The sequence below is a fragment of the Lolium rigidum genome, chromosome 3 (genome assembly GCF_022539505.1).
Source record: "Lolium rigidum isolate FL_2022 chromosome 3, APGP_CSIRO_Lrig_0.1, whole genome shotgun sequence".
NCBI classification, from domain to species: Eukaryota; Viridiplantae; Streptophyta; class Magnoliopsida; order Poales; family Poaceae; genus Lolium; species Lolium rigidum.
In genome coordinates, this window is record NC_061510.1 from 328,823,902 (window position 1) to 328,895,990 (window position 72,089).

The window sequence follows — 72,089 nt, forward strand, 5'->3', positions numbered from 1 at the left end:
GGCATGAACCCACTATCGAGCATAAATACTCCCTCTTGGAGTTACAAGTAACGACTTGGCCGGAGCCTCTACTAATAACGGAGAGCATGCAAGATCATAAACAACACATAGATAATAGATTGATAATCAACATAGCATAGTATTCATTATTCATCGGATCCCAACAAACGCAACATGTAGCATTACAAATAGATGATCTTGATCATGTTAGGCAGCTCACAAGATCCAACAATGATAGCACAATTAGGAGAAGACGACCATCTAGCTACTGCTATGGACCCATAGTCCAGGGGTGAACTACTCACACATCACTCCGGAGGTGACCATGGCGGTGAAGAGTGCTCCGGGAGATGATTCCCCTCTCCGGCAGGGTGCCGGAGGCGATCTCCTGAATCCCCCGAGATGGGATTGGCGGCGGCGGCGTCTCTGTAAGGTTTTCCGTATCGTGGCTCTCGGTACTGGAACTATTCTCGACGAAGGCTTATGTAGGCCAAGAGGTAGGTCAGGGGGCGCCACGAGGGGCCCACACGCTAGGGCCGCGCGGCCAGCACCCGGGCCGCGCCGTCCTGTTGTGTGGTCACCTCGTCGCCCCACTTCGTTTCCCTTTCGGACTTCTGGAAGCTTCGTGGAAAAATAAGATCCTGGGCGTTGATTTCATCCAATTCCGAGAATATTTCCTTACTAGGATTTCTGAAACCAAAAACAGCAGAAAACGGCAACTGGCTCTTCGGCATCTCGTTAATAGGTTGGTGCCGGAAAATGCATAAATATGACATAAAGTATGTATAAAACATGTGAGTATCATCATAAAACAAGCATGGAACATAAGAAATTATCGATACGTTGGAGACGTATCACTAGGTATGTGCTTCTGCCATGTATTTGGAACCACTATTAGCCAGAGAAAGAAATCAGGTTTCATTTTGGAAACACAAGGAAATGACAAAGAATTTATTTTATAATTTTTTTGATTGGAATTTATTTTATTTTATAATTCTGAATTAAAGTACAGCTAGAATTGTTTCACAGTTGGTGCCCGGATTGCAATCAAGCAAAGTCAAGTAGACTAGCAAAAAAAGTAATCAAACTACTATGCTGGTATTGTGAAATGCATGGTAGCACTTGGTAATGTTCTCTGGAGATACTAGAGCTTTCGACAGTTCTACAATCTATACATTTCTGAATTTCGACAGGTATATCTATACATTTTCAGGTGTATCTATACATTTTCAGCATCTGAGGCTTGATAATGCAAAAGTAACAGGCCAGCAGGCTCGGCAGTGCAAAAGCCACGATGGCAAGGGAAAGGAGAGGGGGCGCACCTCCGGTGGCGGATCGACGGCGGCCTGCGGTGGAGGGATTTCTTGGTCGATTTGGCCGTGGGGAACGACGGCCACACGCCTAAGTCCTAGAGCGCGTACCCCCGGCGTTTTGGCGAAAACGCCGGCGGTAAGGTTTCCGCCACTTACAGGTGGGACCAAGTGGTGTTACCACGGGCGGAAAGGACCAAATTGCCGGGGGAAACTATTTTTTTTTCACAGGCGCGCGATACACCTTTTGTTCTGTAAACCATATTGTTATTCAAAAACGAATTAGTAACACAGTGGGTCAGTGGTTCTACTCACTTGGGCATAGCTGCAGCATCAGGAGTTCGAATCCCACAGGGCGCAAAAAAGCCACCCATTTTTTATCCCTTTCCTAGACCTCTTTTGTTGTTTCTAGTCATTTTTAGGATATACTTGAAGGATAATTAAATTGGAAGACATAAATTTAGGATTTTAATTCTTGAATGACTTCAAAGTCCTTTCGGCGATATCCGATAAAAAACCAAGACATAAATTTAGGATAAACATGAAGGACAAATGGTGTTGTTTGAGAGATAATTATTATAAATACACAAATGACTTCAAAGTCCCTTCCTCTTGGTCCTTGTGACCCCACCGGTATCGTCGCGACTCCTTGTGTACGGAGGAACACTTGATCTAGGTAGCGTCGTCCTTCTTCTTCTTAGTGTGTAGGTTCTATCGTCTTCATCGGGTTCTTCCATCATTGGGTCTCTGACGAGGCAGTCGAAGTCTTGCTCGTCGGTAACTCCATCCATTCCGACGAGGGCCCTTTTTCCTCTCCGTACGACAACACGGCTGGGCCTTGACGGGTCAGTTATGAAGAAGCATTGCTCGACGTACTTAGCCAATACCCAAGGCTCATTTTGCGCGGTGGGGTTCTTAGTCTTGGATTTGGGGGGCAGTCGCATGGTGGTGACATACGCATCTTCTTTTGTGACGTCTGTAGCCCATCTGACACGAAACATCGGTAGCTTCTCCCCGACGTAGTCGAGCTCCCAGATTTCCTCGATCCTTCCGTAGTACCTTTTCTTCTCTTCACCCGTGTACGATTCCATCCTCACACCCGAGTTCTGATAGTCACTTCTTTTGTCTCTCTCCTCTGTGGAGAATGTGTAACCGTTGATGTCGTATTTCTGATAAGTCATGAGGTTGGGGGAGGGCCCATAAGACAAGGCCAATATCATTTTGTCTACGTCGCTTGCCATTGGTGGGGGATTGGCATCAATCTGGTCTTTGAACCAGCTCGCGAAAGAGGAGTTGTGCGCTCTAAATACCTCTTCTTCCGTCATCGGCTTGTCAGCATCTGCTCTTGATCATGTTTATGTGCTGATCCACCCAAGGCTCTACCTCGTTCATGTGTTGTAGTGCTACTAAGTGGGCCCTGTTAAAGTCTGTTCTCCTATCATCTTGATCCGCGTCGAGTTCCCTCCTGCCAGCGTTGTGGCCTACTCCCTTGAATCTGCCGAGGTGCTTGTTGGCAGGCAATCCAACCGGATGTGGGTCGTCCTCGTTTAAATAATTCTTACAGAAAGAGATGCACTCCTCGGTGAGAAATCCCTGGACGATGCTTCCATCCGGATGTGCCCTGTTACGAACGTATCCTTTGATGAAGTCGTTCATTCTTTCTAACGCCATCATGTTGTGAAGGAATGCGGGCCCGAGATCCTCGATATCGTCCAATATATGCACCAGCAGATGGACCATGATGTCAAAGAATGCGGGCGGGAAGTACATCTCCATCTCGCATAGGATGGTGACGATCACTTCCTGCAGCCTCCCGAGTTTCTTGACGGTTATCGACTTTCGAGTGATGACGTTGAAGACGTTACACAGGTCAGTCAGCGTCGCACAAACGTGCGGTTCCATTATCCCTCGGATAGCAACCGGAAGTATCTGCGTCGTCATGACAGGACAGTCATGAGACTTCATCCCGCTGAAGATTTTTTCGTCGGGACCAGCCATCTGCGTATCAGCCCCGCGTAGCCTAGGGGAAATTTGACTTCTAGGAGGCACTTGAAGAATTGTTCGAGCTCATCGGGATTTAGAGTGAAGCAGGAGGGGCGAGGAGTTTCGCGCTGCTTGGCCACCCTTTTGCGTTTGCGACCATCCGTCTCCTCCTCCTCAGTTTCCTGGTCAACCTGCGCGAAATGAAGCTCTTTTCTGATATCAAGGGCCATCAGGCCGTGTCTTGCTTTTGACCCATATTTGGTCCTCTCCGGCATGTTGAGCACAGTGCCAAGCAAGCTCTCGCACACGTTCTTCGTGATATGCATGACATCAAGGCTATGAGGCGTACCGAGGATCTTCTAGTACGGCAAGTCCCAAAACACGGACCTCCTTTTCCATTCCCCCAAGAGCGGCCCGGGTTCCTTTTTCTTTCTCTTGTCTCCTTTTTTCCGCTTCTGGATCTTTATCTTACCTGCCGGAGGGCAGTCTTTCCAGTTTTTCAACAGAGTATCTATCTCTTCGCCGCTTTGCCTAGGTGGAGGTCCCTCGACCTCATCCTTCCCATTGAACAGGTGTCCACGCTTCCTCCACGGGTCATTCTTGGGAAGCCACATTCGATGCCTCATGTAGACGGTTTTTGAAGACCCGGGATCCTTACCCAACTGTAAAAATGTCGTCTTTTCCATGCACCTCACACATGCCTTGTGTCCGTGGCACACCTGGCACGCGATATATCCGTATCCAAGATAGTCCTGCACCGTCGTCAACAGGTGCGGCTTTCATACGGAAAGTTTCTTGTCCGTAGGCGTCCCAAGTTTCTATCCCTTCCTCCCACAGAGTGACTAGCTCCTCCTTCAATAGCTCCGGATACAGGTTGATATCGCTCCCCGGCTGCGTCGGCCCTTGGATTAGCATACTCATGTGTATGTACTTCTTCTTCGAGCATAGCCATGGAGGGAGGTTGTACATCCATACAAACACGGGCCGAGTGCTGCGCTTGCCGCTTTGGTTCCCAAACGGATTGAGTCCGTCGGTGCTCGCACCCAATCTGATGTTCCTTGGTTCTTTCCCGAATTCTTCGTAATACTCATCGTCTAATGTTTTCCACTGGCTTGCATCCGAAGGGTGTGTTAGCACTGAGTTTTCAACCCGTTCTACATCACGCATCACCGCCTCCTTTCTTTCCGCGTGCCAGCGCATGAGCTTTGCTTCCTTGGGGTCCACGAAGTACCGCTGCAGATGGGGCGTGAGCGGGAAGTACCACACAACTTTTCGAGGAGATTTTCTTGTCCCTCTCTTGTATCGAGATTCGCCACACTGTGGGCATGTATCGAGATTGGCATGCTCGTTCCGATATATTACGCGATCACCGATGCATGCGTGGTATTTCTGGTGCGGTAAATCGAGAGGGCACATGATTTTCTTGGCCTCCTGTAGGCTACCGGCACACGTGTTATCTTTAGGAAAGTGGATCTTCAAGTATCCGAAGAGTTCGTCCACGCTTGTGTCCGTCCATTTGTTCTTTGCCTTCATCTCCATAATATCGAGAGCGTATCTCAGACGGCTCTCCTTCGTCCCACGAGCTGCATCGTACAACGGAGTTCTCGAGTCTACCTCGAGTTGATCCAGCTTAGCCTTCCGTCTACCAGCGATTTTGGGGTCGGTCGATGTGTTGCCGAGAAGAAGTTCTTGAACATGACGGTCCTGCACGGCCGCGGTTAGCGGGGTATTTCTACTCATGTCCTCGTCGGCCGCATGTTCTTCCCGGCCTTCTTGATCACCATCAACGTGTGCGCCATCCTCTTCAACCTCGTCTCCATTGCCGTATGGGGCATCCTCTTCCTCACCTTCGTTATTATCATCTCCACCATCATCATCTCCATCATCATCACCTTCGATATCATCATCTCCATCATCACTCATCCACCGAGTATGCCCCTCCATGAAACTATACCCGAGCAGGTGCTCATTCACTATGCTCGAAAAGGGGCCGAACAACGACCCTAGCTTGCATCTTCGACAAGGACACATTATATCCTTTCGCTTTTTTTGATACATGTCGGCCGTCGCGCGTTCCACGTATCTATCAACGACGCTTTCCCTCATCTTGATGACCATCGTCGCCTACAAGACAAGATAATTGATTACAACCGCCGCCTCGGTTTTCACGAAAAAATTCGGCATGACCTTTGCTAAATATTGTCATGCTGGAGTTCCAAAAATTCGCCGGAACGGAAGTTAATCAACATTCCGGCAAAACATTGGCAACTCAATGTTCCTGCACACGTCAACAAATGCAAAACAATGCATTTACATATATGGAACCGCGCCTTTTGCGATTCTACTAGTGACATAACCGCGACTTTTCACCAACTCATGAACATTCCACTCATTAGTTATATACCTATTAGTTGACGCGACGTCTAAAAGCACCGGAGAGACGCCACACGTCGACTTTATGCTCGAGAGATCTAGAGATCTAGAAATAGAGAGATCTAGCTAGATCTAGTGGAAAAGGTGGTGGGAGGAGATAGATCTAGATCTAGATCATGCAAATCATGCTAGAGGGGCTAGGTAGTGCATGATTTGTTCAAATACATCATATTTTGTTGGTTAAAATAGCTAAAATGGGTGGGGGAATGAGATAACAAGTGCTTGGGTTGATTTGCCATCACATATGAGTGTGTGAGGGTGGTGGTAGGTGGCTGGTCGAGTTAATGGCATATCCCAGGTTACCGTCGGCGCCAACATGTCCGTTTGCCAGCGGTAGGGCCCATTACCGCCGGCAACTACGGCCCACAAACGCCGGCGGTAAGTGCAGGATGGGTGGCCCACTCAGCCACTCGTTACCCCCAGCATTTTCATTTTCGGGTTCGCCGGCGGTACAGCCCGCTACCCCCGCGATTTGGGCATAAAACGCCGGCGGTAAGTGCAGGCTGGGTGGCCCGCCCAGCCACTCGTTACCCCCGGCATTTTCCTTTTCGTGTTCGCCGGCGGTAAAGCCCGCACCCCCGGCGCCTTGCATTCAACTCGCCGGCGGTAGGGTTAGGCCACCCTGGAAGGTCTTACCGCCGGCATTTTCAAACCGTACTCGCCGGCGGTAAGGAGTGCTGTTATAAGCCTTTCCTGGAGGTCGGAGGCCTCGAGGGCCTCCTCCTGCTCCGCTACTGGTGGTGGAGCAGCCTATCATCCTCCTCCTCGTTCACCGCCCAACACGAGTTGGTGGAGTTCTCTATTGCCACTGGCTTGCCGCCGCACGCGATGGGTAGTAGGTGTGCCGGCCCGTGTCGTGCTCTAGAGTTAACCACATGTCCCAATGGCTTGAGTCTTCGACGCGTGCTGGATCTTATTTTTGCACGCGCGGCCGTATGCGGCACCAAAAACCAATCTTGGCTCAGGTTGCCACCCGTGTGATTGGTGGGCATCTCCCCACGGCATTGGTGCGCCGACCTCCTAGAAGGTGTGCGCCACCACCATTGAGACATTGATCCATTGGTGCGGGACCGTCGACGAGGTCAGGCGAATGCTCGGCGGGTGCACGAAGGTGACTAGATAAGGCCTCGTGGTCGTCCTTCTCGAACTACTTCTTGAGGGTGGGGGCATGGCGGCTAGCTCGTATTTGCTACCGCAGTGGTGTGTGGAGCGAGAATCGTGGGGATAGAATTTGCACACGTGAGGGTAACACGCCCCGCAAGTTAACAAGACCATGGAGGATCGCTGGTTCGTCGATAAGTAGGAGGACAAGAGACGCATGATATCCATCTTATGTCACCTATAGGCTCAGGTTTAGACCAGCTTTGGATCGTCAAGAACAGCTGCGCCAACAGATATCTAAACACGTGTTGGATTGTGTTTTTTTAATCCACGACAACCCATTCATATATGAGTGGATCAAATACGTTGTCCGCCCTAAGTTTCGTGCAAAAGTGCTGGAAATGGAAATCACCCTTAAGATAAGATTAGAACCACACCAACCTGTAATCATCTGCCGCGAGATCTTGAACGGCCGAGCGATCCACTGCTCAGCGCTCAACAGAGCCAGTCCTTTTTCCGGCAGCAGTTTGCTTGCTCACACCTCGCAGCTAGCCTTGGATGCTCTGTCGCCACACCCTTTGTCGACCTCTTCTCTCCCTCCCTTGCCCTCCCTTTGCACCGGCACGTGCGGACACGAGGGCGACAAAACACCCCGTGCCTGCGCTATAAACAAAACAAAACAAAACCGCTGTTCATCGGTGATCTGTCCCTACCATTTCTGGTCTCGTGTCTGACAGCCATTACTGGTACGTGTCTTATGCTACTGTGTCGTATTCTTGTTTTGCCCTTTTCTCCTCGTCTCCACCTGAACATGTTTTATATGCCGCTAATCTAACTTCTGCTTCAGCGAGGAAGAAGACGGAAGCTTCAGCGAGCAGAAATGGTGTGCGTCGGTGCAGCTTCAGGTGAGCATTGTTAGAGCATCTCCAGTCGCGTCCCTCAAAAAACGTCCGACACAAATGATTTGGGGCACGTTTAGGACCGCGCCGGACAAAAAGAGATCAAAAATCTGTACAGAAAAGAGACCCTTTCCAGCTAGCGTCCTCAAACGACGATCCGGATGCATGCATTTTAATAGAAGGGACCACCCCATATGGGAAAGTAGGTGAGAGAAAGTGTGGGGAAAGAGAATGGCATGTGGGGACTAGGGGCTGCATGCATGCATATGGGCTCTCATTTTGTGTCCGGCGTCCCCGGTAGAGACTCTATACGTAGAGTCTCTACCGGGGACGCCGGACACAAAATGAGGCGCTATTTAGCTTTGGGGGACGCGACTGGGACGCAATTTTCTCCATTTCTTGTCCGCCGTCCCCCAAACGCCATTTGGGGGATGCGACTGGAGATGCTCTTAATCTGGACTTGGTTTGGACCGTGTGTCCTTGGTTCAACTATTATACGGTTGAATCCAGACAGCCAAAACCGGAAGTTCAGTTCTTCACTAGTGCGTCGGTCAGCTTGCACAGATGAACTCGCAAACGAGATGAGCTAAGTTTTTCTTGTTTGGGATGATAGTAAAAAACAAGAATAGAATCCACCTCTGTTAGATGATTTTTCTACTCCCTCCGCATCTTAATAATTGTTGCAGAATTAATAAAATCTAGATATACTTTAGCCTACATTTTATCCAAATATGCGACAAATATTTAGCGTTGAAGGATGTATTTTTTTATTCAAGGGATCTAGATAAAAATTTCTTTCTGATATTCCGTGAGGACTAGCTGAATGACCGCGTGTTGCCATGAAACAACAAACACAATAGATGCACATCACTTATTCAATTTTATCAAAGCGTCGAGCGAGATATGTACACGACTTTGACAAGACGTGGTTACTTTTCTACGCGCCCCCTGGCGCTTGATCTCAAGATCTTCGCTACGATCATTCAGAACTTTGGTGACGCCTCGGGTCTTCACACCAACATGGCTAAGTTTGATGCTCTGACACCAATGAGGAGGCCGTGGTCTGTGAGCTCCGTTGCCCAGTGGTTCCTTTCCTCTTCGCTACCTTGCGATTCCCCAGACACGTAGTGGATAAGGTGGCCAACAAGCTGCCAGGCTAGAGGGCCTCCCTCCTGGATAGGGGTGGACGACTGGAACTCGTTCGAGCGACACTCTCGGCGATCCCCATATTCTCTATGATGTCCCTCGACATCCCAGCAATGACGCTCACATCCATTGAAAAGATTATAAGAGCTTTCCTGTGGAAGGGCCGCAAGGATGTTAAAGGTGGCCACTGCTTAGTGGCGTGGGACAAAGTCTGTGCCCCAAAAGAATGGGGGGGGGGGCTTGGCATCCCCAATCTCCGGTACATGAACATAGCCTTGAGGGCTAGGTGGTTGTGGCTGTAGGGATTCGAAGCATAGAAAACAAAAAAATTTCCTATCGCGAACACGCAATCCAAGCCAAGATGCAATCTAGAAGACGGTAGCAACGAGGGGATGATCAAGACTAACCCTTGAAGAGATTCCAAAGCCTATAAGAGTAGGCTCTTATTGCTGCGGTAGACGATCACTTGCCGCTTGCAAAAGCGCGTAGAAGATCTTGATCACGATCGGTTCCGGCGCCACGAACGGGCAGCACCTCCGTACTCGATCACACGTTCGGTTGTTGATGAAGACGACGTCCACCTCCCCGTTCCAGCGGGCAGCGGAAGTAGTAGCTCCTCTTGAATCCGACAGCACGACGGCGTGGTATCGGTGGTGGTGGAGAAATCCGGCGGAGCTTCGCTTAAGCGTGCGGGATGTGGTGGAGGAGAGAGACCGCTAGGGTTTGGGGAGAGAGGGGGGTTGGGCGCCGGCCCTCTAAGGGGTGCGGCCAAGGCTGAGCCAAAGAGTGGTTGCCCCCCTCCCTCTCCTCCTCATTATATAGGTGGAAGCCCCAAGAGTTCTAGTCCAAGTCTTCGAATAAGACCCCAACACTAAAACCTCCCATATGTGGGAAACCTACTCAAGGAGGGAGTCCCACTCAAGGTGGGACTCCCACCTTTCCTTGAGGTGGGGTGGCCGGCCACCTCTAGGTGGAGCCCACCTGGGACTCCTCCTTTAGGGTTTGGCTGGTCAAGCTTGTGGAGTCCTTCCGGGACTCCACCTTCTATAGTGCGTTTCTTCCGGACTTTTCTAGAACCTTCTAGAACCTGTCATAAATGCACCGGATCATTTCCAAACTTGGAATATGACTTCCTATATATGAATCTTATTCTCCGGACCATTCCGGAACTCCTCGTGATGTCCGGGATCTCATCCGGGACTCCGAACAAATATTCGAACTCCATTCCATATTCAAGTTCTACTATTTCAACATCCAACTTTAAGTGTGTCACCCTACGGTTCGTGAACTATGCGGACATGGTTGAGTACTCACTCCGACCAATAACCAATAGCGGGATCCGGAGATCCATAATGGCTCCCACATATTCAACGATGACTTTAGTGATCGAATGAACCATTCACATACGATACCAATTCCCTTTGTCTCGCGATATTTTACTTGTCCGAGGTTTGATCTTCGGTATCACTCTATACCTTGTTCAACCTCGTCTCCGACAAGTACTCTTTACTCGTACCGTGGTATGTGGTCTCTTATGAACTCATTCATATGCTTGCAAGACATTAGACGACATTCCACCGAGAGGGCCCGAGTATATCTATCCGTCATCGGGATGGACAAATCCCACTTGTTGATCCATATGCCTCAACTCATACTTTACTGGATACTTAATCCCACCTTTATAGCCACCCATTTACGCGGTGGTGTTTGGTGTAATCAAAGTACCTTTCCGGTATAAGTGATTTACATGATCTCATGGTCATAAGGACTAGGTAACTATGTATCGAAAGCTTATAGCAAATAACTTAATGACGAGATCTTATGCTACGCTTAATTGGGTGTGTCCATTACATCATTCATATAATGATATAACCTTGTTATTAATAACATCCAATGTTCATGATTATGAAACTAATCATCTATTAATCAACAAGCTAGTTTAAGAGGCATACTAGGGACTTCTTGTTTGTCTACATATCACACATGTACTAATGTTTCGGTTAATACAATTATAGCATGATATATAAACATTTATCATAAACATAAAGATATAAATAATGACCACTTTATTATTGCCTCTAGGGCATATCTCCTTCAGTCTCCCACTTGCACTAGAGTCAATAATCTAGTTTACATTTGTAAAGATATAACACCTTGGCCTTATGGTGCTTTATCATGTATTGCTCACGGGAGAGGTTTTTAGTCAACGGATCTGACACGCTCAGAAACGTATGTATTTTGTAATTCATTTGCGTCTCAACGCATCACTCATTTCCAAATGAGTTAGCATTAAATATGTTTGATCTTATGGTGGAACCTTAATTCCGCGGTCTGAAATAAATCACTAATATTGTCACATACAATATAGCTTCAAAGTTCTGACACTATCGGAACTACACCAAGTTCTCAAAGAACTTCTTGACTCAACATCCTCAGTCATTTGTCAAAACAAATGACATACTCTGCCTTCGTTTTGTAGAATCCATCACAATATTTAGAACTCTTCTAAATCTAACATAGACAACTTCTAGTTCATTGTGCTACCTTTAAAACAACACTTAGTCTAATTTGAGATTGAAATTCTATTTTGATATGTGACAAAATAAATATCGGTGTAACACCTTACAGCGATTTGTTTGCATTTCTTCATACAAAAATATATATGTATATCCTTAGTTCTTCTAAAGTACTCAAGGATATTCTTACTGTCGTCCTATGATCATCTTATGAATCATTCCGGTATATGCTCATAACATTTTAGAGCACAAGATATCTGATTTTGTACATTTTATTTGTGATCTAAAATCACTCATGTATTTTTACTCATCGAGTGTCAGATACACTCAAGTCTTGTTAAACCTTCACATGACAAGAACATTTTCTTAATATTTCTATATTGAACTATTTCAATATCCATTCTATGTACTTTGACTTAAACTTATTATGTGTTTCAATCTATCTTCATAGATCTTGACACTAAATATGTTTTAGTCCATATCCTTTTATTGAAGTTAATTTTCAATGAAACCTTTTAATCAAGTATGTAATTACATTATTTATAACCAACTATATGTCTTCTACATAAGTATTATAAATATGTCTCAACGCTCCCACTTAATTTCTTGCAAATGCAAGCCTCTTCATCGTCTCTGATGAAATCAAAAACTCTTTGACTATTTCATCCAGTGAAGATTCAAACTCCACGATACTTACTTCATCCAATTGAAGTTCGTATACCTATCTAGTATTTCACGGACCAGCAAAACTCTTGGTTTGTATCTAGTATACACCTTTAATATACACTTCTGTTAAGTAGTGTATTTTGCCATCCTACTAACATATCTCATAAAAGAAATATGTAGTGATTACTAGAATAATCCACATAGACTATAAGCATTGCTACGGAAGATCTAATCTTATCGTAGTCAACTCTTTGAACTTTGTCGTAAACAACTTTTCAATAAGTTGAGCTTCTTCAAGGATATTTCATCCAAGTCCATCAATTTCATAGATCCATTTACTTTCAAAAAGTATTCATCTATCTTGGATTTTATGGCGTATAGCCATTTTAACGAAGTCAGGGCCCATCATAACTTCTTTGTTTGTAGTTGGTTCATCATTGTTCAAAATCAATCCTTTGTCCACAAATCATTTATTTGATCACAAAGTAAACCATACCTACAAGGTTCAATATGTACTTCGATCTCCATGGCTAAAACACTTTGTAGTCATGAGAGCCATGATCGTCGTGGCCGCTTCCGAAACCAATTCCGATGTCTGCGCTACTCTGATCATTATGCTTAGGTTCATAAACCTTATCAAATTATATTGTCCTCCCACTCAAATACTTCACTCGAAACAATTTCTCGGAAATAAGAAACATTGACAAACACTTTTGTCTTTGTCTCGTGGGAAGAATTCCCAATTAAATCTCCTGGGATAACCAACAAAGACATTCATCCGATTTTGGTTGACTATTAGGGTTTATACCCATGCCATAACTTGTATGGTGTCATTTCAACAGATCATGATGATGCTCTATTCAGTGTAAAAGCGGTAGTCACTAAAGCATAATCCACAAAAATATAATGGCATCAATATTTTATCTCATCATTGATCCAACAAAATTTGGATATATCTCTTGGATACTTCATCATCACTATGATACTCCAAGAAACGTAAGTTGTAGAACAATTTCATAACTCTCTTAGATGTTCGCTAAAACTCGTAATTCAAATATTTCCACCATGATCCAATCATAGATATTTGATTTCTATTACGATGATTTCCACTTCATACTGAAATTTATTTGAATCCATTCAAATGTTTCAAACTTCTTCCTTATTGAATATATCCACATATATATACACAATTCATTGTTGAAAGTTTTCATGAAGTAGAAGAATCTCCCGCACACAACTATGCCCAGTGAACCACATACATCATCATGTATTTTTCCACTAAGTTAGTTGTCCCTTCTACTTTTGGCCTATGAACGGTATTTTAATCATTCTCTTTAGAAAAGATTTGCAAGCGCCAAATGATTCAAAAATCAAATGACTCTAAAAATCCATTTGCATGGAGTTCCTTCATGCGTTCCTTTCTAACATGACCTAAATGGCGGTTCCACAAATAAGTGGAATTCAAATCATTTGCCTTATGGCATTTTAGCGTCAGTGTTATGTATGTGTGTTTCACCATTAAGATTTATAATAACTTATCCATCGTATATGGAGTAATGTCATAATTTGAACAACTCATTGTTTTCATTTGACCAGAGCAAAATAACAATTATTAAGTTCTTTATTATAAATTCTAAGGGCTAGATAGAATGCTAACGACGAACATAATAACACTTTATTTTGTTCCAGGCGAACATTCTTATCATATTCCTTGTCAGTCACTTAGGCCATTGTATTCTTGTATTGCGTTGTTTTGTATGACACTTCATACCAACCAATATAGTACTAATACCCAAGAATTTCATAGTGTGACTTAACTAGAAATACAACCATAACATGTATATCATTTATATACACCTGAGCTAGACTTTCTAGTCTTTTCTTTTTCTTTTTGCCAAAATATCTTTTGCAGTTTCTCTTTTAGCTTTCCTCATTATTCAGAGAAACATATCAACTTCAATAACTTCTCGGTTTGTTGGTCAAATACCAATAACCTTGAGGTTCTTACTTTGAAGTTGATCATCATATGACAAGTGTTCCAGATTTCACTATTAGTAACTTTGTAATATGATGAACAATTTCACTCATAATTTTATCCATCATATCATGATGACTTTCCGAGACCATGTCTGTACATGCTAAGCTCGTAAAGTTTTAACCTTGGTATTTGCATGTGCAAATCTAGCTTGCACCCGTTGTATGCACTCGTAGAATCTATCACACCCGATCATCACGTGATGCTTCGAAACGACGAGTCTTAATAACGGTGCATATTAAGGATGGTCACTTCATGGATATGCGAATATTGTTAGTGCCCCAATAGTTGGAGGATTGTGACGCCTGGCGTCTTCAACCTTCATACATTCCCATAAAACTTATGAGTTTATGTAGTCTCACCAAATTATATTCTATTATCTTGTAATAAGGTCTTAGATATCACATATATCTCATACCTTGATTATTTCTGAAAACTAAATTTTCAGCTCCTTACTTTTCAAACAAATTTGAACTTCAAGTTTGACGGAGACAAGATAACTTTAGGTACTAATTGAAAACATAGCTCTTTGAATCAACAATGTGAGGTTTACTAAAAGTTTGCAATAGGACTTAATCAATTCTTGATTCTTTAACAATACGGTACCAATCCGTAAAGTTTCTTGTCAGATTTTAACAGTATTTCTATCTCAATAACAAGACTAGCGCATGGTAGAAAACGGATGCCAATACTACAAAATTAATTCAAAATACTACTTAGACTATGTTTATGATAATTAGTTCATGTTTTAATCTAATTACTAATGAACTCCCACTTAATACAACATCCCTCATAGTTGTTAAGTGGTACACGATCCAAATTCACTACACCAAAAACCGATCATCACGTGAGATGATGTAGCTTCAATGGTGAACATCAACATGTTGATCATATCAGCCATATGACTCGTGTTCAACCTTTCGGTTTCCGTTGTCCCGAGGCCATGTCTGTACATGCTAGGCTCGTCAAGCAAACCCAAGTATTCCGCGTGTGCAACATGGCTTACACCCGTTGTATGTGAATCGTTGAATCTATCACATCCGATCATCACGAGATGCTTTGAAACAACGAACTGTTACAACGGTGCATACGAGGGGAGAACACTTTATTATCTTGATATTAATGTGAGGGATCATCTTATAATGCTACCGTCGCGTTCTAAGCAAAATAAGATGCATAAAAGGATTAACATCACATGCGGTTCATATGTGATATGATATGGCCCTTTTGTCTTTGCGCCTTCGATCTTCATCTCTAAAGCACGGACATGATCTCCATCATCAACGGGCATGATCTCCATCATCGTCGGCGTAGCGTCAAGGTTCATGGCGCCGGCTTCATGGTTGTTCACCTCATGTAGCAACTATTACAACTACTTTGAAATACTACTCAACATGAAAATTAAAGACAACCATAAGGCTCCTGCCGGTTGCCACAATACAATAATGATCATCTCATACATATTCATCATCATATCATGGCCATATCACATCACCAAACCCTGCAAAAACAAGTTAGACGTCTCTAATTTGGTTTGCATATTTTACGTGGTTTAGGGTTTTCGTGTAAGATCTAATCTACCTACGAACATGAACCACAACGGTGATACTAGTGTTGTCAATAGAAGAGTAAGTTGAATCTTCACTATAGTAGGAGAGACAGACACCTGCAAAGCCTCTTATGCAATACAAGTTGCATGTCGAACGAGGAACAAGTCTCATGAACGCGGTCATGTAAAGTTAGTCCGAGCCGCTTCATCCCACTATGCCACAAAGATGCAAAGTACTCAAACTAAAGACAACAAGAGCATCAACGCCCACAAAACCATTGTGTTCTACTCGTGCAACCATCTATGCATAGACACGGCTCTGATACCACTGTAGGGATTCGAAGCATAGAAAACAAAAAATTTCCTATCGCGAACACGCAATCCAAGCCAAGATGCAATCTAGAAGATGGTAGCAACGAGGGGATGATCAAGACTAATCCTTTAAGAGATTCCAAAGCCTATAAGAGTAGGCTCTTATTGCTGCGGTAGACGATCACTTGCCGCTTGCAAAAGCGCGTAGAAGATCTTGATCACGATCGGTTCCGGCGCCACGAACGGGCAGCACCTCCGTACTCGGTCACACGTTCGGTTGTTGATGAAGACGACGTCCACCTCCCCGTTCCAGCGGGCAGCGGAAGTAGTAGCTCCTCTTGAATCCGACAGCACGACGGCGTGGTATCGGTGGTGGTGGAGAAATCCGGCGGAGCTTCGCTTAAGCGTGCGGGATGTGGTGGAGGAGAGAGACCGCTAGGGTTTGGGGAGAGAGGGGGTTGGGCGCCGGCCCTCTAAGGGGTGCGGCCAAGGCTGAGCCAAAGAGTGGTTGCCCCCTCCCTCTCCTCCTCATTATATAGGTGGAAGCCCCAAGAGTTCTAGTCCAAGTCTTCGAATAAGACCCCAACACTAAAACCTCCCATATGTGGGAAACCTACTCAAGGAGGGAGTCCCACTCAAGGTGGGACTCCCACCTTTCCTTGAGGTGGGGTGGCCGGACACCTCTAGGTGGAGCCCACCTGGGACTCCTCCTTTAGGGTTTGGCTGGTCAAGCTTGTGGAGTCCTTCCGGGACTCCACCTTCTATAGTGCGTTTCTTCCGGACTTTTCTAGAACCTTCTAGAACCTGTCATAAATGCACCGGATCATTTCCAAACTTGGAATATGACTTTCTATATATGAATCTTATTCTCCGGACCATTCCGGAACTCCTCGTGATGTCCGGGATCTCATCCGGGACTCCGAACAAATATTCGAACTCCATTCCATATTCAAGTTCTACTATTTCAACATCCAACTTTAAGTGTGTCACCCTACGGTTCATGAACTATGCGGACATGGTTGAGTACTCACTCCGACCAATAACCAATAGCGGGATCTGGAGATCCATAATGGCTCCCACATATTCAACGATGACTTTAGTGATCGAATGAACCATTCACATACGATACCAATTCCCTTTGTCTCGCGATATTTTACTTGTCCGAGGTTTGATCTTCGGTATCACTCTATACCTTGTTCAACCTCGTCTCCGACAAGTACTCTTTACTCGTACCGTGGTATGTGGTCTCTTATGAACTCATTCATATGCTTGCAAGACATTAGACGACATTCCACCGAGAGGGCCCGAGTATATCTATCCGTCATCGGGATGGACAAATCCCACTTGTTGATCCATATGCCTCAACTCATACTTTCCGGATACTTAATCCCACCTTTATAGCCACCCATTTACGCGGTGGTGTTTGGTGTAATCAAAGTACCTTTCCGGTATAAGTGATTTACATGATCTCATGGTCATAAGGACTAGGTAACTATGTATCGAAAGCTTATAGCAAATAACTTAATGACGAGATCTTATGCTACGCTTAATTGGGTGTGTCCATTACATCATTCATATAATGATATAACCTTGTTATTAATAACATCCAATGTTCATGATTATGAAACTAATCATCCATTAATCAACAAGCTAGTTTAAGAGGCATACTAGGGACTTCTTGTTTGTCTACATATCACACATGTACTAATGTTTCGGTTAATACAATTATAGCATGATATATAAACATTTATCATAAACATAAAGATATAAATAATGACCACTTTATTATTGCCTCTAGGGCATATCTCCTTCAGTGGCTTCAACGAGTCGATGACTCAAAGCCGTCGAAGGAGCTGAACATTCAGGTCCCGCAAGTGGTGAGGCAGCTCTTCGAGGGTGCTACCTTCTCGGTGCTAGGGGACGGGGCGTCCACCTTCTTCTGGACAGATCGGTGGTTACCCGAAGGCCGGCTGACGGATATAGCACCAAACCTGCTGAAGGCGGTGCCAAAGCGCCCGATGCGCATGTGCAAAGTGCGAGAAGGACTGGCTGGTACCTGGCTAGATGATGTCCCGCCTGATCTTCATGCACCAGCGATGGGAGCTCTTTTATGTCGCAGACAGGCTTGAGGATGTTGCCCTCCTCGAGGGTGTAGAAGACAACTTCAGATGGGGCTGGGGGGGGGGGAAGACTTTGCCTACTCCACGCGTTCCGGCTACCGTGTGATGTTTGGAGCTAGGGTGGATATGCCAGGGGCGCTTCAGATTTGGCGCTCGAGGACCCCACCAAACTGCAGAGTCTTCTTTTGGCTAGCTAGCAGGAACAGATGTTGGATTGCAGACAGGCTGAGTAGGCGTCGCCTTCCGCATCCGGCCGCATGCCCCTTCTGTGATGAGAGATAGGAGACGTTGGACCACTTTCTCATGGGTTGTGTGTTGTCCCGGGAGGTTTGGGCGACCTGCCTGCGCTGGTGGGGGAAGCTACTATGGATGCTGCATGTAGATACGAGCTTTGTGGGTTGGCTGCAGGATAAGCATGGAGGGCCGGGGGTAGACCGCGATCTTTGGACAGGTGTGGCCCTCGTTTGTTGGTGTCTTTGGCGACATCGCAACGATATTGTGTTTGAAAGGGTCGAACCTTCCAAGTCCGCGGTGCTCTCATCGATCGCTAATGAGGCGGATTTGTGGAGAGTGGCCGAGATGTTTAGAGGATCCCTCGCGACAGTAGATAAGTGGACATGCCGCGAGTAGTCTGGTTTGATGTGCGTGCTGCCCCTTAGGGGTATTGGGGAGTTGGGCTGCGCGGGCGTCTGTGCCCCGAGCGCGTTGCACTTTAGGCCTTCTAGCCTTTCTTCTTGACTCCGATACGTCTATCCATAACGTATCCTTAAAAAAATAGCAAGAAGTCAAAAGGAAAGTATACCTCTGGATTGGGTACATACACAAGCAATTCTAACGGAGGTGGCAATATCACCAACTCCACAATGAGATCCAACATTATGCAGGAATCTGCAAGAAGCTCATAATATTTTTTTCCTGTAAAAATGGGAGGGAGGAACACATTGTCTCGGATGTAAGATACACATGACAAAAAGTGCAATGTTACAGAGTCGTGTAAGTCTAAATCACCGTGCACTAGTAGAAAAATGGCCTTTAGTCCCGGTTCACAACGGGCTTTAGTCAACCGGGACTAAAGGGTCGCGACTAAAGCCCCCCCTTTAGTCGCGGTTGCTTACGAACCGCGACTAAAGGTCCGTCCACGTGGACGGCTAGCGTGCGCCTGGGCGAAGGACCTTTAGTCCCGGTTTGTGTCCCCAACCGGGACTAAAGGCTATTTCGTTAAAAAAAAATTAATTCATTTGGGTTTCTAATTTTTTTCACTTTGTTTTTTTTCTATTTTTTTTCTTTAGAATTTCTATTATTTCAGATATTTGCATAGCTTAGTCTCTATCTCTAACTAACCTTATGTCTAGTCAAATTACTTACTCGTGGTCAAACTTCCCGCGCGGTCATCCATCCTCCCACTACTCCACCTCTAGCACGCTTAACTTCCGAGTTCCATTCCGTCCCGCATCTAAGTGCTACGCGCGCATGTATGTGATACTAGTATCATATCAATCCTATTAACATGTTGGTCGATGTCACATTTTTTTATTGTTTGAATTTCAAATAATTTTTTTCATAAACAAAAATAATGATGTAATAATAATCGTGAATAAATAAATAAACATTAAATTTTTAATTTTTATTTTAAAATTTTTTTTTGCCAAACCTAAAAATTTGAAAATCTAAAAATTGGGTAAAAGTAATAGTAATCTTTATCCTGGATGTAATTATTAATTTTATTTTTTTGAAAAATAAAAAAAAAATATAATCCGTAATTTATAGCAAAAACTAAAATCTTCCTGCTTTCGTATTTTTCATTTGGAATTTTGAGAATCTAAAAATTGGCTAACTGGGTAAACTCCGGTGAATTTGGATGTAACTTTTTTCCAGGATTTTTTTGATATATTATACGTTTTTTTCCGACATCGTATGCAAAAGTTATTGTGGTTTTACCATTTTTTTAACTTTTTTTTGCAAAAAAAGTGAAATTCGAATTTCTTAATTTCTCCGAATAGTAGGTTGCATAACATACAAGAATCTGAAAATAAATTTTTTTTTGAATTTTCTATCATTTTCTTTTGTATTTTACAAACCAAAAAAGACGATCCAGGGGAATGCAGGGTGAGTGGAAGTAAAAAAACTCAGAACTAAAGTTTTTCCGCCGGCCGGGACTAAAGGTTTTTCCGCCGGCCGCATCCCTCCATAGCCCTTTAGTCCCGGTTGGTGTTACCAACCGCGACTAAAGGGGTACCCTTTCGTCTCGGATGGAGCATTAGTCGCGGGTCGCCTCCCGAACCGCGACTAAAGCCCCTTTAGTCGCGGTTCGAATATTTCCGGGACTAATGGGGGTGGACGGAAGCCTCTTTTTCTTTTTCTACTAGTGATGTGTAAGCTGTTCCTCATATCCCTCTGCAACGACTCAACTGTGGTGAACAATTTCCAAACCATATTTATTGTTTCCAACATTCAAACTACTGAACCAGTATGAATATTTAGGGGTGGGCACCTATATAAACTTTACTTTGTAATATTTAGGGGAGGAGATATTTTCATGTCTGATGTGAAAGTGCGTCCTTTTTGAGAGAGACCTGAAAATGTAACACTTCAGCGTGGTGGCCCACGTAGGCAAGTCGCGTAAGTAGGCCGCCTTGCAGCAGAGCAGGACTACCTTGCCTAAGCAGGCCACCTCGCAGCAAAACAAGACTGGATCACGGAGCCCAGCGACCCATATTCTGTTGTTTCATTGCCGATTTTGTTGTCTAGAGTAGAAATGGCCGTTTTCTAGTTAGTACAAGCATGCGAAATCACACCCAAGCAAAACCAGTGGTTGTTTACTCACTAGCCAGCGGAAGTTTACTTAAAAGAACGTTGTTATAGGCCTTCATTCCATAAAATAAAGGACATATAACCAAACTTTTAGAAAGAAAACATCAACCTCTACAACGTCAAGTAAACTTTAATGTTCAATGTTTTTCTGTTATATGGTCTGGTCTTCAACTCAAGTAACTACGTCATGTGGTTACCGCCCTTCGAACAGAAGGTCTTCAACTCTTGATTTAGGATGGGAGAAGGCTCACTTCGCATCAGTTGGCCCTTTTTCCAAACTAATTTCATGGAATATCTTGTATTGATCTAAAAAAACATGTAGCAATACTATTCTTTTTTTTTTTGCCAAACAAGATATATGGTTACAAAGTACACTAGATGGAAGAAACTAGCACGCACAAGAACAGTTAAGATCTCAATAAAAAGTGGAAGTTACACCTGAGTACTTTGAAAATTGTCGTCGAGACTCAATAGAAATAAAAATTACACCAAATACATTTGAAATTGTCATTCTTGATTCATCTTTTTACGTGTAGACATTAATTGAAGTTTATAGTGAAAACTGCAAAAGACTAAACATGTGTAACCTTACTAACCCTTACATATTGTGCAACGCCGGTTGAGTCGCCACAACTAGTAGGTGAGGACCTAAGATCGTTGAACGTGTTAGACGGGACACACCTCTTTGGAGGCAAGCGGGCGCAATATTACTTCATTATGTTATGATGAGAGAAGTTCATGAGCGGTGGCTGGGCTTGCCGAGAAGTTCTGGGGCGAGGGAGGAAAAACACAAGAATTGATTGTCTATGGGGGAGGGGGGGGGGGGGGGGGGGGTGTTCACAAGCACAAAGGAACTAAACATGAGAACTGATGACCAAATTAACTAAACTTGCTACCATCATCACCAAGATAGGTCCAAATGCCATATGACAAACTGCCAAATCTAGAGTCGATTATGTGTGGCTCTAAAACATCACAAGCTTTGTGATGTCGGCAGCTGAATTGAGAGACCATCCTCTACTGTTGATATGTCGTCACCGGCGACATGAAAACCTAGCATGGAATAAAAGCATATTGCAATCCGTATGTAGACAATTATTTGACATCTCCTACAGATAATATTGCCATCATGTCTGCCTTACACAAGTATGCCACAGTTTACTGTAAAGTACCGGATAACGACTGAAACCCATTACGCATGCAACCAAATTTTCTTCTATGGACATAAAATCAACATGTTCAGTTTTTTTTATATAAAAAATCGACAGGTTCAGATGGAAATATTTTATAGCTAGTGTAAACCTCTTATTGGCGGGGGTGGTAGAGTTTTGGGGTACATCTCCGCCATTCAAAGCTGAAATCGGGTGTTCATATTTACATAAAGGCCACGGGTTATCTTATTTCAGTAGAAACTTTGTCACCTGCTACCAATCTGTCCTCACCGTCATAGGTTAAGACCAAGTGAAATTCAGACTCCATAATAACTCTGTTTAACTGTTTTGTACGTGTTTGGTGCTTCTCCCCTGCTAATAAACAATCAAAAGCAGTACAATGAGCACCAGAAAATGCAGAAACTAGCTGTATAACTTAGCAACGATCATCAGCTTCACGGACTTTTGGCAGCCTGACGACGCTCCCCTCCACGACCCCACAGGAGCTCTTGCAGGAGGCGCCGAGACCGAGGCCGAGGCTGAGTCTAAGCCCGGCCCATCCAACCAGCTTCTGGGCCCCCACGTCGCGCCCTCTCCCGGCCGCCTTCCTGTCGCCCGCGGTGCAGGCCAGGTAGGCCGCGAGGAACGGGTCCTCCTCCGGCCGGACGACGCCCCGTCTGCTCGCCGACGGGGACGGCGACATCGCCGGCGCCCCGGGCCCTCCCGGTGGCGGCGGCACGCGCAGCGGTTGCGCCTCAGCCTTCTTCATGCTGGCGGACGCCGTTGTCCTTCGGCTGGTGGGCTGCTTCTTGGCCTCGGCCGGGCTCTGCAGCTTGGACACCCCCGGCTCGTGCTCCCATGCGAACGGCACCGTCCTCGGTGTGCCGCACGTCGCCGCCGCGACAGGTCCAGCCTCCATTTCTGTATCCTTCTCCGCTACAGAGGGTATTACGCTACAGCTCTTAGCGTGCTTGTAGGATCAGCTGGGACGACGAGGGGTTGGAAGGAAGGAAGAAGAGCGAGGGGTTGGAGGTCGCAGCGGCCTGGTGGCAGTAGCTGTACACTACCTAGGCCGGCGAGAAACGGGACGGGCATGCTTGGAGCTTTTGTAGCGCCAGGGCAGTGTTCGGCAAGGGGCTGATCGGTTCTCTGATGTGACGGCCGGCGCGGGGTTGGAGGATCGGGAGGGGTGGTGGCCACCCCTGACCGTGACCGGCCGTGTCCTCTTCTGGAGTTCGGTTTCGCCTTTCGGCATGTGGGATCGATGATCGGATCGAGCTCAAAACAGAACCACGCACGTACGCGATCCAGCGGCTGCTAACCGTCTACCGGAAATACAGTTGCAGATGCTGCGGCTTTCATCTGCCAGCAACAGCAGGTTGGCGTGGATCTTCAGCTCTGATCCACAACTCCGTATCTTATGCTCCGTGAGCTCCATCTGGGCACTGCGGCACTGGTCAAGAGCACGCATCTCGTCGTGGATTAGGTGACGATTGACACCGATCATCGCGACCTAGACGCTAGCTTACAAGGCAGGAGTCAGGACGCAGCGCACGACTTCCATAGGTGCATACGTGCATGTAGAAAATTTTCGGGAGCTGATGGTGATCCAAAGACAAGGAGTTATCAACTGTTCGAGGGTCACTGGCCAATCGGAGCCTATTTTAATCGCGTGCGATTCCACCGCATGTGACGGCCAAATTCTCCAGAACCATAACCCGATTTGGACAGAGTGAAGAACGGACATGCCAATTTGCTCACGGGGATCACTGCCCAATTCTCCAACTGGGTTTTAATAATGTGGATGTGGTGGTGTTTCGATAAGCAATTTGCATGTTTTGTTTCGAGGTCACGGAGGTAGGCTAGGTCTCGACCGTCAGCTGCGAAATTTGGTTTTGCTGAAAGTGACCACAAGTCCGTTTTGTAATAAGAAGGGGCATATCACCATGGCGAATACATGGGGGTTTGGCTATCTTTGCCAAGAGGTGGCAGATGATAGTGCCCTAGGTCCCAATCCAAGGGGGAAAAACATGTTATCTTCCTCGCACCAGACCAAACTGATGTAATATTTTGGTTCACGTCGTCCTCGTACATCACAGGTTCACATTTTTGCAATACGAGTCGGCATTATTATCTTCTGGTTTGTCGTTCCTGGATAAATTAAGGGTTCTTTGATGCAAAGATTTGGGGAGGATTGTAATTATAAGCAATTTTTTTCCCAATGCGTGTTGCTTGTGATACATTGGGTTGCATTTGCAACGGCCATAGGAATTATTCCATAGGATTCACTTGCACAAGATTTCGTGGGCAACTTTATACCCGCTCCAGCCCCTCTTTGATTCGTGGGATTCTAAAAGCAGCATGGATTGAAAAACACTTCAATCCTATGCTATTTCATCCACCTCCATCTCAAGAATTAAGGCTTAGTTCTTTTAGAAAATCAAAGTATGTCAGGTTGACCAAGTTTTTATAAAAAACATTAACATGTACAATACAAAAAAACAATATGATTAGATAGATAATGAAATATATTTTCATATGATATCTACAAAATATCATATTTATTGATAGATTTTTCTAAAAGTTTGGTCAAAGTTACTTGGTTTGACTTTTCAAAAAAAAAGCCTTAGGATGTAGTTAGTACTACTAGGAAAACCCTTATAGGTAGAAATACCATCTATGGCACACCAAAAGATGCATGCTCCACAAAATTATTTCTCTGGCGCATGAAAGTAAATGCTCCACATAATTTCTGGGGATTCTGTGGCGCATGCACAGATGGTGCGCTACAGAAACTAGCCATTATGTGGCGCATGAGCACAGATGCACCACAGAAAGTTTTTGGGGCCCACGCGGCGTCCACCACTGCACATGGGCGAAGGATATTCTCTGGCGCATGTGCTGATATGCGCCACAGACGTCCAAGTTTCTCCAAGTTTCTGTGGCGCATAGCATATGCGCCACAGAATGTCCACATTAGATCTAGGGCTTTAGGCAGCTTTTCCCCTCTTCTCTTCCACCTCACCACCCTTTCCATTCTTGTCTCCTCCAACTATCTCGTGTTGCTCCTCTCTCCCACTCCATTTTGGTCATACTTTCATCCATTGTTGATAGCTCTAAACCTATTTTGGTTGACATATTTGTGAGGGGAAGCCACTCCAACTTGTAGAGGGTACTAAAAAACACAATTCTCTTTCCTCCACTTTCCCTCTTGCATGCTCCATTGTTTTCTCTCCACCACCCCCATCCTCTTGCTTCACCATGGTTGGTAGATTTGTGAGAGGTTGAGTAGTATTGGATGCATGTTTTGTGTGTACAAATGTTTTGTATGTGAAGATTATCGCGCTCTCGGGCGGTGTGCGGTGGCGAGACGATGATGTTTCTACATTGAGCGTTGTGTTGTGCTTGAATGTTTGCTTGCGAAGAACCTTATTTGTGTTGTTGTTGTTGTTGCTTTGTGTCGGCGTGGTGCATGGATGTTTGCAGAAATGTTGATTCATTTTCATTTCGGCAATTTTTTGCACTAGCCATATGTCCTGCTTTTAGGATAGGTCATGCCGAAATTTTCCGGCGATCATGCATGCATGTGTGTTTGTGAATGGTGTGTGTGGTTCTAATTAACTCTCTTTTGCTCTATGTATGACGCGCAGACAACCATGGTCGTCCATATGAGGGAAGGCCAAGTGGTTAGATACAAGGTGAACGTGAAGGCCGACATGGTTAGGAACAACAAGACCCTGATAAGATGTCCGTGTCGAACATGCGGACTCCGACAGTGGATCGACCCTGATTCTGGACAACCGGAGGAACACCTACTCATGCGTGGTTTCATGCTCGGCTTCAATGAGGAGCTGGCGGCAAATGGTGGTCATGAAGAAGAGGCGGACATCGGGCGAGAAGACGAAAAGTCTCCTGAACATGGTGTTCATCATGAAGAAGGAGAGGCCAATGAAGGAGACGATGATGCCAGAGCAAATGGTGGTGGAGAATCCGAGAGCATGCAGACGCCGCTAACGTCGGCCTTGCGGGACCCTCATGTTCAAGAACTGCTCCTCAGGGACACGAGCAACGCCAAACCTGAGGCCAAGCTGGCACAAATGGAGGTAGATGGGATGACTCCATTGTATCCTGGGTGCCGGCCCGAGGATGCACGCTTGAGTGTAAGTCTCGAGTGTCTGGAGATGAAGGCGGAACACAAATGGACCGACAGTAGCTTCAATGATAACATGAAATCCTAGCACACTCATCTTCCCAAGGACAACACATTGCCAACAAGTGTCGACAAGGCCAAGAAAATAGTTTGCCTACTCGACCTACCGCACGTTAAGTACCACGCATGCATCAATGATTATGCACTTTTATCGGGATGAGTACAAGGATAGAACCACATGTCCGGTGTGCGGCCAAGGACGGTACAAGAGAGGGAACAAGAAAGTTCCTCGAAAAGTTGACTGGTACTTTCCTATCACTCCCCGTCTACAGCGGTATTTCATAGACCCTAAGGAAGCAAAGCTCATGATCTGGAGAAGAGCAAGATCCTGACACACCCTACAGACGCTAGCCAGTCGAATGCGTTGGACATTGAGATGAGTTTGGGCGTGAATCGAGGAACGTTTGACTGGGCATGAGCACAGATGAACTCAATCCTTTTGAAAACCAGAGTAGCACGCATAGCACCTGGCCCGCGACGATCAAGCTGGCCTGGCCAAGGCAACCAAACAGCGTCTGGTGTTCCGCGCCTTCTCTGAAGAGACGCCTCCGGCCACCGATACACAAGAGCCATCCGCCGCAAACATCTTCAGTCCTAACACACTAATTAAGAAGGTCAACGAGCAGTTTGAATCGTCAGGGAACGTTGCTGTGAAGAAGCCCCAGAAGAGACCTTCTAAGAACAACAAGTAGAAGGATGCAAGCCAGCCACCTCCGACGATCCGTCATCAGGACTCCATTGTACCTCCCCGCCATGATGACTTGACCAGAATGCATGAAGCTGGCAAAGCAATAATGGGTTTGGAGCTGCGCCACCTCGCTTCCGGAGCTATGCTGCGTCTGCATGAGAGTATCATGCACCTAGAGTCATTCCTTCTTAAGGACAAAGATACGAATTACCCGGTCTTCACGGTCAGGGTGCCAAGGGATGTGGGCTTCGTCACTGATGCCCCCACGGATCTGTTCTTTATAGCATACGAGGACATCTTCAAGCTATTCCACTCGAGAAGGCTTGACTATAACTTGGTTTGCCTATTCGCGCTCAATCTGGCGATGAAGATCAAGAGAGAGAGTACCATGTACGTTGCGGTAGCGAATCCCTACTACATGCGTGAAAGCCCGTTGGCCTTATCAGCGGTACGGGCCCGAGCGATGTTGTACCTACAGAAGTTCTTCTTGGACAACAAGAGGAGGGACTACATCCTTTTGGCTTACTTTCCCGAGTAAGTACACATCCGCTAGCCCTGTAATATATTTCTTTTCCATTGCTCTTTTCCAACATCTTGTTCCAATTTTGTGTTGCGCATAGACATGTACTGCACACTCATCTCCATCTCCCCGAAGTATTCGCTAGCCACCTATTTCGACTCGGGGAGTGCGAAAAAGAAGAACTACACCAGAATAAGGGGTGTGCTAGATGATGCTCTCGAGGGCTACTTCAAAAAGGGAGGCGCCTTCAAAGAAAAAGGGGGGAATGTTTCAGGGATGATAGCAAACACAAGTTCAAGCAGGTGTTCGAGTTTCCCTGTGTCAAGCAGCCGGCTGACAGCACTCTGGAGGCCTTCTATGTCATGCATCACCTAACAGGGTTTGTCCGGATAGCCAGAACTTATTGTTGCCATCTTCTCTATCCGAGGATGGGCCGAAAAGTTGGCGCACATCAACGATGATGATCTCAGAGAAGACTTCCATGCTACCCATTTCAAGTTTTCACATATCATCCTTGAAGACATCGTCACAGGGGGAGGGCTCTTACACCAGGGTAGAGCGTTATGTAAGAGGGACATCGAAAATCGCCTCAAAGCGCAGGGTGACAGTAGGATGTGGAATACGAAAGATTTGTACAAGGCTTTTCCGGAGCCCTGCGAGGCCACTGCTCCTTGACTTAGTGTGTGTGGGTCATAAACTCTAAGTACTATCTTCATCGGTTTGTGTGTATATATCGATGGACATCGTATTGTGTGTGGGTCATAAACTCTAAGTACTATCTTCATCGGTTTGTGTGCATCGATAGACATCGTCTTGTGTGTGTGTCGCAAACTTAAACGGTCGTTGTTGTTGTGTTCGAATTTATTATATGTGGGTGTCTTGTTCAATTACGAATGCTTTGCTCTAATATTTATCAACATATATGTCTTGTCAATATGATATACTAATATGCCTTGTCAATAGAGATGCCGACGTACATTGTGTACAAGGGTCGGGTTCCAGGTGTCTACGAGAAGTGGCAGGAATGTCTCGAACAGTGCATAAGTTCAGCGAAAACAACTACAAGGGATACACGACTAGAGAGGATGCGGTAGCACAATGGAGGGGACACATGGGGAAGAAGAAGAACCGGTTGAAGTTCTTGGTCCCCCGCTTACTCACCGCCACCGCGGTTGTACTCTACTTTACTTTAGTCTAGGTGGCCGGTGACTAAGACATGCATGCGACGATGAACATTTGTAATGTACTTGTGTAATAACTTGGATCTAAATGATGTAATGATGAAGATTTGTGTGTATCATGTTATTTGTGTGTCATTTGTGAGTATTCATATTATTTCTGGATATGCTATGTATATTTCCTGTATATTCCCTGTATAATACCTGGATATACTGCAGAAATGGAAAATTTTCAAAAATCCAAAAAACAATAGTTCTGTGGCGCATATAACAGTGATGCGCCATAAAATCTGGGGCAATATTCTGTGGCGCATCCATAGATATGCGCCACAGAATTTGGTGCAAAATTATGTGGCACATGCGCCATAGAATTATCTGACCTTCTGTGGAGCATGTGCCTGAATGCGCCACGGAATTTAAATACTAGTCGCGTGATAACTATATCGACAGGGATATGCGTCACAAAAGTCTGATTTTGGTGCGCCACAGAAGACTTATTTTCCAGTAGTGTAGTATACATCAACTTTGTTTTACTCCATCGTAGAAATGTAAAAAAGTAGGTTTAAATTCTTGTGAAATGTAGTACGCATGGTTACTTAGAAAAAAAGTTCCTATGAGATTTAATCTTACAAATCAAACAACCAACATAAGAAAAAAAAATCTAAGGTATTGAATCCTCTAAAACTTCTATGTAAATCATTTGAATCACTAAGACATTTAGAAACAATCGTACCGTTATTCTATGATGGTACAAAACAAACCAAAGCCAGGATTCAAGTGGTCATGACTAGGTGATCCTGCGTTTTTCCTATTCCATGTTCTTGAAACCATGTGAATCCAATAGACCCAATAAACACATACAATTTTGCTCAGGATTGTGTTAAATTATATATTGCCTCTTTCTCTGGAGTATGGGCTGGACAGAAGACCAGGCCAGCTCAACGCAGTACAACAAAAAGTGGGCCATAAGTGAGCTGCCTTCAATTGGTGGGCTGAATTCATGCGAAAATACTAATACGTGAATGCTAGAGAGAAGGATGGGCCACAACCCCGTATGGCCCACACATAGCGCCACCACTGTCCTCTTTGTTTTGAAGGGTTTCTCTAGAAATCCTAGGTGGTAGAATGTAGGTTTTTTTATTTTGATGATTAAGTGTCATATTTAATTAGAATAATTTATTTACAAGGTATTTCATAAAAGAATTGCTTCACCCAAACCTCTTTAGTATACTTCTTGTGTTTGTTGTCGTGCCACCAAACAAACTCCGGTGCAGATATGGTCCTATAGTACTTGAGTAGACTTGAGATTGCAATTCTTAGTTTGTCCTGTCTTTATGTTGTTAGAATTTAGCGGCTGTAGATTAAAGACTAATAGACACAGCAAAACATGTAGCACACACGTAAGAAACATACTACATCGCGCCGTATGGGTTACACAGTTGAAGTACTCTTTTGTGACACCCCTGCTGATGTAGCCCCACTAAAGGACGACACTACACCAAGGCCGAATAGTCCCCCAAGTGAAACGGTGACACGAGCCCGAGTTAAAGGCATACATGACAAGGTGAATTCCCTCCTCTCTACCCTCGATCTCAACACACACTTGAATGGCATACTACTTCATCCCGGTGTTCCTTGCATACTTAGGTACGAGCCTTGAGGGATGCCACGAGATGGACAACTAGTTGTGCTCAAGGAAGAAGGAAAAGGAAGAGAAGAAGAAGATGAAAAGCAAAGAGAAGAAGAAGCCACCACCGGCCATGAAGGGATGGTACCTCCAGCCAGAGCAGGCCGGTACCTCCAGCCAGAGGAGGGCCGGCACCACCTGTAGGCCGTGTGGGAGAAGGGCACTCTGGTACCTCCAGCCATGCATGACTGGAACCTCCACCCGTTGCCGGCTGGAACCTCCACCCGTGGCCTTCTGGAACCTCCACGCTGCCACGTCTTCTGTGAGGGATGGAGCAAGACCGGTACCTCCAGCCACGCATGGCCGATACCTCCACCCAGGGCCGGCTGGAACCTCCACCCTTGGTACCGGCCAAGGTACCGCTCGTGCGTTCGAGCTCTCAGTAACATTGCTTCTCCAAATGGATGTCTTAGCAGTACCACCACCGGAGGTACCACCCGGGGTACCGGTCCCCTTCGGAAACACCCCAATCTGAACCGTTGATCGATATTTGAGTGGCTGTAACTTAATTAGTCCTTTTCCCATACTACCCTTGACTAAATCTGAGCTATATGTGCTCATGTATTCCTCATTTGCTAGGTTAGACAATGATTTGAGAAATAAACTTGAGCTTTGTCTCCCTAGAACTCTAGTTCTTTGTATCAAGGCACTCTTGTGGAATCTTACTCTCTTTATGGATGATTCTAGGGCAATCCCTCTCTCATCCAAGTTCTAGGGTGGATCTCCTCCCTCCAATCTTTCTCTTCATGGATTCTACCTAAGGGTCTCTCCAAGAATTGATTACATTGGCTTGGTCTAACCAACAAAGGGAGTATAATTTGGTTTGTATTGAGTTTGTGTGTGTGTGCTTGTGGGTTGGATTTTGTGTTTTCTTCCTCTCCCACCTTTTCCATCCACAAGTTAGGTCAATTCGTGAGATTTGGGCACATCCTAGGCCTTAGGCCTCATCATATGGTATCAACAGCTCTTGGTTGCCACAAATTTGACCATCCATCCACCCAATTTCACCTCTAAAAAATTTCCCCAAAAATTCCCCAAAAATAGCCCAAATTTGCATTTTGATGTATCTGCGATTTTGTTGAGTTTTGAGTGGTTTTGGTCTATTGATTCGGTATCCCTAGTGTTGATCTACTATTTCCCCCACTTTTTAGCCTCCAGTTTCATCAATTTCGAGTTTTGGGTTGATTGGATTTGGATTTGGGGAAGAACAGCAAGCCCACGTGCGAGCTCGTAGAGAAGAAGCAGCAAGTGACTGGCACCTCCACCCAGGCACGAGCGGTACCTTCAACCAGCGACGAGCGGTACCTCCAGCCAGCCTCCACCGCTACTACCTCTCCCCCGCCTGTCCGCACCTCCAGCTACCGGCCTAATGGGTTCGTTGCATCGAAAACAAAAAAATTCCTACCGCAAAGACGAATAAATCCAAGATCTAATCTATGGAAAAGCCAAGATGTAATCTATGAGATCGGAGCAACGAGATAGAGATGAGACTAACCCTCGAAGATTCCATAGCCTACGAGATTAATCTCGTTGTTGGTGTAGACGATCGTCCCGGTGCTGCAATCCGGCAACACTTCCGTACTCGGTCGCGCGTACAGTGTCGATGAAGCCCTTCCTCTCCCTGTTTCAGCGGGCAGCGGAGGTGTGGTAGATCTCCTCCAAGTTCCAGCAGCACGACGGCGTGGTGGTGGTGGTGGAGGAAGAAAAGCTGCAGGGCTTCGCCTAAGCTTGAGCAGCGTATGGAGGAGGAAGAGAGGGGGCGGCTAGGGTTGGATGAAGGGGGGCTTTGGCCGGCCACCCCCTCCCCTCTTTATATAGGTGGAGGGGTCGGCCTAGGGTTTCCCCAAGGGCCCACCCTCCCCTTGGCCGGCGCATGAAGGGGGGGAAACCCCTTCCCCAAGTGTTCCCCTTTATCTCTAAATTAAACCTTTTAATTTTTAGAGATAGATTCTATCTCTAGATTTAAACAATTTAAACTACAGATAGATCTTATCTCCAAAGGGGGGTCGGCCTGGGCCGACATGTCATAGTGGGAAGGACTCACCATGCCATGTGGCGCCTATGTGGTCCCTCTCGGGGTGTGATGTCTACGCACGCTTCTATTCCTATAGACAGTGTTGGGCCTCCAAGAGTAGAGGTTTGTAGAACAGCAGAAAATTTCCCTTAAGTGAATCATCCAAGGTTTATCGAACTCGGGGAGGTAGAGGTCAAAGATATCCCTCTCAAGCAACCCTGCAATTAAGATACAAGAAGTCTCTTGTGTCCCCAACACACCTAATACACTTGTCAGATGTATAGGTGCACTAGTTCGGCGAAGAGATAGTGAAATACAAGTAATATGGATGATTATAAGTAGTAATTGCAATCTGAAATAAAAATGGCAGCAAGCGAACATGTAGCAGAACTTGTTGGAACCGGTGTTTCAATGCTTAGAAACAAGGCCTAGGGATCATACTTTCACAAGTGGACACTTTCAACAATGATCACATAACTGAATAAATAAATGCTACTCTCAAACACTCTCTTGTTGGATAACAAACACCATTCATTGTGTAGGGCTACAAAAGCACACCTCAAGCCGGAGTAAACAAGCTCCACAACGTCATAAAGGAATCACACACGATGCGCACACCGTCACCATCACACCGTGGAGAGTGACTCCGGAGTTCATATTAAAGTAACCTCTAGAGTGCATAATAGACAAGAGCAACATCTACATATTCAACTAGATTACAAAGATCATGATCACATAAAGAGCACACCATGGGAGAGAGAGATGAACCACATAGCTACCGGTAGAGCCCTCAGCCTTGGGGGAGAACTACTCCCTCCTCATCATGGGAGACAGCAACGACGATGAAGATGGCGATGGAGTCGATGGAGATGGCTCCAGGGGCAATTCCCCGTCCCGGCAGGGTGCCGAAACAGAGACTTCTGTCCCCCGAATTAGGGTTTTTGGTGGCGGCGGAGCTACGGAACTCTACTGGTATTTTTGGATCTCCGTCCTAGGGTTTTCGGAGACGAAGGAATAAATAGGTGAAGGGGCAGCGTCGGGGGAGCCAGGGGGGCTCCCTCCCCACACCTTGGCGCGGCAGTGGGGCTCCCCGCGCCGCCCTATGGGGTGGCCCCCCTGCTGGCCTTCCTCGACTCTTCTTCGGTCTTCTGGAACACTCCGTGGAAAATAGGACCGTGGGCTTTTGTTTCGTCCAATTCCGAGAATATTTGTAAAACAACTTTTCTGAAATAAAAAACAGCAGAAAACAGAAACTGGCACTGTGGCATCTTGTTAATAGGTTAGTCCCAGAAAATGCATAAAAACATTATAAAGTGTAAATAAAACATGTAGGTATTGTCATAAAACTAGCATGGAACATAAGAAATTATAGATACGTTGGAGACGTATCAGGGTGGTGGGCCCACTGGTTACCCTTCTAGAACATTCTAGAAGCTCCGGTCAAAACACCGGAACTTTCTCGAACCCCGAAAAATCACTTCCCATATATGAATCTTATTCTCCGGACCATTCCGGACCTCGTCGTGATGTCTGATACGCGTAGAGCACACGCCCGTTGGGAACCCCAAGTGGAAGGTGTGATGCGTATAGCAGCAAGTTTCCCTCAGTAAGAAACCAAGGTTTATCGAACCAGTAGGAGTCAAGGATCACGTGAAGGTCGTTGGTGACAGAGTGTAGTGCGGCGCAACACCAGGGATTCCGGCGCCAACGTGGAACCTGCACAACACAATCAAAGTACTTTACCCCAACGTAACAGTGAGGTTGTCAATCTCACCGGCTTGCTGTAAACAAAGGATTAAATGTATAGTGTGGAAGATGATGTTTGCGAATAACAGTAAGAACAAGTATTGCAGTAGATTGTATTTAAATTTAAAAGAATGGACCGGGGCCCACAGTTCACTAGTGGTGTCTCTCCAATAAGATAAATAGCATGTTGGGTGAACAAATTACAGTTGGGCAATTGACAAATAAAGAGGGCATAACAATTCACATACATATCACGATGACTACTATGAGATTTAATCAGGGCATTACGACAAAGTACATAGACCGCTATCCAGCATGCATCTATGCCTAAAAAGTCCACCTTCGGGTTAGCATCCGCACCCCTTCCAAGTATTAAGTTGCAAACAACGAGACAATTGCATTAAGTATGGTGCGTAATGTAATCAACACAAATATCCTTAGACAAAGCATTGATGTTTTATCCCTAGTGGCAACAACACATCCACAACCTTAGAACTTTCTCGTCACTCGTCCCGGATTCAATGGAGGCATGAACCCACTATCGAGCATAAATACTCCCTCTTGGAGTTACAAGTATCAACTTGGCCGAGCCTCTACTAGCAACGGAGAGCATGCAAGAACATAAACAACACATATATGATAGATTGATAATCAACTTGACATAGTATTCCATATTCATCGGATCCCAACAAACACAACATGTAGCATTACAAATAGATGATCTTGATCATGATAGGCAGCTCACAAGATCTAACATGATAGCACAATTAGGAGAAGACAACCATCTAGCTACTGCTATGGACCCATAGTCCAAGGATGAACTACTCACACATCAATCCGGAGGCGATCATGGTGATGAAGAGTCCTCCGGGAGATGATTCCCCTCTCCGGCAGGGTGCCGGAGGCGATCTCCTGAATCCCCCGAGATGGGATTGGCGGCGGCTGCGTCTCTGGAAGGTTTTCCGTATCGTGGCTCTCGGTACAGGTGTTTTCGCGACGGAGGCTTTAAGTAGGCGGAAGGGTAGGGTTGGAGGCGGCGCGAGGGCCCCACACGCTAGGGTGGCGCGGGCCCCCCTTAGGCCGCGCGGCCCTAGTGTGGCGGCACCTCGTCGCCCCACTTCGTAACTCCTTCGGTCTTCTGGAAACTCCGTGGAAAAATGAGACTCTGGGCGTTGATTTCGTCCAATTCCGAGAATATTTCCTTTGTAGGATTTCTGAAACCAAATACAGAAGAAAACAGCAACTGGCTCTTCGGCATCTTGTCAATAGGTTAGTGCCGGAAAATGCATAATAATGACATAAAGTGTGTATAAAACATGTGAGTATCATCATAAAAGTAGCATGGAACATAAGAAATTATAGATACGTTTGAGACGTATCAATGTCCTGGATCCCATCTGAGACTCCGAACAAAAACTTCGGACTCCATCTCATATTCCGAAACTACTTATGCGACATCGAACCTTAAGCGCGTCACCCTACGGTTCGTGAACTATGCAGACATGGTCGAGACTCTTCTCCGAGCAATAACCAATAACGGGATCTGGAGATCCATAATGGCTCCCACATATTCAATGATAACTTAGTGATCGATTGAACCATTTACATACGATACCAATTCCCTTTGTCACGCGATACTTTACTTGTCCGAGGTTCGATCATCGGTATCTCCATACCTTGTTCAACCTCGTCTCCAACAAGTACTCTTTACTCGTACCGTGGTACGTCATCTCTTGTGATCTAATCACATGCTTGCAAGCTAATCAGACGATGTTCCACCGAGAGGGCCCAGAGTATATCTATCCGTCATCGGGATGGACAAATCCCACTCTTGATCCATATGCCTCAACCTTACACTTTCCGAACACTTAATCCCATCTTTATAACCATCCATTTACGCAATGGCGTTTGATGTAATCAAAGCATCCTTCCGGTGTAAGTGATTTACATGATCTCATGGTCGAAGGACTTAGGTAACTATGTATCGAAAGCTAATAGCAAGTTGAACTTAATAACTTGATCTTATGCTACGCTTATTTGGGTGTGTGTCCATTATATCATTCATCCAATGACATAACCTTGTTATTAATAACATCCAATGTTCATGATCACGAAACCATGCTCATCAATTAATCAACAAGCTAGTTATACAAGAGGCTTACTAGGGACTCCTTGTTGTTTACATAACACACATGTATCAATGTTTCGGTTAATACAATTATAGCATGGTATGCAAACATTTATCATAAACACAAAGATATATTATAATAAACACTTTATTATTGCCTCTTGGGAATATCTCCAACAGTCTCCCACTTGCACTAGAGTCAATAATGTAGATTACATGGTAAGGTACCTAACACCCATGGCATTCTGGTGTTGGTCATGCTTTGTCCTATGGAGAGCTTTAGTCAACGGATCTGCCACATTCAGATCTGTGTGTACTTTCCAAATCTCTACTTCACCATCTTCAATGTACTCGCGAATCGAATGAAAACGCAGCTTGATATGCTTCAGCTTCTTGTGTGACCTTGGTTCTTGTGCATTGGCGATGGCACCCGTGTTGTCACAATAGATGACTAACAGGTCCAATGCACTAGGAACCACACCAAGCTCAACAATGAACCTCTTCATCTATACCGCTTCCGATGAAGCCTCCGAAGCCGCTATGTATTCATATTCAGTTGAAGATTTCACCACCGTGCACTGCTTGGAACTACACCAGCTCACTGTAGCACCATTCAGTATAAACACATACCCAGACTGAGACTTAAGAGTCATCAGGATCAGTGTTCCAACTTGCATCGGTGTAACTGGTTACAACAAGCTCTTGGTCACCGCCATAACAAAGAAACATATCCTTAGTCCTTTTCAAGTACTTCAGGATATTCTTGACCGTTGTCCAGTGTTCCATTCCTGGATCACTCTGATATCTGCTGCTCAAACTAACAACATGTGTTATATCCGGTCTAGTACACAGCATGGCATACATGATAGAGCCTACGGCCGAGGCATAGGGGATCTTGTTCATCCTCTCTCTTTCTTCTGTTGTAGCCGGACCTTGAGTCTTACTCAAGACCTTACCTGGCAACATAGGCAAGAACCCTTTCTTGCTTTCATCCATTCTAAACTTCTTCAGAATCTTGTTCGGGTATGTACTCTGTGAAAGCCCTATTAGGCGTCTTGATCCATCTCTATAAATCTTGATGCCTAAAATGTACGCTGCTTCACCAAGGTCCTTCATTGAAAAACACTTATTCAAATAACCTTTGATACTGCTTAACAATTCTATATCATTCCCAATCAATAATATGTCATCTACATATAATATCAGGAACGCTACAGAATTCCCACTCACTTTCTTGTAAATATAGGCCTCACCATGAGTCTGTATAAATCCGAAGTCTTTGATCACCTTATCAAAGCGTCGGTTCCAACTCCGGGATGCTTGCTTCAGTCCATAAATGGAACGCTGAAGTTTGCATACCTTGTCAGCATTTTTAGGATCGACAAAACCTTTGGGTTGTACCATATACAACTCTTCCTCAATGTCACCATTAAGGAATGTCGTTTTGACATCCATCTGCCAAATCTCATAATCGAAAAATGCAGCTATTGCTAACAAAATCCTCACAGACTTTAGCTTCGCTACAGGTGAGAAAGTCTCATCGTAGTCAACACCTTGAATTTGTCGAAAACCCTTTGTGACAAGTCGAGCTTTATAGACAGTAATATTACCATCAGCATCTGTTTTTCTTTTGAAGATCCATTTATTCTCGACAGCCTTGCGGCTATCAGGTAAGTCTACCAAAGTCCATACTTGGTTATCATACATGGATCCCATTTCGGATTTCATGGCTTCTTGCCATTTGTTGGAATCTGGGCTCATCATTGCTTCTTCATACGTCGCAGGGTCCTCATCATTGTTGTCCACAATCATGACATTTAGACAGGGATCATACCAATCAGGAGTGGTACGTTCCCTCGTCGATCTGCGAGGTTCAGTAGCTTCCTTGTTCGAAGTTTCATGATCATCATCATTTGCTTCCTCTCCTATCGGTGTAGGCTGCACAGGAACATCTTCCGGCACTGCGCTACTCTGATCTATGAGAGAAGGTTCCACCTCGTCGAGTTTTACTTTCCTTCCAGTCACTTCTTTAGTGAGAAACTCCTTCTCAAGAAAGGATCCGTTCTTGGCAACAAAGATTTTTCCTTCGGATCTGTGATAGAAAGTGTACCCAATTGTTTCTTTAGGGTATCCTATGAAGACGCATTTCTCCGCTTTGGGTTCTAACTTGTCAGGTTGTAACTTCTTTACATAAGCTTCGCAACCCCAAACTTTAAGGAACGACAGCTTAGGTTTCTTTCCAAACCATAGTTCATACAGTGTCATTTCAACGGATTTAGATGGTGCGCTATTTAAAGTGAATGCGGCTGTCTCTAATGCATAACCCCAAAACGATAATGGCAAATCAGTAAGAGACATCATAGATCGAACCATATCTAAGAGAGTTCGATTACGACGTTCGGACACACCATTGCGTTGTGGTGTTCCTAGCGGTGTCAACTGTGAAAGTATTCCGCATTTCTTTAAATGCATGCCAAACTCATAACTCAGATATTTGCCTCCGCGATCAGAACGCAGAAACTTAATCTTCTTGTTACATTGATTTCCTACTTAACATTGGAATTCCTTAAACTTCTCGAAAGTTTCGGACTTATGTTTCATAAAGTAAATATACCCATATCTACTCAGATCATCCGTGAAGGTTAGAACATAACGATAACCACCGCGTGATGCTACACTCATTGGTCCGCACACATCGGTATGTATGATTTCCAACAAGCCTGTAGCTCGCTCCATAGTACCAGAAAATGGAGTCTTAGTCATTTTTCCCATTAGACATGCTTCGCATCTGTCAAGTGACTCGAAGTCAAGTGACTCAAGAAGTCCATCGGAATGGAGTTTCTTCATGCGCTTCACTCCAATATGACCAAGACGATAGTGCCACATATAAGTAGAATTATCATTCAATTTAATTCGCTTAGCATCTATGTTATGAACATGTGTATCACTACTATCGAGATTTAACAAGAATAAACCATTCATCTCAGGCGCATGACCATAAAATATATTATTCATATAAATAGAACAGTCATTATTCTCTGATTTAAACGAATAACCGTCTTGCATTAAACAAGATCCATATATAATATTCATGCTCAACGCAGGCACTAAATAACAATTATTAAGGTTTAAAACTAATCTCGAAGGTAGATGTAGAGGGAGCGTGCCGACGACGATCACATCGACCTTGGATCCATTTCCAACGCGCATCGTCACCTCGTCCCTCGCTAGGCTTCGTCTATTCCGCAGTTCCTGTTTCGAGTTACAAATGTGAGAAACCGAAATAGTATCAAATACCCAGGCACTACTACGAGAACCAGTAAGATAGACATCTATAACATGTATATCAAATATAACTTTCTTTTTCTTGATAAGGCCGCTCTTCAGATCAGCCAAGTATTTGGAACAATTACGCTTCCAGTGCCCCTCCTCCTTGCAATAATAGCACACAGTATCAGGCTGAGGGCCGGCCTTGGGCTTCTTAGGAGGCGCAACAACTTTCTTGCCGCTCTTCTTGAAGTTCCCCTTGTTGTTAGGCTTGCCCTGCTTCTTGAAACTGGTGTTTTTGTTGACCATCAACACTTGGTGTTCTTTCTGTATCTCAACTTCAGCAGATTTCAGCATGGAGAAGAGTTCAGGTAACTCTTTGTTCATGTTCTGCATGTTGTAGTTCATCACGAAGTTCTTGTAACTAGGTGGCAGTGATTGGAGGACACGATGAATACCCAGCTTGTTAGGAATCACAATTCCCAAGTCACTAAGCTTCTTCGCATGCCCAGACATCTTGAGCATGTGCTCGCTAACGGAGTTGCCCTCTTCCATCATGCAGCCAAAGAAGTGTTTCGAGGGCTCATAGCTTTCCACGGCCGCATGAGTTTCAAATATTTTTTAGCTCATGGACCATCTCATAAGGGTCGTGATGCTCAAACCTCTTTTGGAGATCCGCCTCTATGCTGCAGAGGATGGCACACTGAACTTGAGAGTACCGAATCACCCGAGTCTCATAAACATTCTTTATGTCCTCAGATACCATAGGGAGTGGAGGGGGACCTAGCGGTGCATCGAGCACATACTGCAGATTTCCACCATTGAGGAAAATCCTCACATGACGGAACCAGTCGGTGAACTTGCTACCGTTGCTCTTAAGCTTTTCTTTCTCTAGGAACTGGTTAAACTGATGGAGGGGGACGCCATGATCTACAACATATTTGCAAAGAGTTTAGACTAAGTTTATGATAAATTGAGTTCAAATTTTAATTCTTAAATTAACTAGGTGAACTCCCACTCAAAACAACATCCCTCGCATTGTCTTAGTGATCACACGAACCAAATCCACTACACCAAGTCCGATCTTCACGAGAAAAGATGTAGCTTCAAAGGAGAACACTCAAAGTGTTCATCATATCATTCATATGACTCATGCTCTACCATTCGGTATCTCGTGTTCCGAGACCATGTCTGTACATGCTAGGCTCGTCAAGGCAACCTTAGTATCCGCGTGTGCAAAACTAGCTTGCACCCGTTGTATGCACATGTAGAATCTATCACACCCGATCATCACGTGATGCTTCAAAACGACAAGTCTTAGCAACGGTGCATACTAAGGATGAACACTTTATTATCTTGATATTTTAGTGAGAGGGGTCATCTTATAATGCTACCGTTGCGATCTAAGCAAAATAAGATGCATAAAGGATTAACATCACATGCAATTCATAATATGTGATATGATATGGCCTTTCTTCTTGTGCTTTTGATCTACATCTCCAAAGCACGGACATGATCTCCATCATCACCAGCATGGTGTCAAGGTCAGTGGCGCCGCTTCATGGTTGTCCATCACTTATAGCTACTATAACAACTACTTGAAATAAAGCTATTACACGATGAATAGACTCGCAGGTCTTTAACAAAATTAAAGACAACCATTAGGCTCCTGCCGGTTGCCATAATACAATAATGAACATCTCATACATCAAATATAATCATCATCACATGGCCATATCACATCACCAAACCCTGCAAAAACAAGTTAGACGCCTCTAATTTGGTTTGCATATTTTACGTGGTTTAGGGTTTTCGAGTAAGATCCAATCTACCTACGAACATGAACCACAATGGTGATACTAGTGTTGTCAATAGAAAGAGTAGATTGAATCTTCACTATGGTGGGAGAGACAGACACCCGCAAAGCCACTTATGCAATACAAGTTGCATGTCAAGCGTGGAGCAAATCTCATGAACGCGGTCATGTAATAGCCCGAGCCGCTTCATCCCACCATCCCCGCAAGATGCAAAGTACACTAACTAAGAACAACAAAAGATCAACGCCCACAAACCATTGTGTTCTACTCATGCAACAGATCTATGCATAGACACGGCTCTGATACCACTGATGGGTTCGTTGCATCGAAAACAAAAAATTTCCTGCCGCAAAGACGAATAAATCCAAGATCTAATATATGGAAAAGCCAAGATCTAATCTATGAGATCGGAGCAACGAGATAGAGATGAGACTAACCCTTGAAGATTCCACAGCCTACGAGATTAATCTCGTTGTTGGTGTAGACGACCGTCCCGGTGCTGCAATCCGGCAGCACTTCCGTACTCGGTCGGGCGTACGGTGTCGATGAAGCCCTTCCTCTCCCCGTTCAAGCGGGCAGAGGAGGAGTGGTAGATCTCCTCCAAGTTCCAGCAGCACGACGGCGTGGTGGTGGTGGTGGAGGAAGAAAAGCCGCAGGGCTTCGCCTAAGCCTGAGCAGCGTATGGAGGAGGAAGAGATGGGGGCGGCTAGGGTTGGATGAAGGGGGGCTTTGGCCGGCCACCCCCTCCCCTCTTTATATAGGTGGAGGGGTCGGCCTAGGGTTTCCCCTAGGGCCCACCCTCCCCTTGACCGACGCATGAAGGGGGAAAACCCCTCCCCCAAGTGTTCCCCTTTATCTCTAAATTAAACCTTTTAATTTTTAGAGATAGATTCTATCTCTAGATTTAAACAATTTAAACTATAGATAGATCTTATCTCCAAAGGGGGCCGGCCTGGGCCCACATGTCATAGTGGGCAGGACCCACCATTCCATGTGGCGCCTATGTGGTCCCTCCTGGGGTGGTGGGCCCACTGGTGACCCTTCTAGAACATTCTAGAAGCTCCGGTCAAAACACCAGAACTTTCCCGAACCCCGGAAAATGACTTCCCATATATGAATCTTATTCTCCGGACCATTCCGAACCTTGTCGTGATGTCCTGGATCCCATCCGAGACTCCGAACAAAAACTTCGGACTCCATCTCATATTTCGAATCTACTTATGCGACATCAAACCTTAAGCGCGTCACCCTACGGTTCGTGAACTATGCAGACATGGTCGAGACTCTTCTCCAAGCAATAACCAATAGCGGGATCTGATAACTTAGTGATCGATTGAACCATTTACATACGATACCAATTCCCTTTGTCACGTGATACTTTACTTGTCCGAGGTTCGATCATCGGTATCTCCATATCTTGTTCAACCTCGTCTCCGACAAGTACTCTTTACTCGTACCGTGGTACGTCATCTCTTGTGATATAATCACATGCTTGCAAGCTAATCAGACGACGTTCCACCGAGTGGGCCCAGAGTATATCTATCCGTCATCGGGATGGACAAATCCCACTCTTGATCCATATGCCTCAATGACGTGGGCACTACCCTTCAAGTAACTGACGTTGCCCTATCCTGTATTGACTAACTGGAGGCCCATGAAGACACCCGAAGGCTAGATGGGCCACTAGGTCGGCGCACCAGAAGATTCCTTGACGGGCAAGACAAGGAAGCGAACAAACAAGGAAAGATTGGATCTAAACTACTGTAAATCTAGTCGTATTCGGTTAGACCTCTTGAGACCTGGCCTCCTATATAAAGGCCAGGAGAGGGGCTGCCGAGGGACACGAACAATCTTAGCAATCTTAGCCAGGAAAAGCTTAGAGCTAGGTAACCCTAGCAGCAGCAATCTCAACTAGATCTCAGCCGAACTATTCGGCACCCCATTGTAACCCATTGTTTTCATAATCAAAGAACAGACAGGCAGGACGTAAGGGTTTTACCTCATCGAGGGCCCCGAACCTGGGTAAATCGCTCTCCCCGCTTGTCTGTGAACCGATGTCTCGTGTCAGCCTACAGGATTCCATCAACCCTAAGCCCCTATCGGAGGGCATTGGCGAGGAGTACCCTCGACAATTGGCGCCGTCTGTGGGAAGCCTGTCGGCACAAGATCGGACATCGGCTGAACCCGTCATGTCATCAGCAGCTTCATCAGCACCATCATCGCCTCATCTGGGAAGCCCAATCCATTTCGGCTCCTACGAGTTCACCCCGCATAGCGAATCATCTCGCTCCACCTTCTCTGGTCTGCAAGGCAACATGGACATGGCGTTCGGGAGCGTCCACTACAACGTCAACTCAGAAGGAATCCTCCGGCTATTGGAATCTCCTATCTCCAGATCGACAAGCCCAAGTGCGTCATCGACACCCGACCTTTCGGCTGGCCAGGCAAACCCGTCGAGTCCGTCCGCGCCATCGACTCCTCGCTCGGCATCCTCCATGTCGGTTGGATCTGATGACCCCATGTCCTCGGAGATGACCTCGTACTACTGCGTAAACTGCGACACCAGGCATGGACTAGGTCAAGCGACACGCCATTCATCTGCAACGCCTACTATTTGTCGGGAGAGGACAACATCGATAGCGTCGTCCGGGGAGACACCCGAAGAGTGGCGCCCCTCCAAGTCTACGTCGCTAATAGGGGAGACGGAGAACGCACCCCCCGTTCCAGCAGGCGGGCTAGTTTTGGGGATAGCGCCAGCAATGACAATAGCGACCACACCATTACAGAAGAAGAGTGGGCAGCAGCCAAGGCAGCCGTGCTCAACAACACACCGCTTTCGGCGGGAACCACGGTTGGTACGCTCAACGCTTACCGCTCCATACTGGAGAAAAATCGGGAGCGCCTATCTAAGGAGCAAGCCACCCTCGAGAAACGACTATCTGCGGCAGACCGGTCCAGCGAGCGACGAAGGGCCTTGCAGGGGAGTGCCTCCCGAAGTACCCACGGAGGGGGCAAACATCGATCGAGGATGTCCAGGCTTTCGGAAGATGACGCAAGGGAGATAACATCAAACTTGACCAAGTCCTTTATGACCACGGACACCGCGGGCATGCCACGGCCAAAAACCGTCGCAGGAGCAACAGCCAATCTTGCAGCGTACCTCATCAACCAGCGTCCCGAAGGATCCATGGCTCAGGCCCACCGTGGTGCTTTGGAGAGTCTTGCGATACTAGGACATAATCTAGTTCCACCGAAAGAGAAGACCCCGCAGCCAGCGGGTCAAAACATCGCGTAAAAGACGCTCGGGACGAAATCACACAGAGCAGGATCGACAAAGCAAGGCGACGACGCGCCATCGTAGAAGAACTTGACAAGTGATTCTTCCGGACGAGACCCAGGAGAACGACGGCGAGCTTAGAGGAGCCGATTGTCTGAGCTACAAAATTCGGGAGGCGATGCCACCCAAGAAGTTCAAACCTACACCTACCGACGCTGCCAAATACGATGGGCAGCAGGAGCCAAGATCCTGGATAGAGGACTATCTCGCGCATACGCACTTCGCAAAAAGGGAATCAGATAGCAGCGATGCAATGTCTACAGCTTTACCTAAAGGACTCAGCACGAGCCTGGCTCAGAGGGCCGCCGAAGGGTTCCATCAGGTCATGGGATGACTTAGTAGAAGCTTTTGTCGCTAACTTTCAAGCATCCCAATGTGGCCTCTCGTCTGAGCCTTTAGTCATGTTTAACAACATCTCTATACTTACCACGTCAACCTGTCATGCTATTTCCATTTCATTGTAAGGCTCCAGTCCGAAGACCGGAGTAGTAGCGTAACAAACTAAGCATGGCTAAGCATAAAGAGATAAAGGCTCTCACGACGCACACCTGCCAAACCTAGTTATGCTAGGAGCAGTGGATCAAGTATTTGAGGCTACAAGGGCGGAACATGCAATAGATAGGATAACTCTACCTATCGATAAAAGACAGTTGAATCGTATGCAATATGTAGGAACCAGAGTAAAAGCATTTCAAAATTATATATGAACCAGGCTAGGGCTTGCCTTTGTCCCTATCAAAGAAATATGGAATCTTCGAAGATCTTGTGATTGACTTGTTCGTCGGAGGATAATTATTGATCTTCGGTGTTGTTGTTCTTCATTGTCTCGGGCACGGGTTCTATCGATCGCGAAGAAGCAAACACTAGAAATAGAGAAATAACATTCAATACATGGCATAATGCAATGCACATACAATATGGATGATATGACATGTTAATTAGGTACTGAAATAACCCTAAGACATCATCAATTTAATTGAGTTTCGATGGAATCAGGGTTAGTAGTTCCGGAACCTCAAAGGGGTTGATTTAGTTCTTCTAAAACAACTAGGGTTTAAAGTTGTTTAACAATGCATGATTTTGCTACCAAAATGTAGATCTCATTTTTCTGAAAATTTTGATATATTATACATATTTTTCTGATTTAAAATGAATTACTTATGAATTTTACAAGTTTTATTCATTTTAAATCATTTCTGAAAATTCTATAAAAAAATATTAAAAGTCTGACAACCTGGACCCACTTGTCATAATTTTATTCTTTTCCAAATATTTATGAAATTAATAAAATCCTGACAAGGGGACCCACATGTCATTTTATTTTCTATTTACAGAAATACAGAAATGAATTACAGAAAATAAGAAAAACAAATTATGGCGTCACGCTGACGTCATCATGACGTCAGCCGCCATGAGCTCACAGTGAGCTCGGGTGGAGTTCCAATCCGCCGATTGAGGACGCGATTGAGCGTGCGAGCTGGGGCAAAAGAGGCTGCTCGACGCGGCCGACCATTTGGTGGCGGCGCCGGGACCATTTGGTCGCCGGAGCATCGCCGGCGGCAATGGCGAGCGGCGGCCGGGGCAGGCGTACGTGGCGGGGGTGGACCAGAGGGCTAGGGAGAGGGCCGAGAGCACCGGCGGGTAGAGGAGCTCACCGCGGAGCTCGTGAGCTTGTCGGCGAGGGCGGAGGAGGCCTGCCGGCGACAGGAGCTTCGACGGAGGCGGCGCCGGTGACGAGGAAGACGGGGATGTCCCCATCGATTGGGGGCGTCCCGGGCCGATTCATCTGGCCAGGAGCTTCATGGCCGCGAGGCGGAGGTCAAGGGAGGGTCGCCGGAGCTCGAGGTGGCCTGGAACGCCGGCAATCGACGACGGCCGGACCTACTGTGAGAAGTTAGGGTTAGGGTTTCTTCGCGGGAGAGCGCGCGGGGAAGAAAGAGGGGGCTCTAGGGTTCCTGGGCGGCGGCGGCGGAGGTCTTATAGGCCGCCGGGGGCGGCGGAACGCATCCTGGCCGGCCGGTGCATCGGGTGGCCGGCCGTGCGCCAGCGACCAGCTTTGGTTCGCGGGGAAGAACGACATTTTTACAAAAACCCCCCTGGGGAAACTTGCTGGGCTGCTGGGCCAAGGCTGGGCCGTGTTGGGCTGCGGCCAGAGGGAAAAGAGAGAAAGGGAGGTGGGCTGAGCCCAGGGAAGAGAGAGAGGAGGGTTTCTCCCTCTATTTATTTTTCCGGATTTAAATTCCTGTTTTCCATTTCAAATTTCAAACCCTGGTTTTGAATAGAATTTGACAAACTCTTTTTCAGAGAATTTCAAAGCACCCATGTCTCTTCAACATAGCATAAATGCCATGTGAGTTTATCTTGATTCATTGAAAGATTTTGAGGGCATTTCAAAAGAGAGAGAAATGGCACACCTTAGGGTTTCCATTTTAATTTATTTGCAAATTTTTCCTAATGCATTTTGTATGATGCTCATGATGCACAAACCACTCCTAATTAGGGTTTAGCAAAACAGGGATGTTACAACTCTACCCCCCTTACAAGAATCTCGTCCTCGAGATTCCAAAGGTAGGAAAAGAGAAGGTAACAAGAACTACACCGGTCTTCAACAAGCTTGTCGATGCCACGATGATCTTCTTTGTTGAGGAAGTTGATCCACGACACCATGAAGAAGTTGGCCCACATCACCATGAAGAGGTTGATCTTTAACACTATGAAGAGCTCTTCATTTTGTCTTCTTCACTCTAAAGGAAAGAGGGAATGACACTGGATGGTGGATCTTTACAAAGATCGAGTATCTCATGATCAACTCATGAAGGAGTGTTCGGAACAACTCTTGAGCTGAAAAACATGAGACACATCAAGGTAATGGCAGAGACGAAAGAAGTTTCAAAATTTGGTAGGCAATTTTCTCCATGCTTGACAAGATTATGAAGGGACAAGGTAGCAAGGAGTTGAACTGCCTTTGATTCCATGACAAGGCACTCTTAGAGAGAGTGACTCGTAGAGGCACGAATGATTATCCAACGAGAGCAACTTAGAATTTCAAAATCATAGTCACTCTTTGGGCAGGATACATGAAACGATTATTGTATAATAAAAAGTTTGGGGCCCTAGATGACTGACGAATTCACACAACGTGTGAATTGATTGGAACTTCAGATACAAACAACGAGAAGGGAAGGATCACTAGCTAGTGAAGTGCCAATGATCAGCGGGGATTGAAATTTCTCCGAACGATGTTGTTGTCACCGGAGAAATGATTTCGAGGGATTGACCGGGAGAAATTTAGCAACTTTGTTTGTAATGTTCTCCTTGATGTTCTAGACACCAATATTAGGCTATTGACTAGCCTTCAATAGGTCATCAAGTGAAGGTCAGACTTCGGAATTGAAAAGACATCATAAGGGCAACTCCTAGAATAAGTCGCACAAGATCCTTATGGAGAGTGGTTATTCTTGTTACTTCAAGAATCTTGGCATTAGGTCTTCCGACTAATTGTGTTAACCACGACATCAATCTTGTCGGATTTACAAAGAGAACTATGTCAAAAATCCTTGAGAAACACTAACCATCATTGCCGCTTGAGATTCAGCTTAGGTTAGGTGTAAAGATATTTCAGACTCAGAATGTACGAACAAAAATTGCAACAATTACCACCAAGGTAAGGTTGCTAGATTCTCAAGATATAGACTATAATGTCAAGCTCCAAAAGATTGAGCCAGATTGCGTAATCCATATGGTTGCGACTGCCAAAGGCAATTGCGCGCATATGAACTTGCAATGTAACGCAAGTATGTCCTTGTGGAGACATCAAAGAAGATTTGGAAGTTCTTAAGCTTCTTATCTTTCTTGAACAATCCAGTCAGTGGCTTAGTGTGCATAAAGGAATGTTTCAAGGAATGGAGGTAACAACCTGCCATCTCAAGAATATTCCGCACATGCATAACTGAATTGCGATGATTCCCGAGGAAAACAAAGGGAACTCGACTCAGATCCACGGCGACATCTTTCAGCAAATGCACGTGAACTAGAGAAGGTCACTTCCAACATCCAGAACACATACTTCGTGATAACACAAAGATTGTTCTCAAAAGTTTCCAATATTAGTGCCACTTGTTCAATGTGAACCTCTTTAGACATGGAGGAAATAAGAATGTCATTGATGGGCTTAATAACAAACTTACCAAGATACTCCAATGAGGGACTCATATATTTTATATGAACTCGGTAGAAATATTGGTCAGACCAAAGGACATGAAGGTATACTTAGACGAGACACCATGAGTATAAACATCATCAAGATAGTCCTTGGAACTGAGTTTGGTTTGACGATAGCCCAAGCTCAAATCAAATATGGGGAAGATAGCATATCCACAAAGGAGATACTTTCTGACTTCAACACAAACAACACTAGACATCCCTTTCTGAAGGAACAAAGTCGGATAGAGCTCTTGTCTTTCAACTCTCCAAGTTGTTGATTAAGCTTAACCAATTAGTCTTGGATATCCAGTACGGTTTCTTGGAGAAAGGAGTAGTTCACAGAACTAATTTACTCATGAACTCGATAACACGGTCATGTAACAACATTGCGATACTTCCAGTAAGACATCTAGAATATCACGAACCACCGGTATATCACTGAATTAAAGAGGGAACTTGCTTTACAAAGCAAACGATATGGTCTTGAGAGCTTCAGCATAAACCTAACTCTTTGACCGAAGATGTGCCTGAATAAATGGACTTGGCAACACGATCAAACTTCACTTAATAATTGGCGAACCAATTATGCTAAGAATGACACAAATGTCCTTAGATTTCGAAGCAATGAGAATTGCTAAGAATCTCGGATGGCCACATCAATACAAACACCCCAACATTCCCAAGCATAGACAGCTCGGAGAAAGGGTGAGTAAAGATATGTAAGATTATCACTTCATCAATAAGGTCATGATACAACACGATCTCATGATATAGAAGAGGGTGATAGTCTAAGGTAGAACAGAACAGAAGCTAACGAGACTTCTTAATCTGCGGATTACAACACTTTGACCAAGTCTTACAAAAGGACAAGGTACTGGAGTTTGTTTCTCCTGACATACCGAAATGGAAGTTCTTGATGAACCACCAGAGGAATATACACTGGAGACACCAATGCACATTTACACTTGGCTGCTAACTAGCTATCACAGAAGTTCTTGATGATCCGGGAATAATTGATGTCGTGGTTAACACAATTAGTCGGAAGGCCTAATGTCATAATCTCTTGAATCATCAAGAATAACCACTCTCCATAAGGATCTTATGTGACTCATTCGAGGAGTTGCCCTCATAGCATCTTTTCAATTCCGAAGTCTGACCTTCGCTTGATGACCTATTGAAGGCTAGTCAATAGCCTAATATTGGTGTCTAGAACATCAAGGAAAACATTACAAACTGAATTGGTAAATGTCCCTTGGTCAATCCCTCGAAATCATTTCTCCGGTGAAAACAACTTCGTTCGGAGAAATTTCACTCACCGCTGATCCTTGGCACTTCTCTAGCCAGTACCCTTCCCTTTCCGTTGGTCATTACCTGAAATTCTAATCAATTCACACGTTGTGTGAATTCGTCAGTCATCTAGGCCCTAGCCTTTTGAGTAGACAACAATCATTTCATGTACCCTTGCCGTAAAAGTGACTATGACTCTTAAATCCACAGCTTGCTATGGTTGGATAGTCATTTGTGCTTCCATGAGTCACCCTCTGTAAGAGTGCCTCGTCATGGTATCAAAGGCAGTTTAACTCCTCGCTACCTTGTCCTTCATGTTCTTGTCAAGCGTGGAGCAATTGTCTACCAAAAATTTGAAACTTCTTTTGTCTCTTCCGTTACCTTGACGTGTTTCATGTTTGTTAGCTCAAGAGTTGTTTTTAGACACTCCTTCCATGAGTTGACCATGAGATACTCGATCTTTGTGAAGATCCACTGTCTAGTGTCATTCCCTCTTTCCTTTAGAGTGAAGGAAGCAAGATGAAGAGCTCTTCATGGTGTTGGGGGTCAACTTCTTCATGGTGTCATGGATCAACTTCCTCAACAAAGAAGATCGGTGTGGTATCAACAAACTCGTTGAAGATCGGTGTAGTCCTTGTTACCTTCTCTTTTTCTACCTTAGGAATCTCGGGGACGAGATTCTTGTAAGGGGGATAGAGTTGTAACATCCCTGTTTTGCTAAACCCTAATTAGGAGTTGTTTGTGCATCATGAGCATCATATAAAATGCATTAGGAAAAAAAATTGCTTTTCAAATAAAGTTGAAACCCTAACTCTCAAGTACTTTCTCTATTTTGAAATGGTTTCAAACTTACAAAATATTGTTATGTGGTCCCTCTCATATCTTTAAGAAGGCCACAAAATAGTTATGCAAAGTCTGGAGATATTTTGTTGGGTTTCAAAAGTGTTCAAAATATAAAATACAATTGAATTTGGCTATGTTTCAAGTTTTCCTCGAAATTTCCAAAAACCAGGGGGCTTTGGGCAAAATGCCCTTGTCTTCTTCCTCAGCCACGCAGCTGCCTGCGTGCCCTTCCCTGGCGCCCCGATGCGGCCACCTCCTGCTCGCCGCCTGGACGAGGAGGACGTCCTGGAGACTCCCTCGCGCGCCCTCCCCCTCATCCCTATCTTCCCCCTCCCCTGACCCTCTCTCTCTCTCTCCGCAGCGCGACCGAAACCCTAGCCCCGCTCGGCCATCGCCGTCGCCGCCGTTGCCGGCCACCCCGCGCCCTCCGAGACGCTCTCGAGCTCCGCCGTGACGCCCTCGTCCTTCCCCGCCAACCAGAGCAGGCCGAGGCGCCCGGAATCGCGCCAATCGGGCGGAGCCCGAGCCACCGGCCACCGCCTCTCACCGGCGTTCCCGGCCACCTCCGGCGATGTCGTCAACCTCCCCGCGCTCCTGGTGAGCTGGGGAACCTCCCGGTCCCCTCCGTTTCCTCTCCCTCCCTCTGTGTCGGCCCCGCGACGCGCGCCCGCGTCTGCAGCCGCGCGAGCTCGCCGCCGGCCGGCTCCGGCGACCATTGGCGGGCGGCGCCCCCGCCAAATGGTTGCCCGCATCGCCCTGCCTCGTTTCCCCCTCGCGCGCGGCCCTATCGCGGCCTAATTCGGCCAATTTGAGCTCAACCCGAGCTCACGGTGGAGCTCATGGCGTGGCTGACGTCATCATGACGTCATGCCCACGTCATATTTCCTTTTCTAATTTCCAGAAATGTTTTTAAATGATTAAATCTGGTAAAATTCATAAGTAATTCAATTTTAAATCAGAAAAATATAAAATTATATATCAAAATGATCAGAAAAACATTTCCTAATTGTTTATCCATGTTTCATACATGCTTGAACCAATTAAATGTGGAGCCTTATTAGAGAACCCTAATACACCCCTCTCATATGGCGGTGTCCGATGCCGGAACCCCTTTAATCTGATGATGCATCTAGGGTTTACTCAATTCCATTAATTTGACATATCCTCATCTTTGAATGTGCATTGCATTATGCCATGTATTGAATGTTATTTGTATTTTTCTAGTGTTTGCTTCTTCGCGACCGATAGAGCACGAGTCTGAGATGACGAAGATCAACAATACCGAAGTTCAATAAATGTCCACCGACGAACAAGTCAAGCATGGGATCTTCGAAGATCCACATTGGTTTGTCGGGGACAAAGGCAAGCCCTAGCCTGGTTCATATATGATTTCGAAATGCTTTTGTTCTGGTTCCTACATATTGCATACGATTCAACTGTCTTTTTATCGATAGGTAGAGTTATCCTATCTATTGCATGTTTCACCCTTGTAGCCTCAAATACCTGATCCACTGCTCCTAGCATAACTAGGTTTGGCATGTGTGCATCGCTAGAGCCTTTATATCTTTATGCTTAGCCATGCTTAATGTAACACCCCGACCACCCCCCGGTCGGGCTTGTTACCCCTGGCAGCTCATTAGGATCTCTAGACTAGCCTCACAGACCAACACATGTCTTTCCTGCGCACTTTGTCCTCACTCGTGCGCACCCGGGAACTACTTCCCGGTCGGTCACCCATCCTCAAATTACTCCGGGCCAAGCACGCTTAACCTCGGAGTTCTTTGCTGATGAGCTTCCGGAAAAGAAGTTGCAACTTGTTGGTATGAGTATCCTATCAATCCTACTAAGCCCTAGGCCAGGATGTCACACTCATCCCCCTTAGAAGATCGACGCCCTCGTCGATCAGCCCCAGGCCAGGAACGTCCCCTCTTGGCACACGTCTGTGCGTCCAGTGCCGGCACATGTGCAATGCCGTGTGCCACGACGGGCCACACCAGCCATGCACAACATGCCCAAACCCCTGACCCGCACACGCCCGTGTAACCGCGAAGGTCGGCTCTGATACCAAATGTAACACCCCGACCACCCCCCGGTCGGGCTTGTTACCCCTGGCAGCTCATTAGGATCTCTAGACTAGCCTCACAGACCAACACATGTCTTTCCTGCGCACTTTGTCCTCACTCGTGCGCACCCGGGAACTACTTCCCGGTCGGTCACCCATCCTTACATTCAAACATTCTGAGTCCGAAAGTATCTTTACACCTAACCTAAGCTGAATCTCAAGTGGCAATGATGGTTGGTGTTTCTCAAGGATTTTTGGGATAGGTCTCTTTGTAACTCCGACAAGATTGATGTCGTGGTTAACACAATTAGTCGGAAGGCCTAATGCCATAACCTCTTGAATCATCAAGAATAACCATTCTCCATAAGGATCTTGTGCGACTTATTCTAGGAGTTGCCCTTATGATGTCTTTTCAAATCCTGAAGTCTTGACCTCCGCTTGATGAACTATTGAAGGCTAGTCAATAGCCTAATATTGGTGTCTAGAACATCAAGGATAACATTATAAGCAGAGTTGCTAAATGTCTCTCGGTCAATCCCTCGAAATCATTCTCCGGTGACAACAACTTCGTTCGGAGAAATTTCACTCACCGCTGATCCTTGGCACTTCTCTAGCCAGTACCCTTCCCTTTCCGTTGGTCATTACCTGAAATTCTAATCAATTCACACGTTGTGTGAATTCGTCAGTCATCTAGGCCATAGCCTTTTGAGTAGACAACAATCATTTCATGTACCCTTGCCAGAAAAGTGGCTATGATTTTGAAATCCAAAGTTGCTATGGTTGGATAATCATTTGTGTTTCCACGAGTCACCCTCTCTAAGAGTGCCTCGCCATGGTATCAAAGGCAGTTTAACTCCTCGCTACCTTGTCCTTCGTGTTCTTATCAAGCGTGGAGCAATTGCCTACCAAAAGTTGAAACTTCTTCCGTCTTCTCCGTTACCTTGACGTGTTTCATGTTTGTTAGCTCAAGAGTTGTTTTTAAACACTCCTTCCATGAGTTGACCATGAGATACTCGATCTTTGTGAAGATCCATTGTTCCAGAGTTATTCCCTCTTTCCTTTAGGTGCTGCTGAGCAACAACCTCGAAGGAAGAAAAATGAAGCGCTTCATTCATGGTGTAGTGGATCAAACTTCATTTTGGTGTTGTGGGTCCACTTCATTCATGATGTCATGGATCAACTTCTTCGACAAAGAAGATCAGCGTGGAATCGACAAGCTCGTTGAAGACCCGTGTAGTCCTTGTTACCTTCTCTTTTCCTACCTTAGGAATCTCGGGGACGAGATTCTTGTAAGGGGGATAGAGTTGTAACACCCCTGTTCTGCTAAACCTAGATTAGGGTTTTGATTGTGCATCATTTCATCAGCATCATGATTTTCTAAGAAAATTGCACAAAAGGAAATGTTTTGAAAACCCTAATGGTAATTTGAATCTCCCTCTCTCCGCATTCAAATGTTCAAAGTATTTCAAAATTTCCAAAGTCAACATACATGGCACTTTGTAAAATGTTTGACAAGCCAGGTTATGTTGAAAGTTTTAGAAAGTTTGAAGTTTCAAATAGATTTCAAAATGCAAAAGAATTTGGAAACAAAATAAAACAGATTTTGGAAAAAAGGAGAGAAGAGAACCTCTCTCACCTAGTTGGGCCGCAGCCCAACTCTCCTCTCTGCCCTCCTCCCCCTGCGCAGCCCAGCAGGCCAATCCACCAGCAGCCCATCTCAGCCCACCCCGACCCCAGGGGGTTTTATGCAAAATGGCGTCGTCTTCCCCGCCGTTCCAAGCTGCTGCCTGGCAGCAGCCCGGCCGCCCGATGGCCTGGCCGGCCCCGATGCATCCCGCCGCCCCGGCCGCTATAAAGCTCGCCGCCGCCGCCCCTGTGAACCCTAGCCTCGTTTTCCCCTCTTCCCCCGCTCTCTTCCGCGAGGAAATCGCGAATCCCTAACATCACTGCCGGCCGGCCTCCGCCCGATTCCGGCGCCGGCGAGGCTCCCCGGCCGCCGCCGACCTCTCCATCGCGTCGAGGGTGAGCCGCTGCACCTCCCTCTCCCCTCGCCTTGCTCCCTCTCCCTCCCGAGCATCACCGCCCCGCACCACCTGCCCGCCGCCGCTCGGACATGGCCGCCGGCCATGCTCCGGCGACGATTCGCGAGCGGCGCCGCCACCAAACGGCTCAGCGCGCCGAGCCGCATCATTCCCCCACCCGCACGCCTCCTATCGGCCCCCAAATCGCTGGATTGAATTGCCACCAGAGCTCAATTGAGAGCTCATGGCCGGCTGACGTCATGATGACGTCAGCATGACGCCATATTTAGTTTTTCCATTTTCTGTAATTTATTTTTCTGTATTTCTTAAATAGAAAATAATATGACAGGTGGACCCCATCTGTTAGAATTTTAATAATTTCATAAATATTTGGAAAAGAATAATATTATGACATGTGGGTCCAACTTTATTATTATTTATATAATTTTCGAAATTGATTTAAAATGAATTAAACTTTGGAAATTCATAAGTAATTCATTTTAAATCAGAAAAATATAAAATTATATATCAAAATGATCAGAAAAACATTTCCTAATTGTTTATCCATGTTTCATACATCTTTGAACCAATTAAATGTGGAGCTTAGTAGAAAACCCTAATACACCCCTCTCATATGGTGGTGTCCGATGCCTGAACCCCTTTAATCTGATGATGCATCTAGGGTTTACTCAATTCCATTAATTTGACATATCATCATCTTTGAATGTGCATTGCATTATGCCATGTATTGAATGTTATTTGTATTTTTCTAGTGTTTGCTTCTTCGCGACCGATAGAGCACGAGTCTGAGATGACGAAGATCAACAATACCGAAGTTCAATAATTGTCCACCGACGAACAAGTCAAGCATGGGATCTTCGAAGATCCACATTGGTTTGTCAGGGACAAAGGCAAGCCCTAGCCTGGTTCATATATGATTTCGAAATGCTTTTGTTCTGGTTCCTACATATTGCATACGATTCAACTGTCTTTTTATCGATAGGTAGAGTTATCCTATCTATTGCATGTTTCACCCTTGTAGCCTCAAATACCTGATCCACTGCTCCTAGCATAACTAGGTTTGGCATGTGTGCATCGCTAGAGCCTTTATATCTTTATGCTTAGCCATGCTTAGTATGTTACGCTTCTACTCCGGTCTTCGGACTGGAGCCTTACAATGAAATGAAAATAGCATGACAGAGTTGACGTGGTAAGTATAGAGATGTTGATAAACATGATTAAAGGCTCGGACGAGAGGCCACATTGGGATGTGGTGGGTTGTTTCGTTTCCGCCGACCCTAGGAACCGAGTTCTCGCCTCTTGAACCAAGACTGAGCGTACAACCACACGAGGCCCTATTATGGTACCCTCTCGACTCACTAACTTGCCTAGTAGATTCCATGAGTCACATAGTTTGCGCTTTACCTGGACATATGCATTGCATTTTGCTTGGGGGATAAGGTACATAACAGGTAGGTAAGCGTGGCCGTGGTGGCTGGGGGTTGAGGCCCTCGGGGAAACCCACCTCGCCTCACATCGTTAAGGACCGACTTCGGGACTTGACCCGTTACGGCGGAACAATCCTTAGCGCGTGACTCATGGTCTCGGCGACGAGCAAGGTAAAGGTCGTGGTCAACCACTCTCTGCCGGCTTTCCAAGGAAGAGAGCTAATGTCTGGCACTAAGAATCGGTTGGCACGTGTGGGTAAAGTTGTGCACCCCTGCAGGGTTAAATCTTTTCGAAAAGCCGTGTCCACGGTTACGGACGACTTGGGAATGGATTCTGTGATCATAGACAACTTGAACCAAAACCTGTGGCACCCCCGGGATCAGGGTTAGACAAATACCAGATCTTCATCTGACATAAGCCTAACCTAGAGCTCGAGAGACTACAGTGAGAGAATCGGTAACACAACAGTGACTCTACGACTCCAAGAAGTAATACAAGCTCATAACTGAGCGAAGAACCAAAGTATTACAAGCAGAGGTCACTGACCTGTCATTCATCAATCAACGGAAGCAAAGTTATGCTATTAGACATAGCAAGATAGCAAAAGGCCTAAGAGGCCGGGAGCATAACGGCGACGTCCCAGCCCATAGATTCCGAGGCTGCCACCGGGAACCCCAAGCTACTCGTCGATGTCGACTAGAAACCACCATCTCGTTGGAGCGACTTCGTCTGAAACAAAAGCATGCAAAGCTGAGTACAGGGACTCAGCAAGACTTAGTACAACCTTTTAGCAAAGCGGGTATGCAGGCTTTCTGGTAGATCTTCTTTTGCGTAAAGCCAGTTTTCCTTTGTAAGATAAGAGAGAAGAGAACCTCGACTACTCAGAACCTTTGAAAGGGGATAAGAGAGCGATATCTCTATCTTTATTGATCATCATATTGTATCCACCAATCTTCATCATCTCGAACCACTATCCTCGGATTACCCCCTCAACACCCGAAGAAGGTATCCGTGAACACACATTGTTTGCCAAGTTTTACGATTAGGTTCAAGTTGTCTATGATCACAGAATCCATTCCCAAGTCGTCCGTAACCGTGGACACGGCTTTTCGAAAGATTTAACCCCGCAGGGGTGCACAACTTTACCCACACGTGCCAACCGATTCTTAGTGCCAGACATTAGCTCTCTTCCTTGGAAAGCCGGCAGAGAGTGGTTGACCACGACCTTTACCTTGCTGTCGCCGAGACCATGAGTCACGCGCTAAGGATTGTTCCGCCGTAACGGGTCAAGTCCCGAAGTCGGTCCTTAACGATGTGAGGCGAGGTGGGTTTCCCCAGGGACTCTAACCCAAGCCACCTCGGCCACGCTTACCTACCTGTTATGTACCTTATCCCCCAAGCAAAATGCAATGCATATGTCCAGGTAAAGCGCAAACTATGTGACTCATGGAATCTACTAGGCAAGTTAGTGAGTCGAGAGGGTACCATAATAGGGCCTCGTGTGGTTGTACGCTCGGTCTTGGTTCAAGAGGCGAGAACTCGGTTCCTAGGGTCGGCAGAAACGAAACAACCCACCACATCCCAATGTGGCCTCTCGTCTCGAGCCTTTAATCATGTTTATCAACATCTCTATACTTACCACGTCAACTCTGTCATGCTATTTTCATTTCATTGTAAGGCTCCGATCCGAAGACCGGAGTAGAAGCGTAACATACTAAGCATGGCTAAGCATAAAGATATAAAGGCTCTAGCGATGCACACATGCCAAACCTAGTTATGCTAGGAGCAGATGGATCGTGTATTTGAGGCTACAAGGGTGAAACATGCAATAGATAGGATAACTCTACCTATCGATAAAAAGACAAGCTTGAATCGTATGCAATATGTAGGAACCAGAACAAAAGCATTTTGAAATCATATATGAACCAGGCTAGGGCTTGCCTTTGTCCCTGACAAACCAATGTGGATCTTCGAAGATCCCATGCTTGACTTGTTCGTCGGTGGACAATTATTGAACTTCGGTATTGTTGATCTTCGTCATCTCAGACTCGTGCTCTATCGGTCGCGAAGAAGCAAACACTAGAAAAATACAAATAACATTCAATACATGGCATAATGCAATGCACATTCAAAGATGATGATATGTCAAATTAATGGAATTGAGTAAACCCTAGATGCATCATCAGATTAAAGGGGTTCCGGCATCGGACCCCGACATATGAGAGGGGTGTATTAGGGTTTTCTACTAAGCTCCACATTTAATTGGTTCAAAGATGTATGAAACATGGATAAACAATTAGGAAATGTTTTTCTGATCATTTTGATATATAATTTTATATTTTTCTGATTTAAAATGAATTACTTATGAATTTCCAAAGTTTAATTCATTTTAAATCAATTTCAGAAAATTATATAAATAATAATAAAGTTGGACCCACATGTCATAATATTATTCTTTTCCAAATATTTATGAAATTATTAAAATTCTAACAGATGGGGTCCACCTGTCATATTATTTTCTATTTAAGAAATACAGAAAAATAAATTACAGAAAATGGAAAAACTAAATATGGCGTCATGCTGACGTCATCATGACGTCAGCCGGCCATGAGCTCTCAATTGAGCTCTGGTGGCAATTCAATCCGGCGATTTGGGGGCCGATAGGAGGCGTGCGGGTGGGGGAATGATGCGGCTCGGCGCGCTGAGCCGTTTGGTGGCGGCGCCGCTCGCGGATCGTCGGCCGGAGCATGGCCGGCGGCCATGTCCGAGCGGCGGCGGGGCAGGTGGTGCGGGGCGGTGATGCTCGGGAGGGAGAGGGAGCAAGGCGAGGGGAGAGGGAGGTGCAGCGGCTCACCCTCGACGCGATGGAGAGGTCGGCGGCGGCCGGGGAGCCTCGCCGGCGCCGGAATCGGGCGGAGGCCGGCCGGCAGTGATGTTAGGGATTCGCGATTTCCTCGCGGAAGAGAGCGGGGGAAGAGGGGAAAACGAGGCTAGGGTTCACAGGGGCGGCGGCGGCGAGCTTTATAGCCGCCGGGGGCGGCGGGATGCATCGGGGCCGGCCATGCCATCGGGCGGCCGGGCTGCTGCCAGGCAGCAGCTTGGAACGGCGGGGAAGACGACGCCATTTTGCATAAAACCCCCTGGGGTCGGGGTGGGCTGAGATGGGCTGCTGGTGGATTGGCCTGCTGGGCTGCGCAGGGGGAGGAGGGCAGAGAGGAGAGTTGGGCCGCGGCCCAACTAGGTGAGAGAGGTTCTCTTCTCTCCTTTTTTTCCAAAATCTGTTTTATTTTGTTTCCAAATTCTTTTGCATTTTGAAATCTATTTGAAACTTCAAACTTTCTAAAACTTTCAACATAACCTGGCTTGTCAAACATTTTACAAAGTGCCATGTATGTTGACTTTGGAAATTTTGAAATACTTTGAACATTTGAATGCGGAGAGAGGGAGATTCAAATTACCATTAGGGTTTTCAAAACATTTCCTTTTGTGCAATTTTCTTAGAAAATCATGATGTCGATGAAATGATGCACAATCAAAACCCTAATCTAGGTTTAGCAGAACAGGGGTGTTACAACTCTATCCCCTTACAAGAATCTCGTCCCCGAGATTCCTAAGGTAGGAAAAGAGAAGGTAACAAGGACTACACGGGTCTTCAACGAGCTTGTCGATTCCACGCTGATCTTCTTTGTCGAAGAAGTTGATCCATGACATCATGAATGAAGTGGACCCACAACACCAAAATGAAGTTTGATCCACTACACCATGAATGAAGTGGACCCACAACACCAAAATGAAGCGCTTCATTTTCTTCCCTTGAGGTTGTTGCTCCTGCACCTAAAGGAAAGAGGGAATAACTCTGGAATGATGGATCTTCACGAAGATCGAGTATCTCATGGTCAACTCATGGAAGGAGTGTTCCGAAACCACTCATGAGCGGACAAACATGAAACACGTCAAGGTAATGGAGGAGACGAAAGAAGTTTCAAATTTTGGTAGGCAATTGCTCCACGCTTGACAAGAACATGAAGGACAAGGTAGCGAGGAGTTAAACTGCCTTTGATACCATGACGAGGCACTCTTACAGAGGGTGACTCATGGAAGCACAAATGACTATCCAACCATAGCAACTGTGGATTTAAGAATCATAGTCACTTTTCTGGCAAGGGTACATGAAATGATTGTTGTCTACTCAAAAGGTTAGGGCCTAGATGACTGACGAATTCACACAACGTGTGAATTGATTAGAATTTCAGGTAATGACCAACGGAAAGGGAAGGGTACTGGCTAGAGAAGTGCCAAGGATCAGCGGTGAGTGAAATTTCTCCGAACGAAGTTGTTTTCACCGGAGAAATGATTTCGAGGGATTGACCAAGGGACATTTACCAATTCAGTTTGTAATGTTTTCCTTGATGTTATAGACACCAATTTTTAGGCTATTAACGAGCCTTCAATAGGTTATCAAGTTAAGGTCGGACTTCGGAATTGAAAAGATGCTATGAGGGCAACTCTTAGAATAAGTCACATAAGATCCTTGTGGAGAGTGGTTATTCTTGATGATTCAAGAGATTATGAAATTAGGCATTCCGACTGATTGTGTAAACCACGACATCAATCTTGTCGGAGTTACAAAGAGACCTATCCCAAAAATCCTTGAGAAACACCAACCATCATTGCCGCTTGAGATTTCAGCTTAGGTTAGGTGTAAAGATACTTTCGGACTCGGAATGTTTGAATGTAAGATTTGCAACAGCTTACCATCAAGGTAAAGTTGCTAGATTCTCAAGACATGGACCACAATGTCAAGATCCAAAGGATTGAGCTAGATTGCGTAATACATGTGGTTGCGATTGTGAAAGACAATTGCGTGCACATGAACTTGCAATGTAACACAAGTGAGTCCTTGTGGGGACATCAAAGAAGATTTTGAAGTTCTAAAGCTTCTTCTCTTTCCCGCACAAACCGATCGGTGGCTTAGTGTGCATAGAGGAACGTTTCAAAGAATGGAGGTAACAACCTTCCATCTTAAGAATACTTCGCACATGCATGACTGACTTGCGATGATTCCCGAGGAAAACAAAGGGAACTCGACTCAGATCCACGGCGACATCTTTCAGCAAGTGCATGTGAACTAGAGAAGGTCACTTCCAACATCCATCATTCCATCATGGTGTCCAATGACACCATGAATGAAGTTGACCCACAACACCATGAATGAAGCACTTCATTTTTCTTCCCTTGAGGTTGTTGCTCAACTGCACCTAAAGGAAAGAGGGAATAACTCTACAACGCAGGATCCCTAGAAGATCGAGTATCTCATGGTATTTCTACCGAGTTCATATAAAATATATGAGTCCCTCATTGGAGTATCTTGGTAAGTTTGTTATTGAGCCCATCAATGACATTCTTATTTCCTCCATGTCTAAAGAGGTTCACATTGAACAAGTGGCAATAATATTGGAAACTTTTGAGAACAATCTTTGTGTTATCACGAAGTATGTGTTCTGGATGTTGGAAGTGACATTCTCTGGTTCACGTGCATTTGCTGAAAGATGTCGCCGTGGATCTGAGTCGAGTTCCCTTTGTTTTCCTCGGGAATCATCGCAATTCAGTTATGCATGTGCAGAATATTCTTGAGATGGCAGGTTGTTGCCTCCATTTGCTTGAAAAGTTCCTTGTGCACACTAAGCCTGAAAAGTTCCTTGTGCACACTAAGCCACTGACCGGTTTGTTCAGAAAGAGAAGAAGCTTAAGAACTTCAAAATCTTCTTTGATGTCCCCATCAGGACTCACTTGTGTTACATTGCATATTCATATGCACGCAATTGCCTTTGGCAGTCGCATCCATATGTGTTATGCAATCTAGCTCAATCCTTTGGATCTTGACATTGTGGTCCATGTCTTGAGAATCTAGCAACTTTACCTTGGGGGTAACTGTTGCAAATCTTACATTCAAACATTCTGAGTCCGAAAGTATCTTTACACCTAACCTAAGCTGAATCTCAAGTGGCAATGATGGTTGGTGTTTCTCAAGGATTTTTGGGATATGTCTCTTTGTAACTCCGACAAGATTGATGTCGTGGTTAACACAATTAGTCGGAAGGCCTAATGCCATAACCTCTTGAATCATCAAGAATAACCATTCTCCATAAGGATCTTGTGCGACCTATTCTAGGAGTTGCCCTTATGATGCTTTCCAAAATCCTGAAGTCTCGACCATCTCTTGATGACCTATTGAAGGCTAGTCAATAGCCTAATGTTGGTGTCTAGAACATCAAGGGGAACATTATAAGAAGACTTGCTAAATGTCTCTCGGTCAATCCATCGAAATCCTTCTCCGGTGACAACAACTTCGTTCGGAGAAATTTCACTCACCGCTGATCCTTGGCACTTCTCTAGCCAGTACCCTTCCCTTTCCGTTGGTCATTACCTGAAATTCTAATCAATTCACACGTTGTGTGAATTCGTCAGTCATCTAGGCCATAGCCTTTTGAGTAGACAACAATCATTTCATGTACCCTTGCCAGAAAAGTGACTATGTTTTTGAAATCCAAAGTTTCTCTCGTTGGGTAACCACTTGTACTTCTACGAGTCACCCTCTAAGAGTGCCTCGTCATGGTATCAAAGGCAGTTTAACTTCTCGCTACCTTGTCCCTTCGTAATCTTGTCAAGCGTGGAGCAATTGCCTACCAAAATTTGAAACTTCTTTCGTCTCCTCCGTTACCTTGACGTGTTTCATGTTTGTCCGCTCATGAGTGGTTTCGGAACACTCCTTCCATGAGTTGACCATGAGATACTCGATCTTCGTGAAGATCCATCATTCCGAGTTATTCCCTCTTTCCTTTAGGTGCAGGAGCAACAACCTCAAGGGAAGAAAATGAAGCGCTTCATTTTGGTGTTGTGGGTCCACTTCATTCATGATGTCATGGATCAACTTCTTCGACAAAGAAGATCAGCGTGGAATCGACAAGCTCGTTGAAGACCCGTGTAGTCCTTGTTACCTTCTCTTTTCCTACCTTAGGAATCTCGGGGACGAGATTCTTGTAAGGGGGATAGAGTTGTAACACCCCTGATTCTGCTAAACCTAGATTAGGGTTTTGATTGTGCATCATTTCATCGAGCATCATGATTTTCTAAGAAAATTGCACAAAAGGAAATGTTTTGAAAACCCTAATGGTAATTTGAATCTCCCTCTCTCCGCATTCAAATGTTCAAAGTATTTCAAAATTTCCAAAGTCAACATACATGGCACTTTGTAAAATGTTTGACAAGCCAGGTTATGTTGAAAGTTTTAGAAAGTTTGAAGTTTCAAATAGATTTCAAAATGCAAAAGAATTTGGAAACAAAATAAAACAGATTTTGGAAAAAAAGGAGAGAAGAGAACCTCTCTCACCTAGTTGGGCCGCAGCCCAACTCTCCTCTCTGCCCTCCTCCCCCTGCGCAGCCCAGCAGGCCAATCCACCAGCAGCCCATCTCAGCCCACCCCGACCCCAGGGGGCTTTGGGCAAAATGCCCTTGTCTTCTTCCTCAGCCACGCAGCTGCCTGCGTGCCCTTCCCTGGCGCCCCGATGCGGCCACCTCCTGCTCGCCGCCTGGACGAGGAGGACGTCCTGGAGACTCCCTCGCGCGCCCTCCCCCTCATCCCTATCTTCCCCTCCCCCGACCCTCTCTCTCTCTCTCGCGGGCGCGACCGAAACCCTAGCCCCGCTCGGCCATCGCCGGTCGCCGCCGTTGCCGGCCACCCCGCGCCCCTCCGAGACGCTCTCGAGCTCCGCCGTGACGCCCTCGTCCTTCCCCGCCAACCGAGCAGGCCGAGGCGCCCGGAATCGCGCCAATCGGGCGGAGCCCGAGCCACCGGCCACCGCCTCTCGCCGGCGTTCCCGGCCACCTCCGGCGACGTCGTCAACCTCCCCGCGCTCCTGGTGAGCTGGGGAACCTCCCGGTCCCCTCCGTTTCCTCTCCCTCCCTCTGTGTCGGCCCCGCGACGCGTGCCCGCGTCTGCTGCCGCGCGAGCTCGCCGCCGGCCGGCTCCGGCGACCATTGGCGGGCGGCGCCCCCGCCAAATGGTTGCCCGCATCGCCCTGCCTCGTTTCCCCCTCGCGCGCGGCCCTATCGCGGCCTAATTCGGCCAATTTGAGCTCAACCCGAGCTCACAGGGAGCTCATGGCGTGGCTGACGTCATCATGACATCATGCCCACGTCATATTTCCTTTTCTAATTTCCAGAAATGTTTTTAAATGATTAAATCTGGTAAAATTCATAAGTAATTCAATTTTAATCAGAAAATGATGTATAATATGTCAAAATGTTCAGAAAAATGAAACCTATCTACTTATGCTATCATCATGCATAGTTAAGCAACTTCAATTAACACTTTTGTTAGAATAACGAAATACCACTTTATGGAAGTCATCGAAATTCAATGTTTTATGCATTCGAAATTCCATTTAATTTGACAATGATGCAATAGGGTTAGTTTCAATAACTTTCACATGCCATATCATCATCCTTGTATGCGCATTGCATCGATGCCATGTTTTGAATGTTATTTCTCTATTTCTAGTATTCGCTTCTTTGCGACCGATAAAGCACGAGTCTGAGACGACGAAGATCAACAGCAGTGATGATCAATTTCTGTTCTCCGACGAACAAGTCAAGTACAAGATTATCGAAGATCCATATCGGTTTATCAGGGACAAAGGCAAGCCCTAGCCTGGTTCATATATGATTTCGAAATGCTTTTGTTCTGGTTCCTACATATTGCATACGATTCAACTGTCTTTTTATCGATAGGTAGAGTTATCCTATCTATTGCATGTTTCACCCTTGTAGCCTCAAATACCCGATCCACTGCTCCTAGCATAACTAGGTTTGGCATGTGTGCATCGCTAGAGCCTTTATATCTTTATGCTTATCCATGCTTAGTATGTTACGCTTCTACTCCGGTCTTCGGACTGGAGCCTTACAATGAAATGAAAATAGCATGACAGGTTGACGTGGTAAGTATAGAGATGTTGATAAACATGATTAAAGGCTCAGACGAGAGGCGCGGCGGTGGCGGTAGAGAGCGAGAGAGAGAGGGCCAGGGGCACGGGGAGGACCACCTGCTCACCCTGGTGCCGCTGGTGGCGATGGCGAGGCGAGGGGAGGCTCGGAGCTCCGGTTTGCGGCGGAGGCCGGCGGGTCGGGCTCCCGTCGATTGGGCCGATTGGGAGCTCCTCCGCTGGCGCTGTTTGGTGGAGGAGAACGAGGGCGACGTGGCGGAGCTGATGGTGGCATCGGCTTGGCGTGGGGCGGCACAGAACGATGGCGAGGAGAGATGGCCGGGCTAGGGTTTGCTCAGGCGTGCGCGCGAGCAGAGCCTGAGAGAAGGGCGCGCGAGAGAGGGGGAAGATAGGGACGAGGGAGGCGTCGAGGGAGGGAGGGCGCAGGACATCTCCTGGTCGGGGGCGGCGACAAGCAGGAGGTGGCCGCGTCGGCCTCGGTCGGCAGGGCACGCAGGTGCCTGCCTGGCAGAGGTAGAAGACAAAGCCCGTTTTTCAAATACCCCCCTGGTTTTTCTGTTTTCCTAAAAACAATTAGAAACATGGCTAAAACCGTTTGTACTTATTGTTTTGGGCTATTTTGAAAACCAGAAACTTCCAAGACCTTGTACCAACATTAAGTGGCATCATTTGATCATTTCAAAAATACCACACATCATAAAGTTTAATGTTTGGAACATTTGAAAGGCATTTCAAATAGAGAAAAACTTGCATAAACCTAGGGTTTCCACTTTAATTTATTTGCAAATTTGTCCTAATGCATTTTATATGATGCTCATGATGCACAAACAACTCCTAATTAGGGTTTAGCAAAACAGGGATGTTACAACTCTATCCCCCTTACAAGAATCTCGTCCCCGAGATTCCTAAGGTAGAAAAAGAGAAGGTAACAAGGACTACACCGATCTTCAACGAGTTTGTTGATACCACACCGATCTTCTTTGTTGAGGAAGTTGATCCATGACACCATGAATGAAGTTGACCCACAACACCATGAATGAAGCGCTTCATTTTTCTTCCCTTGAGGTTGTTGCTCAACTGCACCTAAAGGAAAGAGGGAATAACTCTACAACGCAGGATCCCTAGAAGATCGAGTATCTCATGGTCAACTCATGGAAGGAGCATTCAGAAACAACTCTTGAGCTGACAAACATGAAACACATCAAGTTAACGGTGGAGACGGAAGAAGTTTCAAATTCTGGTAGGTGATTTCTCCATGCTGGACAAAAATATGAAAAGATGAGGTAGCGCATATAGTTGGATTGCTTTTGGTACCATGAAGAGACACTCCCCAAAAGAAGGGTGACTCGGAGAATGACAAATGATTACCAACCAGAGCAACTTTGGATTTAAGAATCATAGTCACTTTTCGGGCAAAGATACATGAAACGATTGAAGTGTATTAAAAATGCTAGGCCCTAGATGGCTGACGAATTCACACAACGTGTGAGTTGATTAGAACTTCGGGTACAACCCAAAGGAAGGGGAAAAGTATGGGCTAGGGAAGTGCCAACAATCAAAGGGGAGTGAAATTTCTCCGAACGAAGTTGTTGTCAACGGAGAAATTATTTCAAGGAATTGACCGAGAGACATTTAGCAACTCTGCTTATGATGTTCTCCTTGATGTTCTAGACACCAATATTAGGCTATTGAATTGCCTTCAATAGGTCATCAAGCGGAGGTCAAGACTTCAGGATTTGAAAAGCATCATAAGGGCAACTCCTAGAATAAGTCACACAAGATCCTTATGGAGAGTGGTTATTCTTGATGAATCAAGAGATTATGGCAATAAGCCTTCCGACTAATTGTGTTAACCACGACATCAATCTTGCCGGGATTACAAAGAGACCTATGCCATGAATCCTTGAGAACCACTAACCATCATTGCCGCTTGAGATTCAGCTTAGGTTAGGTGTAAAGATATTTCGAACTTAGCATGTCCAATTAGAAATTATCAACAATTACCACCAAGGTAAAGTCGCTAGATTCTCAAGATATAGACTACAATGTCAAGCTCTAAAGGATCGAGCAAGATTGCGTAATGCATATGGTTGCGACTGCAAAGGCCATTGCGTGCATATGAACTTGCAATATAACACAAGTGAGTCCTGGTGGGGACACCAAAGAAAATATCGAAGCTATTAAGCTTTTCTCTATCTTGAACAAACCAGTCAGTGGCTTAGCGTGCATAGAGGAAATTTTCGAGATGATGGAGGTGACAACCTTCCATATTAAGAATACTTCGCACATGCCTGACCGACTTGCGATGATTCCCGAGGATAACAAAGGGAACTCGACTGAGATCCACGACGACATCTTTCAGCAAAAGCGCATGAACCAGAGAAGGTCACTTCCAACATCCAGAACACATACTTCATGATGACACAAAGATGGTTCTCAAAAGTTTCCAACATTAGTGCCACTTGTCCAATACGAACCTCTTTAAACATGGAGAAAATAAGGATGTCATCGATGGGCTCAATAACAAACTTATCAAGATACTCCAATGAGGGACCCATATTCTATATGGACTCGACAGAAATATTGGTCAGACCAACGGACATGAAGGTATACTCAGATGAGACACCATGAGTATAAACATCAACAAGATAGTCCTTGGAACTGAGTTTGATTTGACGATAGCCCAAACTCAAATCAAAGGTTACGGAAGATAGCAGATCCATGGGGAAGATACTTTGTGACTTCAACACAAACAACACTAGACGTCCCTTTATGAAGGAACAAAGTTGGATAGACCTTTTGTCTTTCAACTCTCCAAGTTGTTGACTAAGCTCAACCAACTAGTCCAGGGTTATCCAGCACGGTTCTTGGAGAAGTAGTTCAATGAACCAACGTACTCATGAACTTGACAACATGGTCATGTAATAACATGGTGATACTCCTAGAAAGACATCCAGAATATCACGAACCACCGGTATATCACTGAGTTCGAGAGGGGATCTTGCTTTACAAAGCAACTGATGTTGTCTTGAGAGCTTTGGCATTAACCTAACTCTTTGACCGAAGATGTGCGCCTGAACAAATGGACTTGGCAACACACCATCAAACTTTGCTTAATAATTGGCGAACCAATTATGGTAAGAATGACATCAATGTCCTTGGATTTCGAAGCAATAAAAATTGCTAGGAATCTCGAATGACCACATCAATATGCACACCCCAACATTCCCAAGCACAAACAGCTCAGAGGAAGGGCGAGTAAAGATAGGTAAGAGCATCACTTCATCAATAAGGCCATGATACAAAGCACGACCTCATGATATAGAAGAGGGTGATACTCTAAGGTAGAACAGAATAGAAGCTAACGAGACTTCTTAATCTGCGGATTACAACACTTTGACCAAGTCTTTGAAATGGACAAGGTACTGGAGTTTGATTCTCCTAACATACCGAAATGGAATATCTTGACGAACCACGGGAGTAATATGCACTAAAGACACCAATGCACATTTACCACTTGGCTGCTAACTAGCAAACCAAGGTCGGAAGGCAACTAAAGAGGAAGAACACAATCAGGATCAGAATTCCTGAGAGGTAGATGCACAAGATAACACTTTTGTGAAACTCATGTTGAGAAAGGAGGTGCGGCAGAGTTACAGACATAGATGAGAGAGTCACAAAGAGCACTCTTATTGTGATCCATTTGGTTCAATGAGAGAACCTCTGCGATAGCTAGTGGAAGGGAAAGATCTTTATTGCCGTAGTTCAACACGACAATAACCATAAGCTTGAAGGATAGCTTGATTTGAATTTAACCATCCCGGTGTAATGTATGAACATTAACACTAGTGTGCAATGGCATGAATCTTGGGTTAAAGGCCAGCTTCATGTACTAAGATTCGTATACTAGAATCCAGCACAATCGGGGACCTTCGGTTCAAGTCCAAGGGTTAAAAACAAAGAAAGGAATACTAGATGAGTGACACGGAGGACACTGCGAGGTAGTAATCATAGTGTAGCTTCTAGAAGCAGTGCAACGCTTCCGAAGTACCAAGCAAATAGAATTGAGGCATTCAAGGCGAAAGGAAACCTCGAAACCTAGAACAGAATGATGTGGAACCCACAAAATAGAGAGATCATGATGGAAAGAAATCTCTCTATTAGAAAAAAAACAAGGAGGATGCACAGAACACACTCGACTCTAGAGAACTCTGCACTAGGTCAACTGGTTTAGGAACGACATGCCTTCGAGGCACCTAAGTTTGAAAGACTAGAAACGATAGGAATTTTCAAATCAATACAGGGTAAGGCACCTTAGAATTAGAGCGATACCAGATAAGGAGTAAAAAGAAGCCTAATCAGATTTTCGCAAATACTTTCAGTTTTCAAATAGTTTTCACAAACACTAGACTCAACATCGACCGATAGAAAAGGTTTCCTACAGGCAGTCCTGCTCTGATACCAAAACCTGTGGCACCCCCGGGATCAGGGTTAGACAAATACCGGATCTTCGTCCGACATAAGCCTAACCTCGAGCTCGAGAGACTACAGGTGAGGGAATCGGTAACACAACGGTGACTCTACGACTCAAAAGAATATATTACAACTCTTAGCGGAGTAAGATCCAAATTATTACACGCAGAGGTCACCGACCCAACATTCAACAAGCAACGGAAGCAAATTATGTTATTCTAAATAACAAGATAGCAAAGGGCTTAAGAAGCCATAACATAAAGCGACGTCCCGACCCATAAGTCGCGAGTCTGCTGCTCGGGAACTCCAAACTAACCGTCGATGTTAACGTAGAAACCACCTTCGGCTGTAGCGACTTCATCTGAAACAAAAGCATGCAAAGCTGAGTACAGGGACTCAGCAAGACTTAGTACAACCTTTTAGCAAAGCGGGTATGCGGGCTTTCTGTGGAGCTTCTTTTGCGTAAAGCCAATTTTCCTTTGTAAGATAAGAGAGAAGAGAAGCTCGACTACTTAGAATCTTTAAAAGGGGATAAGAGAGCGACATCTCTATCTCTATTGATCATCATATTGTATCCACCAATCTTCATCATCTCGAACCACTATCCTCGGATTACCCCCTCAACACCCGAAGAAGGTATCCGTAAACACACATTGGTTGCCAAGTTTTACGATCGAGGTTCAAGTTGTCTATGATCACGTAATCCATTCCCAAGTCGTCCGTAACCGTGGACACGGCTTTTCGAAAAGATTTAACCCTGCAGGGGTGCACAACTTTACCCACACGTGCCAACCGATTCTTAGTGCCGTACATTAGCTCTCTTCCTTGGAAAGCCGGCAGAGAGTGGTTGACCACGACCTTTACCTTGTCTGTCGCCGAGACCATGAGTCACGCGCTAAGGATTGTTCCGCCGTAACGGGTCAAGTCCCGAAGTCGGTCCTTAACGATGTGAGGCGAGGTGGGTTTCCCCGTGGGCCTCAACCCCCGACCACCACGGCCACGCTTACCTACCTGTTATGTACCTTATCCCCCAAGCAAAATGCAATGCATATGTCCAGGTAAAGCGCAAACTATGTGACTCATGGAATCTACTAGGCAAGTTAGTGAGTCGAGAGGGTACCATAATAGGGCCTCGTGTGGTTGTACGCTCAGTCTTGGTTCAAGAGGCGAGAACTCGGTTCCTAGGGTCGGCGAAACGAAACAACCCACCACATCCCAATGTGGCCTCTCGTCTGAGCCTTTAATCATGTTTATCAACATCTCTATACTTACCACGTCAACCTGTCATGCTATTTTCATTTCATTGTAAGGCTCCAGTCCGAAGACCGGAGTAGAAGCGTAACATACTAAGCATGGCTAAGCATAAAGATATAAAGGCTCTAGCGATGCACACATGCCAAACCTAGTTATGCTAGGAGCAGTGGATCAGGTATTTGAGGCTACAAGGGTGAAACATGCAATAGATAGGATAACTCTACCTATCGATAAAAGACAAGTTGAATCGTATGCAATATGTAGGAACCGTAACAAAAGCATTTCGAAATCATATATGAACCAGGCTAGGGCTTGCCTTTGTCCCTGACAAACCAATGTGGATCTTCGAAGATCCCATGCTTGACTTGTTCGTCGGTGGACAATTATTGAACTTCGGTATTGTTGATCTTCGTCATCTCAGACTCTTGCTCTATCGGTCGCGAAGAAGCAAACACTAGAAAAATACAAATAACATTCAATACATGGCATAATGCAATGCACATTCAAAGATGATGATATGTCAAATTAATGGAATTGAATAGACCCTAGGTGCATCGTCAGGTTAAAGGGGTTCCGGCATCGGACACCGCCATATGAGAGGGGTTAATTAGGGTTTCACTACATTTGCAAGTTCAAAGGTTGTAATGATGTATGAATTACTCCTAAACTTGTAGAGAATGTTTTTCTGAACATTTCGGTATATTATACGTCTTTTTCTGAATTAACATGAATTAGTTATGAATTAAACAAGATTTAACCATTTTCTGAAATTCTGGAAAAATAATAAAAACATGACAAGTTGGACCCACTGTCAGCATTTTAACATTTTAACGGCGACGTCCCAGCCCATAGATTCCAGGCTGCCACCTGG

The 72,089-nt window shown here is 45.5% G+C and overlaps 1 protein-coding gene across 1 annotated transcript; it reads right to left on the minus strand.

Moving 5' to 3' along the window:
- Positions 1-22,468: 22,468 nt before the first annotated feature.
- On the minus strand, positions 22,469-23,539 carry LOC124697029. Its single transcript, XM_047229673.1, has 2 exons — positions 23,371-23,539; positions 22,469-22,968 (listed from the first exon to the last, which is right to left on the minus strand). The coding sequence occupies exons 1-2, from the start codon at positions 23,537-23,539 to the stop codon at positions 22,469-22,471; spliced, it is 669 nt and encodes a 222-aa protein (XP_047085629.1).
- Positions 23,540-72,089: the final 48,550 nt, after the last annotated feature.

What these genes read in the sequence shown, in the direction of transcription:
- LOC124697029 (XM_047229673.1), bottom strand. Translation starts at nt 23,539, where the DNA reads ATGATCGGTGTCAATCGTCACCTAATCCACGACGAGATGCGTGCTCTT. An exon ending in AAGCCGCAGCATCTGCAACT is followed by an intron (nt 22,969 to 23,370) that starts GTATTTCCGGTA and finishes TACCCTCTGTAG; the next exon opens with CGGAGAAGGATACAGAAATG.